The 72,089-nt window shown below is 41.8% G+C and overlaps 3 protein-coding genes across 5 annotated transcripts in view; 1 reads left to right on the top strand and 2 right to left on the bottom strand.

Moving 5' to 3' along the window:
• Nucleotides 1–5,626, bottom strand: part of WDR27 (WD repeat domain 27) — a 185,209-nt gene extending 179,583 nt beyond the window's left edge. The window contains exons 1-2 of the mRNA XM_018559968.1: nucleotides 5,447–5,626; nucleotides 520–661 (exon numbers count right to left, since the gene is read on the bottom strand). Coding sequence (XP_018415470.1) covers nucleotides 520–661; nucleotides 5,447–5,626 — 322 coding nt within the window. The remainder of the gene's footprint in view (nucleotides 1–519; nucleotides 662–5,446) is intronic.
• Nucleotides 5,627–11,890: 6,264 nt separating this feature from the next.
• On the top strand, nucleotides 11,891–13,861 carry CUNH6orf120 (chromosome unknown C6orf120 homolog). The gene is made up of 2 exons (XM_018559979.1): nucleotides 11,891–11,901; nucleotides 12,917–13,861. The coding sequence occupies exon 2, from the start codon at nucleotides 12,933–12,935 to the stop codon at nucleotides 13,491–13,493; it is 561 nt and encodes a 186-aa protein (XP_018415481.1). The 5' UTR covers nucleotides 11,891–11,901; nucleotides 12,917–12,932; the 3' UTR covers nucleotides 13,494–13,861.
• A 4,315-nt stretch (nucleotides 13,862–18,176) lies between these two features.
• On the bottom strand, nucleotides 18,177–63,649 carry PHF10 (PHD finger protein 10). Of its 3 annotated transcripts, XM_018559985.1 has the most exons (13): nucleotides 63,521–63,649; nucleotides 59,337–59,464; nucleotides 55,822–55,952; nucleotides 53,728–53,811; nucleotides 49,948–50,081; nucleotides 44,285–44,338; nucleotides 44,047–44,196; nucleotides 42,446–42,555; nucleotides 40,129–40,288; nucleotides 38,409–38,561; nucleotides 24,671–24,779; nucleotides 22,291–22,479; nucleotides 18,177–19,063 (listed from the first exon to the last, which is right to left on the bottom strand). In XM_018559985.1, the coding sequence occupies exons 1-13, from the start codon at nucleotides 63,593–63,595 to the stop codon at nucleotides 18,978–18,980; spliced, it is 1,563 nt and encodes a 520-aa protein (XP_018415487.1). In that variant the 5' UTR covers nucleotides 63,596–63,649; the 3' UTR covers nucleotides 18,177–18,977. The 3 variants fall into 3 exon arrangements, with proteins under 3 accessions (XP_018415487.1, XP_018415488.1, XP_018415490.1); XM_018559986.1 differs by lacking the exon at nucleotides 44,285–44,338 and having other exon boundaries at nucleotides 40,102–40,288; XM_018559988.1 differs by lacking the exon at nucleotides 44,285–44,338.
• Nucleotides 63,650–72,089: the final 8,440 nt, after the last annotated feature.

Genomic DNA, 72,089 nt, shown 5'->3' with positions numbered 1-72,089 from the left:
TTCACTCCCATGAAAACAGGAACTGAGGTGTTTAATGTACAACCACTGTAGTAGCACAGACAAGAAGTGATGTTGGAAATGCACACTTGGGGCACACCTTTTTGGAGAGGAGCCAATGTCTTCCAGCATGTCTTTGGAGTGTGGGAGGAAACCAGAGTACCCGGAGGAAACCCACACAAGCACAGGGAGAACATGCAAACTCCTTGAGATAGTGACCTGGCCGGGGTTTGAACCAAGTACCCTGAGTGCTGCAAAACAGAAGTGCTAACCACAATGCCACTGGGCTGTCCAGTTTCTTTGTTTTACTTTGTTGAAAAAAATGAATGTGCTAGACAAAGGATTTTACGTTCTAGACAATAACTAGTTCTTAAAAGTGAATGATCGGGCCCCAATTACCCATTATTTTGCTTAAACATTTTTTGACCAAGCTTTATGCTTTACCATGACGTTAAGATTTCTCTGAATATCATATCTGTGAAAACAGCTAGCAGTAAAATAAAATAAAAAAAAGTCCCTTACCTTGAAGCACATTTCGTGTGCAGTCATTCAGATTCCATGTAATGACATAATCTTGTGAAGCAGAGCAAGCAAGCCATTGATCCCCATTCTGTTTTATTGCCACTGCAGTTATGGGTTGGTGATGTCCTTTAAGAATCATAGGCTGCCAAAATGAAGCAATTACAAAATATGAAGTAAGAAAATATATCTTATCAAATTGTTTACCGCTCATTCAATGGATTGTTTTGTTTACTTTTAGAAAATAAGCAATGACCATTAAAGTGACACTAAACTCAGGAGTCTATCACAGGAGTGAGCTTGGAGTGGTGGCTACTTCACAACATACAGGGACCATGGGGAACAAAAGTAGCAACCTTCCAGAAGAAAGGACATCAGAGATGATTTGAGGACCTACAGCTGAGTGATACACAAATAACATATATTTTTATTTTAGTTAAGGTACTTGAATGCATTTTTAAGATTTAACTCCTGAGTTTATCATCACTTTAAAGCGGAAGTAAAGTGCCCTTCTAAAAAATTGTTGTCAAGCAGGTTTTATATAGCAAAAGAGACTGCGGAAGTCTCTTCTGCCAACATTCTGCTACCTGCCTGGTAGCAATTTGTATTCTTTCTGTGCACTGAGCCATGAATGTGCATCTCATTACACAGACCTGACATGCCGAGGTGAAATAACTCCTCTGCACATGCATGGGAGTTACATCATGTCGGCTGGCTGGCCGGCCATTCAAAAGACTGAAGATGCCAAACCCGGAATAAGGCTGGGAGAAAAATGTCAGCTTCAGCAACAGAGGGGAGAGGGGACAGAGCAGCACTAGAGGGGAAGTCATAATGTGCTTATATGCTGTGCATATTAACATATTATGCCCAACACCTCTGGGGGCACGTCACTTCCACTTTAAGGCCTACTTTACCCAAGATCAGAATTTCAGTATTTTGGCTACCAATGGCTACTTGCAAGTGGAATCATATGCTAGTTTTTTTATATCTCCCAATGATTCCAGCAGATAAATATTTCTACTCAGTGCTATAGCTGGCAATAAAGCTGCCTTTGGCACACTTTATCACACCTTTTGCATTGATCCTTCACCTTTTTCTTATAAACTATGTTATGTTGTCTATCACTATGAAAATGGAAACCAGAATGTGAAATGTGAAGCAGGATGTTCTACATACAGAGCTCCTACAATCTTTTGTGGTGATGCTGGCTGTGGAGGGGAGGAGACATCTAATTTCTAGCCTTGTAACTTCTAGTAACACACCCCTTCTCCTCAGTTCTGCTACAGGAACTAACTACCCAAAAAAGAAAACACTACGTTTGGAAATCCTGTATTGTTGTCATTCACTTTTACGCTGCCATACTATGCACAGGTTCAATAGTGCACATTGGTAATATAGCACTATCTGCCCTTCAGCACCATATTCAGGGTCATCCCTATAATGAGGCAGGCTGATCCCATCCTCGGAGCCGGTCGGCTGTCACATCGCTCCCTCCTGCCTGTCTCCTCCTCTGCTGTAGTGATGGTATGTTCATATGCGTCGACATGTCCTATACACAGTGTATAGAATGTGATGACTCACAGGACCATAGACCGCTGCAGCAGAGGGGGAGCAAGGCTGGAAGGACCGGTCTAAGAGCTAGCCGTCCCAAGGGATCGGGTGAGTATAATTTTTTTTTTTTACCTAGACAAAAAACAAGCAGTAAACTATTGCAGGTTGGGGGTAGCCCCACTGCAAATGGTTAATAAAAATGTTGCCTGGAGTTTTTCTTTAAAGAACACTTTAATCCTTGCATAAACTCCAGCTAGTGGCCACTCAGCATAATTTCACATAACTCCAAATGACTAGCAAAGCACTATGTCCACCCTCTGCCATCCCATCTAATACTTTCTTTGGGAGCAGGGACGCTCATCTGCATGATGGCAAAGAGCAGCCCTATTCTGTGGGCTATGCTGTGAAGGAGCAACCTCATCCACCATTTACTCCCTTGTGGCAGCATCGCTGGTAACCTCATAGACATCTACATTAACACCAAGGTACTGTTTTAAACCATTGATGCCTAAACTTTAGAGTAATACTTGAGGGATTATGGCTGTGCATAAATATTCAAGCTTTCCTGCTCCTCTCAGTTGGGAAGTGCTTGGGAAAGAGCAACCCCTGTAGCTTGTAGAACTTGATTCCTTCCTTAGGACAAGAACTACAAGGATCATTGAAGAAAGACAAAACATTTTTGTTGGCTATCATCGACCTATGACAACAGTTTAGATGACCAAAAGGATCCTTGCTCCTCACTCTCCTCATTAACAAAACTGCGACATTCTGTGTTCTTTCTATACAGTTTAGTACCAATGTAACTTGCACAAGGGTCAATGGAGAGAAGTACAAATCATTGTTAGAATATAGTGGATCTCATCGCACTCCTGACTGGAGAACCCCAAAGTGCAGGGGGGTGCTAGAGCGACCGCAGTTGCCTCTGCATGTCAGAAACTATAACTGGTAGAAAGTCACTTGCACTCCAGAAACTTTTCTTTATTGACCATCAAAGTGTCACATAACTTAGCGACGTTTCGAGACCGTCTGGTCTCTTCTTCAGGCAAAATAAAAGTGTGTTTTGCCTGAAGAAGAGACCAGATGGTCTCGAAACGTTGCTAAGTTATGTGACACTTTGATGGTCAATAAAGAACTTTGTACAAATCATTGCGACACAAAGCCTGCAGGTTACAAAGAAATTAAAGGTCCCTGGGTTTGTTACCAAGATATTAGGTGAGGATGGAAGCATCACCAAAGCATCACTCCAGGCTCAAAATCTGCTAAGACTATTGTTATATGTCTGAGACTTGACTTGAGGCCCCCTCTATTTTTTTCAAGCTGACAACCACTGCTGTAGGCATGTTGTATAAACTTGTGTGGATGAGTTTGTGTTCCATAGACAGCTGAATACCAGTTTTACTGCAGTGACTTAATTGGAATGTTCCAGCGCACTGTGCTACAGTCCAACTCAGAAGTGTGCAGCAAAGGGTTACAACCACACAGCTACAGCTGAATTGAGTAAGTCTTCACACTAGGGATGCACCGATATCAGTACTCGTGAAAATGCCCCGATAATTAAAGCCGATAACGCCCCTTTAAATTTTTTTAACTGATTTGGCTGCCGTAAGGTCCCGCGTTTGCTGGAGACCTCACGGCAGCCATGTGGGAACCTTGCGGTGGCTGTTTACAGCGCCGGTCCGACCGAACATCTCCTTCTCCTTCTTCCGGCTGCCCGCACAACCCTGGTAAGACCCATACAACCCTGGTGAGACGCGCCCACACAACCCTGGTGAGAACACAGAAATACAATTTCTTATGTGTGCATTTCATCTGTGTTTTAATCTGCTTGGCTGGAGTTCAGCTTTAAACGCTTTAACAATACAGGAACATGTGAAACAAAATATGTTGTTTTGAATCTAGAATTCGGAGTGAATAGGGATAACAGCCATTGACCAAGGCTTAGTAATACAGGTTGCCAACGTACACTCACTGGCCACTTTATTAGTTACACCTTGCTAGTACTGGTTTGGATCCCTTTTTGCCTTCAGAACTGCCTTAATTCTTTGTGGCATAGAATCAACAAGGTGTTGGAAACATTCCTCAGAGATTTTGGTCCATATTAACATGATAGCATCACGGGCCCAAAGTGTGCCAAGAAAATATCCCCTGCACCATTACACCACCAGCAGCAGCCTGAACCGTTGATACAAGGCAGGATGGATCCATGCTTTCATGTTGTTTACGCCAAATTCTGACCCGACCATCTAAATGTCGCAGCTGAAATCGAGACTCATCAGACAAGGTAATGTTTTTCCAATCTTCTATTGTACAATTTTGGGGAGCCTGTGCGAATTGTAGCCTCCGTCTCCTGTTCTTAGCTGACACCCAGTGTGGTCTTCTGCTGCTGTAGCCCATCTGATTCAAGGTTCAACGATTTGAGCGTTCAGAGATGGTATTCTGCATACCTTGGTTGTAAAGAGTGGTTATTGCAGTTACTGTTGCCTTTCTATTGTCTCGAACGAGTCTGCCCATTCTCCTCTGACCTCTGACATCAACAAGGCGTTTTCGTCCACACAACTGCCACTCACTTTATATTTTCTCTTTTTCTGACCATTCTCAGTAAACCCTTGAGATGGTTGTGCGTGAAAATCCCAGTAGATCAGCAGTTTTTGAAATACACAGACCAGCCCGTCTAGCACCAACAACCATGCCACTTTCCAAGCTATTTAAACCCCTTTCTTCCCCATTCTGATCCTCAGTTTGAACTTCAGCAAGTCGTCTTCACCACGTCTAGATGCCTAAATGCACTGAGTTGCTGCCATGTGATTGGCTGATTAGCAATTTGTGTTACCAAGCAATTGAACAGGTGTACCTAATAAAGTGGCCGGTGAGTATATATGTATTCTGATGCACTGCCATTGACTTCCATGGACCTCAGAACACACTAAAACGCAGAAAAAAATGGACTCTATGACTAAGCCCAGGAGTATGTGAAACATAACAAGACCTCGGGCAGGACTCAGTGTCACTGATGAACTTTCAATAAACTGATTCAGTGTTGGAATGGAGTGTGGCTGGATTCCTTTACTATATGCCTGTTTGGTTAGAGCGAGGACATACTCCTGCTGGCAAGCACCTGGCTGTGTTTCCCCTGCTAAAGCTGTGGAGGAGCGATGCTGTATTTCTATGTCTTGGTGTAGCAGAAAATAAATGGGTATGTCATATTTTTAAAAACATACTGCACTGGGGTGCTAAGATAGGAACAGACACTATGCTTTTTATGGGGAACCACGAGGTGTGCATTTCAGAACATTCCAACATGTGTGTTAAAACGCAACAGTGTAAATGGGCTCCTACTGTTTTGGCTTAGATACACTATAAGAACAGCGCTGACCATTACCTCTGCATGTTGGTTAGCTGTGTCCCAGATGCAGAGCTCATTTTTATTCCACGGGAAAGCACAATACTTGTGAGTACAAGCAAGCTGCACATGGGATAGAGGAGAGTTGGATACTGTAGATCGCGTCTCATAAACTGAAGGCCGAACACATATATCTTCCATGGAAGACGCTTCAGTCATCCTTTTCATTAAGAGAAACCTACAATAATATAAATTATTAGCAACCATGTTACTGAACACAAACTATAGCCCTGATTAATCTGTGATTGAGCATAAACAACAGTGTCTACATAAACCTATAGGGAACAGTGTATATTATGATTTAGCCACACATACAGATTATTGTTGAGGCTGCATCCAATATTTTTGATTTCCTCAATACCTTGTGTGTCAAGGTTCAGTGACAGAAGTTATCAGAGTCGTCACTGTGTCGCTTTGAGGAAGGGACTTTACGCGCCCCCAAGATGTTGGCTTATAGACCCCTGGGAAGTCATTTTGCAAAAAAATAACTTTGCTTGCACGTTGAGTTATTGAGTGCTGGTGACCTATATTTATATCACAGAGGGTTTTTTTCCTAAAATATGGCCAGTGTTAACATGAGTTTTTAAAAGTTTCCCTGCACAGCCTCCTGTGACAGCGTGTCAGAGAGGAGAGCGGAGTACAAACACTCAGTGATCGCTGAGTGTTTGTAGATAATTGGGGACAGGGTATGTTTACTATATCCTCAATTATGAATGAATGGGAAGTGATCTACATCACCTCCTGTTCATTCATGATTGTGGTTATAGTAAACACACTATGTTCTCATGTTATCAATGAACAGGAACACTCATAGAGGATTCCTGTTCATTGATAACAGGGGACACAGAAAAAAGATTAAGGACTTTGTGTTCTCAGTCTCCTTTTCTATTTTAAAAGGGAAATATCTAGTACAAAAAATTAACATTGATAAACATTACAATAATAAGAGAGCAAGAATTTCTGTCAGGTTTTTATCGTTTTTAATTACTCTGCATAGTTCATTGGTGCTTTCTATTTGTCTTAGTGACTACTGTCACTAGGAAAGAAAGTCGGGGAAAATCCAGCATTTTGAATTGTCACCAGAACAACAATAGAAGGGGATTGTTTCAGTAAGAAGACTTGTTCTGGTGACAACCGTCCAAGGGCTCATGCACCCAGGCATTCAATGTGCTGCATTCAGATCTATACTTTGGACGTATTTTACACCATGGACATATCAAGGTTTGTGCTAACGTTTACATGTGTACAACATAAAGGGTCCTGCTGCTGCTGCTGCTCTGGGCCGGCAATAACACTATTTCCATGTTGGCCCAAAATGCATCATTCATGTGGCAGCCAAAAGAAAGGATCCTTGCTGCACACCTTAACAGGATTGCCATGTGGATATACCAGTGGGCGCTTGGAAAGACTGCAGATGGCGCAGATTTAATCTCTGAGCCTGATGAAGGGGACCCTGTGTGGCCCCAAAAGCGATTGCATATGAGGGACAGCTTTCCTCAATAAACTTAAACTGCTGTAACTATCGCTTTGGTGTGCTGGTGACGTTCTTCAACTATTCATGTGGCAGAAGCACATGCATCCCGTATTAAAGCACCCCCACACTGCAAGGGTTAAGGGAGCCTAGGCAAAAATGAACACTTAACCATTGCAAGGCAGGGGTAGATCACTGCAAGGGTTAATACAATTTCTACATTTTAGAGTTGTTCTTTAAGTGAAAGCAGAGGTCATTCTGTGCGCGTGCAGCCACCGCATGAATAACTTATTCACGGCCAACATGTGAGCAGGGTATATTCAGTAATAATATGACTTATTTGAATCATTCATTAGGCAAGAAAGAAGTGTAAAGCTGGCCATACATGGATATATTGTATCGTTCAAACTGCGGACTAAACAAGAGCAAATAACAGATTCCTCCATTCATTCTTAGCAGCATGGATGGACGAATCTCCTGCTGGACTATAGTATTCTGACAGTGAGCCACTGGCACTGGCTGCTGTTACTGTTTGACTGAAGATCTTTCAGCCTGCTCCTTTGATTTTCTAATTGAAGGATGCTGGACAGAAGGCTGCCTATAGGGCCACACACTGAGCGAATTTTGGCCGGTTCACCACCAAAAATTCACACGGTGTATGGCCGGCTTAAAGTAGTATTAAACTCTCAAACGTTTTTCAGTAATGAATCCGGATTAAACAAATAAACATTGCCCAGCAAAGCATTCCTTTACTTTTTTGCCCAAGCACTTACAATCATCTCTTTCCAAACAGCTCCAACTCTCTCAGCTCAGCTTCCCTGAACTTCCTGTCTAGTACAAGATCACAAGGGACAGAGAAGTCTGCAGCAGCCATCTACAGTGAGGAAAATAATTATTTGATCCCCTGCAGATTTTGTAAGTTTGCCCACTTACAAAGAAATGAAAGGTCTATAATTTTATTATAGGTGTATTTTAAATGATAGAGACAGAATATCAACCAAAAATCCAGAAACAACACATGATACAAATGTTATGAATTGAGTTGCAGTTCAGTGAGTAGAATAAGTATTTGATCTCCTACCAACCAACAATAATTCTGGCTCCTCCCACAGACTGGCTATGTGGTACACAGATTAGTCCTGTCAATTTAAGAAGGTGCTCCTAACGACAACTCGTTTTGTTTTTTAAGCCCGTGAACGTGCATCAAAACAAACTTCCCCCTGTGAACAAAAAAAGTGAACCGTGAAATCACAGCACACAAAAACGTGCACAAGGGTGCAAGGTCCTTCAAAAGAAGGGACCTAATTTCCCGAACCCCCGGGACGCGAGGCTCCTGACAGGGGTTGAGACTGTTGGTCCACCAACACGAAGGCCGGTGGACCCCGATCCTTTGGGGACCTGCCGAAACAGGTCCCTCACAGTACTAGGCCGGGGGGCTCTCCCGAAGAGAGAGACCCCCCTCCTGGGTGGGAGGAGACAGAGAACCCTATATAAGGGCACAGAATCTCCTCCCAGCATCAGGAATAGGCCCCGAAGAAACCTGCACCTTCAGCATCTGTGGGTCAAAATTTGAAAATAAAAAAGTGCCAAACGTGCATGGAGTGCATAAATAAATCTAAAGTGCCAGTGCACCACGCTGACAGGCCTTAGGGGCCGGAGTGCAAAAATATTCCCCCGGACTAGCCATAAGGCCTGTCCAAGAGGCATTGTGCAGAAATAAGCAATATGGTGTGTGACCGAGTGCTACAGTGAGTCATGTGGTGTCCCATACCGAAGTGACTTTCTGAGCACCCCTGGGACGCCACCCCCAGGGGGCACAACACCACGGGCTTCTGCCGCCCCCAACCCTCCAGCCAGACCAAGCTTTGCATCTGTTCAGTCAGAAAGCCATATACTGAGCTGTTCCCCTCTCACAGGAAGCAGCCCTACACGCTCTTTCACTTCAGCGAGTACTAAGTAACCATTCCCCGCAAGGACGGTTCTTTTCCCCACAGAAAACTGATAAGAACAGATACTACACTTGATCTTAGCCAAAAGGCCGAGAAGCGACGTCCTGAGATCTGTGACAACCTGGTAACCAACTACAAGAAACATCTTACCTCTGTGCTTGCCAACAAGGGTTTCTTCACCAAGTACTAAGTCATGTTTTGCTTGGGGATCAAATGCTTATTTTACTCACAGAACTGCTACTCATTTAATAACATTTGTATCATGTGTTTATTCTGGATTTTTGGTTGATATTCTGTCTCTATCATTTAAAATACACCTATGATAAAAATTATAAACCTTTAATTTCTTTGTCAGTGGGCAAACTTCGTCCTGAGATCTGTGACAACCTGGTAACCAACTACAAGAAACATCTTACCTCTGTGCTTGCCAACAAGGGTTTCTTCACCAAGTACTAAGTCATGTTTTGCTTGGGGATCAAATGCTTATTTTACTCACAGAACTGCTACTCATTTAATAACATTTGTATCATGTGTTTATTCTGGATTTTTGGTTGATATTCTGTCTCTATCATTTAAAATACACCTATGATAAAAATTATAAACCTTTAATTTCTTTGTCAGTGGGCAAACTTACAAAATCTGCAGGGGATCAAATAGTTATTTTCCACACTGTATCTACTTCAGGGCTGTGCAACTCTGTCAGTCTTGCAATAACTCATGGGACTTGCAGTTCCATAACAGCTGGAAGATTGGAGTTGCCCACCCCTGACCTATTAGCTTGTAGAAAGGAGGAGGAAGGGGAGTGGTTAGCCTTGCTGTGGAGACACACATACACACAAGGATGGCTCAATAGGATCCTGCAAGGGAAAAGAGCCACGCTAAGGCCCCATTCACACCGAGCAGAAAATCCGGATTTCAGCCGCGATGTCGCACAATTTTTGCCGCGCAATATCGCGCGAAGTCCCCGGCCGATGATTTTCAATGGAGCTGTCTTAATGTACAGCTCCATGTTGCCCGTTGTGGTCGCAAGTTGCGCCTGCAGGACCCTTTTTCCCGCGGATGTCGCGCAAACTTCCTTTTTTGTTAATGCAGCCCGACGGTGAAGGTCGCTGGAACATCGCCCGAACCAGCGCGCTATCCCGCCGCTCGGAGATCCGCTCAGTGTAGCTTAGTGTGAATGGGGCCTTAAACAGGATATCAGGGCCAGTGCTCAGGGGAGCAGCTGATTCAGCTGGAAACCAGAACTTTTCAACATCTAAAAAGGTGCCCATACACTGTACGATTATCGTACCATAATCGCTGGAAATCCCGCGATCGTACGATAATCGCAAAGTGTATGGAAGGCGTGCAACCGTTTCTACTGTCGCACGTCTTCCGTTGAACAAGCAGGCTGGAAAACCCGCCGAGAAACGTAAGATTCTCAGCTGGTTAGTGGCGTTACTGCATTGCAGTCAGCATTGCAGCCCTCAGCGGAGCGAGCTTCGATGATCGCAAGTACAATCTGCCTGTCCAAGATGGGCAGATCGTACGTTTTTTAAATTACTTTACAACCATCGCAAGAAAAAAGTCTTGCAGGGGTTGTACTTGGCCACACACACCTTACAATCATTGTTGTAAGGTAATTAAAAAAACATACGACCTGCCCATCTTGGACAGGCAGATCGTACTTGTGATAATCGCAAGCCCGCCCCGCTGAGGGGCGGGCTTCCGATGAACGCAATGGTGAACGGGCAGTGTGGTGGGCACCTTAAGAGAAGCATCTGTTGTAAGTGATTTAATCAGCATCAGGTTAAAATCATTTTGACTTTAATATCACTTTAAGATTGTACAAGCTGCCTGTATGCATCTCAGCTCCTACAAAAAAAGTGGGTGTATGTCTGTAGGAGTTCAGATGCAGTACAGGCAACATTTTATGCAGGATATTGCAGCCAGTAAGTTACTGCGTTAAGGGTCCATTCACACCAAAATCGGACCTAAAAAGGAAATCAACTGAGGTCAGTATACTTGCAATTTAATGCTCTGTTGACATCCGTTGCATTGCTTTTTATTTTTTTGCCAATCTTTATTTTAAATAACATGTCCCGAGTGAAGCTTAAGGCTAGGTTCACACCTAAAAATAATAATTTTAATTATTTTATAATTAAAATATTAATAAAATTAATAAACACATGCTGCTTTGTGAATCGATTCTACTAAGCTGTTTTTATAATAGATCCATCCTCATCCAATCATAAATGTGCACCTATAGTCATACATCTTACCTCGTGGAGGACTGTTGTCCTCAACCAGCATGTAGTCTGTATCCTAGCAACAGCAGCCGTCTTTCCAGAAAAAAGGAAAGCCGAAAGGGTCATGACAACGTCTGACGTCATGTGTAGCTTACTAGGGCATGGTAGGAGGTATGCTTGTAAGAGAATATGGGACATTTATATCTGCGATACACGAACGGCACTAAAAAGTCTTCACAGATCTTGGAAAAACTGTTTATTTTACAAACATATTTATTTTCCAATCGTATTGTGTTTCGGGGGTTGGGGGATGACTGTCCGCTAGCGGTCGCTGAGTATCACCGCAGGGGGTCGCTCCCCATCCATTCTACCAATCCATGACTTTTCTATTAATGGCAGTGAGGCGCCACTAGGTGGCGCTGGCGGGCGCTGCTGCTTGTTAGGAATCGAGGAATGTAGGACTCGATAAAGAACGAACCGAAGATGCATGTTCATTTAACGTAATTTGTATTATAATTCAGTAGGTTCATATCTGCACTCCAGTATGCACTCAGTTAAGCATATGTTTATAATAAGAATCCTAATTTTAAATGAGAGACGTCAGTTCTGACGTATGCATTGTACGTGCTCGTAACACCGGAGAAGCTCAAACTTTATGACACTGCCTTGACTTCCTGCTTGGGGTCTCCTCCTCCTATGTGTGTGCGCCTTACTACTTCCGGTGCTGGGCTGTCCGGTGCCCGGAGCTGGCGGCGATCACCTGTGAGGGTGGCTGGCTCCTCTCTGGTGAGTGCTCGCCTTCTTGTTTGCATTGTGAGGTTTGTATCTCCCCCTCCCTACATGTGAGCTGATATCTCTCTCCCATACCGGCCAGGGGTCATATACTGCACTACGTACTACACTACAGCTGTGACAGGAGCCTAAAGAGACCCTGTCACCATGACAGCTACACGAGGGGGACAGTCTGTAATATCTTATATGTATAAAGAGACCCTGTCATCACATCTCACCCTGACATTTACACACAGGGGGGCATTCTGTAGCATGTAATATGTATAAAGAGACCCTGTCATCACATCTCACCCTGACATCTGCACACAGGGGGGCATTCTGTAACATGTTATATGTATAAAGAGACCCTGTCATCACATCCCACCCTGACATCTACACACAGGGGGACAGTCTGTAATATAAGTATAAAGAGACTCTGTCATCACATCTCACCCTGACATCTACACACAGGGGGGCATTCTGTAACATGTTATATGTATAAAGAGACCCTGTCATCACATCCCACCCTGACATCTACACACAGGGTGACAGTCTGTAACATGTTATAGGCCTAAGGTGTATTTCTTTTCATATTTGAGAATCCCCCCCACAATACATACGTTATGTGATCCTAGTCACCCAGCGTACCAAACCATAACTAAATACCAGCAATACAAAATATTTTTAAGAGTATTTGCTTCTTTTTTATTTTATTAAAACATTTTATCGAAAAAAATGTAATTGATCCTTAGCCTAGGTCTCTGTGTTCTAAAGCACTGGCATCCTGGAGCAGGGAGCCACGCTCACGGCGGGGGACACACTCATTTGTCTCTGCCGAGAATGTTAAATGCTTAAGAGCCTACAGTGCTGGAACAGAGGGAAGGTTGGCGACATCTGCAGGCATGTGCAAACACCTCATACCTGTCAGCAGCTTGTAGTATTCTTAAAGTACCAAAAGTCTCTTTAATTTTATCACAAATCATTATAATGCTGAATGTGAGGTATAATGTTTGTTTCTTTTCTCCCATAGGATATTGCTTAGAGAGATGGTCTCATACCAGGAAAAGAGTATTCTGACACTTTTCGCCTTGCTCTCTTTATTAATCATAGAGTGCTTCAGTAGTTATGACATTCCAGAGGAATGGATGCTCCTACATGTTGTTCAGGGACAAGTAGGAGCAGGAAACTACAGCTATCTCAGACTTAACCATGAAGGAAGAATTATACTTGAGATGCAGAGCTTGAGAGGTGATGCAGATATGTACGTCTCCGATGCAACCCTTAACCCCAGTTTTGACGAGTACGAGCTGCACTCCATGACCTGTGGCCAGGATGTTGTAGTTGTGCCAGACTACTTCAAGCGCCCTGTGGGGATTGGAATCTATGGCCATCCTTTTTATAAGGAGAGTGAATTTGAAATCAAAGTATACTATGACCCAACAATACACGATGACCCTTTTGCTGACGCATCCTACGACCCAGAAGAGATGGAGGCAAGCCATGAAAAGCAACGACAACCCCAACTTGATGCAACTCATGAAGAAGAATCTGTGCTACAGACTATTCTCATAGGGATTCTCAAGATCATCCTAGAGATTCTCTTTTAAGTGTGATTATATTTCTTTACAGTCCATCAAAACTGAGATTGTTTTGTAATTAAAACTGGAATTTTTCCATAAATAATAAAGGATAAGGTTCAGGATGTACCAATTACAGCAGTTGGCATGTTTTCCTATACTGGTACATTACCAGCTCTATACTTGGCAACCAGAAGCGATCAATAGCCTAGTTGTAGGTATGTTACCTATGACTCAAGAAATTCTCTAGGTATGAAAGGGCTTTACCAGAAAACAATGACTCCATGCTAGCATCTTCTAAAATATACAATATTGTATTAGTTGTCAGATTCTTTATGCGATTGCTGGTTTATTTGCTTACTCTGGCTAAAATGAATATGTAGTATTTGTTTTCTCAAGGGAAACAACATTTTTTTTTTAATGAGATCTGTCTATTTTTCGCATCGGTAAATACAATTTGGTAATTCAAAAATCAAACATTTATAGTTTACAGGCTGGTATCTGTAGACACCCAATGTTTTGTACTAGGAATAAAGTGTTATTAGAATTGCTCTATTTTTACACATTTAATTTGTGAGGGTTTTTTTTCTATTTTTTAAGAAAAGTAATAAAATTCAAACCTGTATCTATATCACAATTATTTTGGGAGCTTTGTTGAAAAGAATATGAAACCGTTTGCATGAAATATGATAATTGAATGGTGATAGGACAGGGATATGTTTTTGCTTCCCCAGGGAGCATGAGCATTGCTGATTGGAGAGCATTAGTTGTGATTTATGTAGGGGGCATCAGAGCACTGGAGATAGACTGCGGTTCTTGAAAGGTGGTCTTTATTTTCAGCCTGTGGTTATTCTGAATTTTGCACTGGAGCACAATTCCACAGAATAACAAAAGTAACTGTACAGTTTGTTTTCTGAGAAACAATTGCATTTAATATGAACAAGCCCTTGCTCACCTCTGCAGCTGTAGGCATTATGGATAAATTCATTTTCAAAGTTACAACACAGGCACTGAAATATCAGCTTTTATTCTAGGAGAGTCAATCTTGGCAGCCTGCTAGACTGTAAATAACCATCAGGTGTTTCTAAACTGAAACCTGACTTCTGAGATTTTGTGATCCTTGAGAATTAATTACTTCTTAGTACAAGCCGCTAGAGGCGAGGACTTGTTTTGAAGCTCTTTACTGCTTGTTAAGAAAATGTAAATACATTTTCCAAAGTCTGGGTACAGGTGCACTTTAAAACAAATGTTCTAACCGGCCTGGCCTCTGATTATTGTTTACATCCTGTAGTGCAGGGGTAGCCAAACTCTGGCCCTCAGCTGTGGTGAAACTACAAATCCCATGATGCATCTCTCTCCAGGTGTTGAGAATCTTGCAATGCCTCATGGGGTTTAGTTCCACCACAGCTGGAGGGCCGGAGTTTGGCTACCCATGCTGTAGCAGATGTCTCCTTCCCTTGGCTGCACTTGCGCAATTCATCCTCATTGACTAAGTCAATAGGGATGCACTGTACAGAGGCGGTTGGAGGAGATGCCTACTACAAGTTGCCAACAAACAAACTGAGGCCAGGCGTGTTGGGAATAGGTAAGTATTTACCTTTTGCATGTGGATGGCGAGAGCAGTGACATCAACTTAAAAGGGGCGTGAAGGATAAGTGCACTTTGTTTTAAAGCTAAACTTGGGGGTAGCCAAAAAATTTAATGTTACGGTCCCCCCCAACCACCACCATGTATATGCATGATATAATGTGTGTTTAGTCTAGGGGGTCCCACTAGAAAGAAATATTTACGGTAACGCAGGCTTCCCACCGGTTCTGGTAGTAATGACTGATTCTTGCACCAATATTATGTACAATGCAGGACCAGTGCACACTACTGGTCCTACATTGTTCATGATTAAATCAAAGACCTGATCCAATTTTGGCCTGGGAGAAAAGCAGCACCGGCTGCCGCATGATCATGAATAAGTGACACTAAACTCAGGAGTTAAATCTTAAAAATACATTCAAATACTAAAAATACATTCAAATACTTCAACTATTAACAGAAATGTATCTTATTTGTGCATCACTCAGCTGTAGATCCTCCAATCATCTCTGACTTGGTGCTGACACTGTCCTTCCTTCTTACGATTGTTCCTCGTGGTCCCTGTGTGTTGTAGTCACCGCTCCAAGCTCACTCCTGTGATAGACTGCAATCTCAGTACAAATTAGCTAACTGGACATAACATTGTAGGTCATCACGGGAGTGAGCTTGGAGCAGTGACTACTTTACAACAAACACAGGGACCATGGGGAACAAAAGTAGCCACCCTCCAGAAGGAAGGGCAGTGTCAACATGAATTCCTGACATGAACATGAACTCCTGAGTTTAATATCAGTTAAAAGGTATTATGCTCTATTAGATCCCCCTAAACAACCACTGTATCCTGCATATAAAGAAAGGGCACCCACAGTTAATATTTGTATGCAGACTGGAGTTTAAATATACATCTAAGGATTAATCCGAGGAAAAGGATTCCCTGTGCACCTCAAATATAGTATAAGTATATTGAAGGTTATTTTCACTTAGAACACAATTCACTCTATTAACTGAATATGCATTACATAATTTGGCAGCACCCTTCCTCTGGTGAGTAGTAGTGTCCCTCCTTGCTTTATCTGGTGATTAGCAGTGGTGCATCCTTCGTTACTGGAACTTTTGAAGCGGTGTATCTACAAATGGTTGGCATTAGCAATTAGGAGTTTCAGAATCTGGTGTAGAAGGTATTATTTGCTTATTAAAAAAAAAAACGTATACAAAATGTGTTCAACGAAAAAAGAGGACGGAACCCCAACTCAGTGTTTGTAGACTGATGATGTTCAGTTGATCTGCACCAAGCGTTTCTGTGTGCAACAGATTTTCCCACACAAGTCCAAAGAATCTAAAGACGGTACAGTACTTTTTATATAACTGCAAAATGAGCAGTAACGAGTAAACCCTTGAAAATAAGGTATTTTAAGACCTGAGACACATTCATCTCCAAACATTTGGATAGTGTTAACACAAATTTTATTTTCCAAATTAGTTGGTGTTACAACTGTTCTGTTGCGAGTGGACACTGGTGGGTTGCCCTAACCATTGCAGTCATCCTTTAGACTCAAAGCCAAGAAGAAAAAAAAGTCCATGGCACCTGAACAATTTTACTACTGTCTGGGAAGGAGAGCTGTAAAGCCACATACCTATTCCAGGATTATATTTTCACTGTCAGTGGAGCCGACAGTCTACTCAACTGCCCCAGAGCCAGGGTGCAGCCTTTGTCTTACAACCATGAATTTACGTGCGTGTGTGTAGTAGGGGGTAGTTTAAAGCAATATTAATATGCACTTAGTCCCATATAATCCAAAGCTAAGCTTTGTAGTCCCATATAATCCAAAGCTAAGCTTTAGAGAGCAAGCACATATTCAGGAAAATCAAATGGCTAGAAATGATAGGATGTGTTCCTTTCTGGTTTGCCATGTCAATATCAGATTCCTGAGAGGGCTCATTTACATTTTTTTCAACGTGTGAAAGAGGAACTTTACCCTTATGTTTACAATGACAACTTTAGAAATGTTTAGTAAATCGCAATCTACAAATGGATACCTATAGATAATTGCCGGCTTTTTATTCTTTGAATATCTTTGTATTCTTTCCCTCCACATTCTTCTCACGGTGGCCATTTATTTTTTTACTAAGGGCAGATTACTATATCTCCCTTTACTTCCTGGAACTCTGGCACGTGACCATGCACATCTTCTCGGGAAAAATGTCTTTCCCTGAGATCTTGTGAAATTCTGCAGTTTACAGATGAGATTTCCCATCAATGCACTGCTGATAACCTTCCGAGGATGGATCTCTTGAGCTGGGCATGGGCTACATCATTATGCCTAAGAGGACGAAGAAGTGGAAAAACTGTAATTGTAAATAAAAGCAACATATGTTTGTTTAACTAATGAATGTAAGATAATTTCATATCAGCATGCAGACCTGCATGTTGATGTGATTTTTAGTGCAAGGGGGTAAAGGTCCACTTTATGGCAGCCAATTGCAAACAATGGGCTCCAAACACATGTGCATTGCCATAGTGTGTTGAGGTGCCATTCAAAATCAATGGCAATGCCATGCATGTATGTATTCCCGCAACACAATAGTGTTAATGGGCCCTTAATGTTTCTTAAACTAATTTATGCTTACAATGCACATAGTGCAGTAAACACATACAAACCTGTAAATAATAATAAAAAAAAAAGAACTCTGTCATCTTTGGCTGTTCTGTTCAACAGAATGAAAGGTGAAATCTTACTGGCTTCCACAGGTTCATGGACTTTGCACCTTACTGTTCCTTATGCAGCCAGGAAACATTTGTCATAACCGGCCTTTAGTACTCATGAATACACTTACAAAGATAAAGACCTGAATGAAGCTACCAGCCTAGTATATCTAGCCAACTACTCAATATAGCTGCTTGTTAAGCTCCAACTAGTTTTTCCTTTCCAATCAGAGGACTGCCTTGACAGTGACGAGATATAGTTATGCTCGTATGTTACAAATCTGCTTGTGTGCCTCATTATCAAGTGTCCACAATATGTTAGCATTCAAGATACCATTATCTTGCCATATGTCAAATTAGTTCTGTAGATCTGTAGAAATTGAAAATCAAATTAAAAAAGAAAAAAAAAGACTCAAGACAGATGAGAAGTTAAAATGCGTCACTTTAGTTAAGGTTTGAAAAGTTATCTTCGACTTTCAAGCAGCAGAAATTGATATCATCATAAAAATGGTCCCATTGAATCTGATCCCATAGAAAAGCCCTTGATTCCACAACAGTTCACGCGCCTCTTAAAACTTACATGCTGAGATTTTGTCACAGTGTGATGTTTCTGGGCTTTAAGCAGCTTTGAGGTTTTGCAATATCTACAACAACAGCTCACACAAATGTAAAGTAAGCACAGCACAGTACTTGCAGTTGACAACACCTTATCTGAAGTCATACATACAATAATAAAATATTCAATGATACATGGAATGACATACAACAAACATGATCCACCAATAGAACAGATGTAGATTTGTCTGTGCGATTATTACCACCCAAAACTAGGAAAGAAAGTTAAACACTTGTGACTAGTAATTTCCAATGATAAAAGGCCAACATTTAAAAAGGAATAATATTTAAAATTTGCAGCACATGGGAAATATTCAGTGCATGTGTAGAGTTCTTTTCTTTCTAAACCCATTGGTATGAGGTATATATATGTATTTTTGTTAAAACGTTGAATAAAAAAAAAAAAATCTACAAAAATTATATATTCATCAAGTCCCAGGATGTTAAGAAAGATCGAGTAAAATTCCAACCTTGTGTTTTTCATTTGGTTTAAAAATGTGAAAAAGTGGCATGTAACTGAAATATGTTTGTAGATCACGTAAGAGTATTTAGTTGTGTAGCACCATTTTAAAAGGCTTGTACAATCAGCATCTATAAATACATTTAGTTTATCCTTCTTTACTGTTTTTGCCTCTTTTAACTCCCTTTTTTGGTGTGGCTGAAACATTCTGACAGCAGTCACATATCCAGGGACCTTTAAAATAAAATAAAAATAAAAATATATTCTTGTTTTTAAACAGCCATAAGCAGTGTTCTCATATAAACATAAAACCATATGCACATGGATATTTGTAATTTATACTCTTACGGCAATTACTATAAAAAGTGTATGTAAAAGGCACTAATACTTTAGATCCCCTAACTTCTTAAAAGATAATACTTTCATAAAATATGAATCTCATTGCCCTCCCCATCTGCCTACACCATGCCACTTACAGTTCCTAATGATGTTCCTAACTAATTATCTCTAAACAGTGGACTACCCCAGGCCAAGGCCAAGGCCTGCAGTCTATACAGTTGGACAGCTCTTCCACACGCACCACTAAGCATGGTGTTCTGCACATGTGCGGGCACTTCTCTACAGACCTACCAACAGGGGGGCATTAGGGCTTATACAGGGAAAAAAAACAAACAGAAATGGGCAGTGACCCATTGGGTCACTGGAGAAGATGATCTGATCCCCATGTAGGCTGAGGCCTTTGGGGTCCCCCACTGCCATGAGCTCTGTAGTGGAACTATAGATGGCATGGAAGGGGAAGGTGTGAGACTCATGTTTTATAAACATAAGTGATCTCTTTTTGAGAAGGTGTGTGGTAGCTGGATCAGCTGCCACAGATAAAAAATAAAAAGCTCCAAAAAAGTCAAAATGTAGACAAACAGATCTATATAAAATAGACCCCCCCCCCCACACACACACCCTATTAATTAATGGGAAAAGAGACTACTATTGCTAGCCTCTTGAAATCTTCCATGACTGCCCCTTATTCATCAGTACTTTGAGTCACTGACCTATAAATAGTACGCTGATCAGCATGAACATCAGGCAACTAGCATTTTCAAGAGATGTCAGCAAAAGCAGCCTCTGCGCTTCTCCTTTCAGAGATTTAGAGGCTGCCTATGCCCCAGTGCACCTTCAAAATCAAGCCTGCAATGGAAACTCCAATGTTTCTACTCTTCTACTTATCCCCTTCGGTATTGAGGCATCCATTAATGAAAGTGTTACGCTTTTTCAGACACCCAATTTTCAGGGATCGGGTGTCTGGCAGTGATAGAGCGATATTTACCGCACTTGCTGTCACTGACAGCTGGTACAGATCGATTTTTCAGAATTGAAAGCTAAGTTTCTGTTCCGAAAAAATGTTGCAGGCTTCTGATCATATTTGGGAACGATCAGAAGCCTTTACTGACAGTGATCCTGACATGCTGTCACTAAGGTTATTGTTTGCTGTTCCTAAGTTTGGAGCAGCCTAATAATTACCAAAAACTAATCTATCAAATTATCAAGCAGTCATAGGGAGATCAATTGACAATAACTGCTTGATATCATTAAAAACAAATAGAATTGTATCCCCCCATATGACAGCAATGTTCAAAGTGTGTCACTGTCACCTAGCACACTTACATTGTATGCCAGGTGACCACTGTTAGGTTTTGGTTTTAAAGTACAGAAATTTTTTGGGAATCCTAGGGGTGTGAGGTGTTTCCAAATAAAAGGACAAATACAGGAATTTATTTTAATGCCTTTTAGCTGTGCTATTTTTCTAAAAGGAAATAATAATCAAAACTGGGGAAAAGTGTTTTCTGTATGTTTTTTCCTTTTTTTAAAATATTTTATTTATCCTAAGTGAGGCAATAGGCACACATATGTGATATAAATATATAGCCCCATCTGTCCTCTAAAAACAATATATAATATGTGTGGGTGCACTATGTAAGAAAGTATATTACTGCCGTGGAAGAATTACACAGCAAAAATGTAAAATGTGCGTCAGTCATTAACGAACAGAAACTAAAAACAAGCTCAGTCATAAAGGGGTTATATATGCAGTAGCTTCTGCAAATATGTTCTTTTACAAATACCTCTCATTCTCTAAAAGATGAACAGAACTCTATGCGGCATAGAAGTGCTTATGTATGTTTGTGCATTATACACCATCAGGGCTGTAAGAAATTAGCCAGTAATCCCTGTAATTGTCACATTTAAAAACAAACGACTATATACAGTAGTAAATCAAACCTACGACTATCATCTTGATAAAGAAGAAGTATATATTAAACTGAAAAACATTTTCTAGTTGTGAGAAATGTGACATTGCTGTATTCGACTGTCTGCAATATGCATTGTGCTATGTTTTGGAGGAAACCACTCTGCAAAGATACATTCTCTCTTAGCATTTCTCAAGCTATTTTTAGTCATGGCAACTTTTAAAACTATGTATAATCTAGAGGCACCTCAGTCTAAAATGTGAAAATCAATCTTAAAAAGGATTTGTGGTACTCCCCCCCTTATCCTAGACAGGGGGTTTGGATGGCTTTTTAGGGGGGCCCCATCACATAAGGACCCCCCCTTTACATTAGAAGCCCCCCTCCTCCACAGCAGGACCCCCCTTTCATATCAGAGTCTACCCTTAAGCAAAATATTTGAGGCACCCCTTACAAAAGCCAGAAGGTACCCCGGGGACCCTGGTTGAGAAAAGCAGCTCTATCTATATGTATAAAACAATCTCTTCCGTCAAATAAAGCCTGCCTGTTATTTTGTATCCCCTATTTATTACAGGTATTTATATAGCGCTGACATTTTACGCAGCGCTTTACATAGTTGCACATTCACATCTGTCCCTGTCCTCAAGGAGCTCACAACCTAAGGTCCCTATCTCACATACATACAGGGCCAGTTTAGACAGAAGCCAATTAACCTACCAGCATGTATTGGAGTGTGGGAGGAAACCAGAGTACCCGGAGGAAACCCAGGCAAGCACAGGGACAAAATGCAGCTAGTGACCTGGCCAGGATTCAAACCAGGGATCCCCAGTGCTGCAAGGCAGAAGTGCTAACCACTACGCCACTGTGCTGCCCTTATTTCAACTCTAAGTGTTTACCAAGAAAAATGAAAACATTAAATCGGGGAAATTTGTGAAAACTGCAGCAGACAGAATCTGGAACACTTGCCCATCAGCTTATCTCTTCAGTTAAGCTTTGAAAATGAAAGAGAGAAGCTGACTGGTTGCTATGGACAACTGTTCCAGATTCCACCTGCTCCAGTTTTCATAAAATCCCCTCAGGATCTTTAGTAAATAAGGTCCATGACATCCAAAAAAGGGAACCAATATTTCCATGTAGCCTACTGAATACTACAAAGTTTATTCATAGAATTGCCATGTAATGCACTTTGTAGGATTTAGCACTGATCAGCAAACATACCTGATGGAAGAGCACCAAGCCCGACACAGAAAGTATGATAGCCACGGTCACAGTGGTCACAAAACATCATCTCCTCTTCATGGTGAGGCTGGCTACATATGATACATGTTTTGCACTCCATACATTGCCAAGGGTATTTTTTTATTATTGCAACTAATTCTGGTGCCATATCCAAGCATGAAGGGTGACCTGGAGAGATAAAATAAACAGAAAAATATCAACTATTATCATTGCTGTCAGAGAAATATGTAGCCATATTACATGACAAAGGAAGTTTTATCCTTGTTTAGAAATGATTTCTAAATAGAGATCACAGTGGAAGCTGCTTGCTTTCAGACTCACTCTCTCTCCAATTGAAACTACCTGAGCCCCCCTCAGTACAGAGAAGGATGAGCCACTACTGTGACTCATTAAGCTGTGTGTATAAATTTGAGCTACTGAGATTTGTAAGCAACCATTATTTTTAACAAAACTTGCAAGACTTGTTTTGCAAACATGTGGAATTGACTAGTGCCTGCAGCTCCACATGATGGATGGATATTGAAAAACAAAATATTCATGCTTCCCTGACTGATCAGAATCCAGAATAACACAAAACATTTCCTTTAAAGTGTATTAGTTCCCCAGAAATACATTTTCTCTAGGAGTAGGCATTGTACAAAAGCAAAGCAAGGGCATGCCACTGGGTGATAAGCCAAAAAGTAAAACTAAGCAAGAGCAGTGTTCACATGAGAACCACATAAAGCACTACTCTTCAAAAAATGCTGATGATCAGAAGTTTGCTAAAGATCACCTTGACACTTTACAGCACTACTGAAAAAAACTGCCGTGGTAAAGATGGTACTGAAAAAAAACCTCTTTGGTAAAGTAGCACAGCGTTATGCTGGATAGGATAAAACAGTGGGACTTCAGACTTTCTTTGGCTCAGGACTTGGATGGGTTTAAAGCAGATTGATCAATTAATTTAAATGTTCACAGCACACTGTCAGATCATTTGTCTGTTATGTTAAATCTAAAAGAGGTTTCAAGTCCTTAAACATACCAGAAAGCCTAAAAACACAAGGGGGTCAGTATGGGAAAAACAATGCAAATTCTATCCTATCAAAATGCAGTGATCTAAACCAGGTTATTCAAGCAATGTATCCAAAAATATACATCAGGTGAAATAGCACTTTATATAGGGATAGACCAAAATAATACCTACCTTGGGCTATTCTCAGCTAAATAATAAAAACATTAGGTTAAGGTAACCACCAATAAAAAGGAGGTTCCACAAGTTAATAAAAATAAGCATCATCATAGTGGAAGTCCCCCCCACCAAGTGAAAATCCTATATGTGACCATTGCCATTAAAATAGGAGTCCCCATTGAATGAGATACCCACTACCCTTCTTCCAGGAACAACCATAACATTTTAGATCTACCCTCACTCTTTGTCCATGTGGCAATAGATAGCACAGCATACTAAGAGGCGATCTCTAAATTGGAGAGAGGCACACGCACACCCCAATGAAAAAAACCTGAGAGGTTCTAACTTTCCCGTTCTTTTGAACATGACAAAAAAACAACAAGTACTATAAAGTTTAGATCTTAAATTTAAAAACCATTCATGCAAAAATGTAGACAAAATTATGGATCAAAAAGCAGGCATTAACAATACAAAATTAAAAGGTGAAAGCTGGATAATCCTGGTCACACCAAAAGGTTGAAAGAAGTTCTGGGTCAAAATAAAACACTAACATTTTTGTTTGATTTTCAAGGAAGCCCCAAAACCCAAATTTCTGCTTTTGCATCAGGATTCTACATTTTCGAATTCTAAGTGAGCTCAGCAATTGTTCACAACACAATAACCGAATCAACACAGCTGACAATCAAAGGATTTTCCACAAAATATTAAAGTCTATGTAAACCCAAAAATGTATTATATTGCAGCTTACTAGTCGTTAGATGATGTGGCTGCATTTGTTTTCTATTTTTAGGTTTTTTCTCCCCTTTATTTTCACATGGCGACCCTGCCAGGAACACACTTTCTGTCCTAGTGGGCACTGCTCACTCACCATGCTTGAAAGAACAAGAAGGGCATCTTAGGGGAGAAAGTGTCTGAGGACTCCCCATTTCCATAACATGGAGGGCGTTTCGTAGTCCAGAGAGAGAACTAGAAAAATGCTAACTGATAACAGTCTGCAGATGCAGAACACAAAAAGGAAGTTATAAGCTCACTAGGATTTCTAGCAGCATCAACGGGTATTTATCTTTATATATTTTTTTAATTTCATTTATTTATTTGATATTTAAAAACCCTTTCAATAGTATATTTAACAGACAAAAAGATTGAAAAAAAGACACATCCATAGTTAGGATTTACACTTTAATGACTTACCACTATTCTCACACTGGGAGCAGTGTATAAGCTTCTCGGCTCTTCCCTTCTTTTTGTCATCCTTACCCTTCAGACAAATTCCACAAATAGCATTGGAGTTGGCCTTTGGCTAGAAGGGTAGAAAAGGGCAGTAATGTCATGTCATAAGAACCCAGTTTGTGGGCTCATCAGAATTCTTTCCAATATGCAGCTTCAACATCTAAAAAGGCAGTCAAGAACATAAAATACTGATACCTAAATACGTTCTACCGTAACCTAAAACAAGACCTCTAATAAAAAAACATAAGAAATCAAAACCAACATTAGCTTCCATGTTTGCTGTACCATTATAAATACGGATATTGACAACTGCATTGACCATTCGCTGTGGGAAACAAGTTACTAGTTATAGATATTAAAACACAACACAAAAAACCTCATAAGCTTTTCAAAGCCCAGAGTTACCATCATAGCCAAGACAAAAATTAGCTTTTCCTGCGAGAACATTTATTAACAAACTCTTATCAAATCATTGAAAATGTATTAATGGAGTAAATCAAAAAATGACCGACATTAATTATTGTTTAAAATTTCATGATGCAAAGTCTTAACAAAACGCCATGATGGCAAATATTGCACTGACTTACAGTAGAAAAACATAGAATGCAATACAAAATGTGAGATATGAAATCCACTCTTCGTTCTATCCTGCGGCATGCCTTATAGGAGAGGTGATATATTTACTGTAGTCTTGCAAATCATGTATGCATGGACTCTCCTTCCAATTTAGTTGATCTACATCCAAATAGGTTACACAGGGGTCTATACATTTTTTTCACGCAAGATTCACACACTGTTCTAACTGAATCTTAGGTGAAAAATGTGTTACTCTTAGATGAAAACATTAATAAATAGACCCCAGAACTAAAGAATCTTATGGAATTTTTTTCAATTACTTTATTACATAGCATTGGTAGCACCTGTAGTATTAAAATTCAACACACCTTTATAATTTGATCATTTTTTTATTGTGTCAAAAACTGTAGAAAGTTGACAAAAAGAGACAGGGGCTTTTTCGTGTTATAACTGGACACAGCATACAGTGGATATAGAAAATTTACACACCCCTGTAAAGATGCCAGCTGAAAAAAAAACACAAAAAAACACATGGCCCGCAAAGAGCTTACAGTGAAATTACCAAGAACTGGTAATTGATGAAAAAGAAGCGAGCAGAAAACTGGTACGGGAGGCTGCCAAGAGGCCTACAGCAACATTAGAGGAGTTGAAGGAATTTCTGGCTAGTACTGGTTATATACTACATATGACAACAATCTCCCATATTCTTAAGATGTCTGGGCTGTGGGGTAGGGTAGCAAGATGAAAGCCTGTTCAAGAAAAACATCTATGCCCGACTGCATTTTGCAAAAACCTACACAAAAAGTCTTTATGGTCGGACGAGACCAACATTGAACTTTTAGGCCATAGTTCTAAAAATTATGTTTGGTGCAAAAGCAACACTGCGCATCACCAAACCCACAGTGATGCATGGTGATCAGTGACGCCCGTCTCACCGATGGTGAAAGCTTAGACTGGCTTCTGAAAGCCTTGTCCTCTGCTTGTTGGTGTCCACATCCACATGGAGCTACTGGTGACTTAGACAGGCGCTTAGGAGATCCTCCCATGCTGGGGTCCACCCCAGTGGTTGCCAGAGGAGAGTAGAGTAATGAGAAGTCGTTTTAACTACCACATAGTTATTGGATTCACAGGCAGTTAGTTATCTTTTGAAAGCAAATTCCTCCTAAGCAACCTCCCCAATTAAATAAGAAACGGGTATATAGAACGAACCACCTGTCACTACCCTTTCCTGGCCATTATTAACAGCTTCTAATGAGTCGGTGACCTCCTTATTAGTGCACAAGCACTCGAACCAAGCCACAGAGAAAGATAGGCAAGTCCATTTCCTGCTCAACAGACCACATGATGAGTGTTCTTTACAGAAATTTTAGAGTTGTATTTTTAATGTCTTCATAAAAAGATACTATAAGCTCCAGAATCTTCATTCTGATCATGGCTTTACAACCTAGGGAGTCACTAACCTGGAATTTGCATGCAGTCAGTGAGGTCTGAAGAGTCTCACATCCTGTCTTGCTTGCTTTTTGTAAGGTTAGAGAATCATTAGGAAGTGAAACCAGGATAAGGATAACCGGCCTAGATCCCATATCTTTAAAAACCAAGTCATTAATGGCAGCTTCCATATTTCAGTCCATATAAGATCCCTTTAAAGGAAAAGCATCATGGTAAAAATAGGAGGCCACCATTGCAGAAATGCTAGTCGTTAGGTAGACTGACTAATAGACATGTGCACTGCCAAAAAATTCGTTTAGTTTAGTTTTACATTCGGATTTGTGTTATTTCGTTTTTCGGGATTCGGGTGTGAAAGTCAATTCGGATTCGGAATTCGGATTCGGACGAAATTCGGTAGCGTTCGTTCGAACGTTCGTTTCGTATTCTGTTCTTATTCGTTTCGTTCGTTCGTTTGCAGCAAAGTGACATTTGAAGGGGGAAAAATATTTTTCTCCTTCTCTAATGTCACTTTGCTCCAACGAACGAAACGAATAAGAACAGAATACGAAACGAACGTTCGTACTAACGCTACCGAATTTCGGAAATGGAAATTCGGATTCGTTTGCATTCAGAATTTCCGAAAATTCGTCCGAATTTCGATTCGGAACGAAACGAATCGCACATGTCTACTGACTAATACTTTTGAAATCACTGACATGGAAGAAGCATGCAGTCATTTTAGTCATAATAGCCAATATGCATAGCTTGTACCAGAAAGGCAATGTAGTGTGTATTGAAAAAAGGAGTCAGCATGTAGTAACGCAGTTCAAAAAATTATTGATAGAGCATGCTAGCCTTATTGTAGCAGCTTTTAACCATTTAATATTAATTAGCTGTTTCCATTAGCGCAAATTATCTATTACTATACAGTTCAAAAAATGCTACACTCCACGAGTCATCATCGAAGATAAAATCTTTAGTAAACCCAGGAGTTAAATATTAAAAATGCATTCAATACCCTATTAACAAAAATATAGCTTTATTTGTGTATCACTTGGTTGTAGATCCTCAAATCATCTCCAAATCCGTGCTGTCCTTCCTTCTGGAGGTTGCCTACCGTTGTTCTCCATGGTCCCTGTCTGTGATGCAAAGTGTTCACCGCTTCAAAATGGCTCGTCACAGACTACAATCTCATGTTTAGTTTACTAATTGGTATTGAGATTATAGTCTATCACAGGAGTGAGCGTGGAGTGGGTCTATTTTACAAAAACACACAGGGACCATGGGGAACAAAAGTAGCCAGCCCCCAAAAGGAAGGACAGTGTCAACATGAATTCAGAGATGATTTGAGGATCTACAGCCAAGTGACACCCAAACAAGATACATTTTTGTTAATAGTTAAAAGGTACTTAAATGCATTTTTAAGGTTTACCATCTGAGTTTAGGGTCACTTTAAAAAGGAGCAAAAATACACTGTCCATTCTTCTTCATGTATCCTCAATTTCTAACACGTTTCACCATTTCAGCTTACTCGGAGACAAGCCGTCACATTTATTTTAACTGTGTATTTAGCAGTTGCCTGGAGATCTACTTTAAGTGTTTTTTTTTGTCATGGGTTTGATTGAAAAGGACTATGTGTTAGGCTTTCTAGGGCCTGCCCTACTGCTGCACCCATTATGCAGTACAGGAATCTCAAGCCTGCAAAATGTTCATAATGTAAAATAAACAGAGAATTCAGCAGTGAGAACCCCTTTCACATTCGGCATTAAAAGGTGAGCAAAGCTTAGAACACTAATGCAAAGATCTGGCCACTCGAGTGCTTGAAAAAGAAAAGCTGTTTTGCCTCTCGCATCAACCTCCCAAACAATATTCGCTTGATGTACTTACCCCTTAAGGTATGTAGAGACATTTCACAGTAGCTAGTGAATAGCACATGCACTTTGTCTGTAATTCTTTAAAAGATGACAGAAGCTTTTATGACATTGTTGCCATTTATTTAAAAATAAAGCATGGTAAACCTCTTATATACAATAAAACAGACATAAATGTGAAATATTCACGTCTACATCTACAAAATAAATATAGCTATATTAAATGCCACAAAACATTTCACAGGACAAACTTGCCTATAACACGCTGTATTTACACATCTAAAAATCTATCATCTCTGTAGAATATAATTATCTGAAGAAGGAACCTTTGGCTTACTCTGCTAACTAATAGGTGGTGTGCACAATACTGATCCCTGGTTCAAATGAAAAATGTAAGATGGAAAAAAAAATCAAACCATACAAAAGTTGTATATCATGTGTAATATCTTGTGAAACATATTCCAATAAGTTTCAGTTGCAGATATTAGTGTGCCAACAAACGTAACTGTTGTACAGTAATTATCATACACAAAATGACAAACCTAAACTACTTAAAGTAGACCTGTCGAGAGAAGTACGGTGGCTGCCACTGATGACCTCCTTCTAAAAGTGTCTCTGTAAGCTAGTTAGGTCAACATAATGGCCAAGCCCCTAACCTTGTCACCTTGCCGATTCAGGGCAAATTAAGTGTCTATGCAAAGCCCCCCTTCCCCAGGACCCACTTATACTCGCTTTCCAGCTACTTCTCCATCGGAAGTCCCCAGCGATGGGCGCTAGCTATAGGAAACTGCCACATTACACCCTCTGGGACGTGAAAGTGCTTGGGCTTAGTGGTTGGCTGCTAGACCCAAGCACTGTCATTTACAGCCCGATACCCGGAAGCATCAGGTATTGTAGCCAGCTGTGACAAAAAAGGAGCTGTGGGAAAGGGATAGAAAGGTGGGCATCAGTGGGTCAGGGAAGCCCCTTTGCAAAGACACTGTCACATTGCCATGATTGGGGCGAGGCAACAGTGTACCTTACTTTCTAAATAACTGACCTGGAACAAGTATGCAGATCAGGAAATTCAGAGAAAAGTCAGGAGTCCTTTTCTGCATACTGGTTCCAGATTAATAAAGCAATGTAACAGGGTCAGGATGATACCAGGCAACCAGCACTTTCAGAATGAAAGAAGTAATGGCGGCCTACATGTTTCCCTCGTGAAAGTCTTCCTTTAAAGTGGAGATACAGTCAAAATGTTTTAGTATAGGATAGTTCCTATCCTTAGTTCCTAAGGAAAGGTTAACATTTCTGTCTTGTTTTAATGCCATTTGTAAATAGAATGACAATAGTTCTAAGCCTCCCTCACAAGACTGAAACGTAATCAGTTGTTATTGTTGTCTGTATCCCAGTTGGACACATTTCCCTTCACTGTATCATCAGGACAGGAAGCAAGAGGAAACTTAACCAACTAGAACACATAGTAGTAAAAACCAGGGGTTCCAACATTTACCACCTTAAAATCATAAACAAAATATAATGTAGTAAATATGTAATGAATATGGGAAACAGGCTAGCCACAATTAGCAATGCTTTTGGAAGACTCTCTTTAAGGGATTCTTGAATATATTTGGGTGCTTCTTGCACATTAGTAAAACTGATGTGCATCTATTTTGCAAAATTGGGATCCTTGTCTCACAGTCATCTAGGCTGGATGAATACTGGCTAAACCCAAGGCAATTTTCTAGCAATTCCAATCACTTAACTAGCCTTTGAATGCAAAAATATTTGAATGGATAAATGATCTACCACCAACAGGGTAAAACATCACATGACTGTAATGTTGTTAGGCTGCCTTGATGCATTTTAATAAAAAGCTAGATGAAAACTCTAAAGATTTATGCACATGTGTGGCCAGTCATGCTATCATTTTTGAACAGACTAAATGCATTACATATTGGCCCTGTGCAAGGGGTCAGATGTACATTTGAAAATGGGAGCTAGGAAAACCCTTGAACCAAAATACTTTTAAACATCAAGTAATTACATTTTATACCTGAATGTAAAGATTTTTAACAGTTATATGGAGCATGCCATATGCAGTAAGATGCGGTACAAGACACATTATCAGGAATGTTCTGCAATTAAAGCTTTTATAAATGTAAAAAAAGAAACAAAAAAAGGCCTGTTAGTTTAGAGCATAGAAGTGGATGATTGTACTGTGAAAGCATGCATGACTATGCACGTTGCAGACTCCACTGGCGCTGCCACTATGTTAGCAATTGCCTAATAAAAGGTCAATTTTTAACCTTGTAAAAAAAAAAAAAAAAAAAAATAGCTCAGTGGGTCACGATGACCTGCAGATAGCATTAGACATCATAACCGTTTTGGGAAATGTCTTGTAGCTCTTAGCTAAGCATGGATTTGCACTTATCAGGGAGGGTGTGGACTAGCCAGAGTAATGTTATATTGCCCCAAATCTCATGCAATCTACTATGTTACCAAGTCAGCACACACTGAAGAGAGCAATACAATTTCAGATAAACCAATTATCTGACATTTCAGAAGTTATATTCACACGATTAGTGGTGTCTTATGTTTGGAGTTCCACTTTCTCTTAAGTACACTTACATTTTTTCACTCAAAGTTTTAAACCTAAAGCTAATCTAAACCTAAAAACAAAAATACTAACTTGCAGCTTACCTACCAGGCCTTAGTTGTGGTGGCTGCAATATTTTTGTTGCCATTTACCTTTACATGGTAATCTTGCGCATAACACACTTCCTGTGCCTTTATGTCCCCATATACATTTTGTTTCTACACTGTATCTATGAGGGCAGCCATGGTTGTCACACAGCCTGGACATATCTACTTTTGTTCATCTCCATTACATGGTGGATTAAGACAAGTTGTTTACACAAGAAAAGAAAAATCTTGTTGTGCTTTCCAATTGTAGTGACAATAAAAAAAACCTGCATTTCTACCAAGGTCCACATTATCTGTACTTGTTGGAAATCGTCTCAATAAAGTGAAAACTAATGCAGTCACCACATCTTAGGACCGGGCAAGCTGCAATATATTAAATTTTTGTTTTTTTTTGGTTGGATACACTTTAACTCAATATCATACAGTATTTAAAGCTTGGGATTATTAGTATTCAGCACTGAGATCAGGTGCAGGGCACATTAAGTTAACGGAAATTTCTGGGAGTGAATGAAGTGCATGTTTACCACAGAGGGAAAAAAAAATGTTAATTGAGGGTCACAGGATGTCTTTTACCTTAAGGTTGCCCAAAAGCAGTCCAACTAAAGGGTAAACAACACAGCAGAAAATTATAAACAGGCCCAATAAAAACAACAAAGATCTGGGGATTGTCTACAGCTAAAGAGACGCCTGAAGCAGACATCAGATGAGGTTGTAAAATCCACCTGGTAGAACTTAGAGAACCGAAGACCAGGTGGCAGCTATGCAAATCAAAGAAACATTTGCTTAATGCCAAAAAGCCCAAGAACCATTCACAGATCTAGTAGAGTCTGCCTTGATAAGAAAGGATGGAACGTAATCCTTGAGACCACAAGCTTAAGCTATGGTCTCTCTGAGCAACTAGAGATGATGGTATGAGAAGCCAGTGTACCCTTACTGGAACCATCTGGGATGACAAATTTCTGTCCAGAACATCTGGTTCCTCCCTGATGTCTGATATATGCCCCAACCATGGCGTTGTGCGACTGCCTCCAGATCAGTCCAATGCTGCAGAGACAGGCAAATAGCCTAAAGCGTCACAATGTTGATCAGGGGGAAAAGTCCCCTGCCCAGGATTCCTCCCCAGCCTGTCAGGCTGGCATCCATCATAAGGATCTTCTTGAAGAAGCGAAGGACAAATGTCATAGATTCCAGAGCTGTATTTCTAAGCCACCAGGCCAGGCACAATATGGTCCTCAGTGGCCAAAAAAAAAATCAGTCTCTACAGGGACTTTACCCATGATGGCAGAATATTGCGTTGTAGAGGTTTGTGGCATTGGGCTAATGGAACCACCCAGAAGAAGGCTACCATCAGGCTCAAAACTCTCATGCAAAAGCCAAGAGTGAACCAACACCTGGACTGGAGAGCTCACATCTGAGATCAGAGAGTTAGTAGTTGCTACTGTGGAAGAATTTGTCTTGTCTGAGCAATGTTCTCAAATAGACCTAAATGACCTAAGACTGGAAACCACACTAGCAGAAGCAACAGGCTAATCCTCTAGTTTCCAAGTGGTGTGCCATCCATCAATTGTTGAAACAATCTCTTAACTAGGGAGTAATAGCAGTGCACTGAGATTCCACAGGGGCAAGCTGGTCATACAAAGAATGGAGCAACTCAGAATCATACAGAGTCTCAGTGGGTAAGCACTCAAAAGCAATGGGTAGATCAGATAAGCGCCTGCTCAAGCAAATCGGGTATGGCCTGTGTGGTCAGAGTGACCAAAGTCACTGTAGACGGGCAGCAGGAATGGATTCATGGTTGAAATTTCATGTTGCTCTTTGCAAGCAGGAGCAGCAGGGGGAAGATGCTACGTCTAGGCTATATAGTGCGAAAGAGCACAGAGCATGACATTGCACCCTGCAGAAAAAGTCAGTGCTTAGTCACACAGCATTAACTGACTGCAGTGGAAAACAATGGGAAATGGGAAATTTTAAAAGTACCCAGTGATCAATGTACTTAAGTTAACTCCCAGTGCCTGGCCCCGACTGGCTTACTTACAAAGTCTTTAGAAACAGGACAAGCACTGAGGCAATGCCAGTGGCACTGGATGTGGAAAAAAACTTTGCACATAACTTCTTACTAGAACAGATTCTGCAAAGTTCTCTACTCTGAATCCAGTGCCTGGAGGTCGCTTCCAGGCTATCCCTGCAGCATCCATAGCAGCGGGGTCTGGATGTGGCATTCCAAAAGTCAGGCTGAGAATGATTGTGCCAGGTAGCCACAATGAAAGACCAGCTCTAGAAGCCATATAGAAAAGAGTTGTGACTAAAGAAAATTATTGATGAGTAAGGGGGGGGAAAAAAAGGAAAAAAAAAAAAGGAGAAGGTTAGAAGTAGAAGTCCATCCTCTTCAGACACTACCAAAAAATGAGGCACGCTGGTAGTAGAAGGTGTTATCCTGTTCTGGCATACAGGTCTTTTGTTTGCAAGAAGTATAACCCGACTGCCTAGTGTTTTGTAGGCAGAAGTATAACCTGAAAGTGAAAGACTTACTGTGTCCCTCAATGGACAAAAAAGGAAAGAAGATTTGGAAACCCAACTAAAAACAAAACAATCTAAACCTCTACCATTAAAAGTTAAAAATATGTCAGGGCCAGGCTGCATAAGAAGGTGCAAAAAAGGTTATACAACTTGTAAAACCTGGACCTCAAAATACTTTCTGTCCATCATGAAACCTTTCCATGTCAGACTAGAAAACAAATTGAAAATAAGCTGCCTGAATGAAAAGCTGAACTCCAGGAAAGAAGCTAAAAAAGGAGAACTATGGGGAGAGTGAAATAAACTTATCCCCATAGTTAGAGCCAACGTGTGACACTGAGGTGGTCACGCGTCAGTTCTATAGATCAAGAACAGAGCAATCACATACCGCTAAATGCAGAGCTCCCGATCTTCTACCTGCAGAGAACAGTAATTGGCAGTCACCGCTCTCCACAGGAATTCCCCCTTCCCCTCTCCGTTCCTCCAGTACCGACTGGAGGAATGGACGGGGGGATAGGGCACGCACTGCTGGCTCTGCCTCTAGAGAGGCAGCTGTCAAATCAGGTGGCGGCTCACAGAAGGACATAGTACATGCCCTCCTGTTACCCTCATAGAACTTTGGCCAAAAAAAAGGTTGAGCCATAGTTCACTTTAAATAAACATTTAAACATTTAGAACAGTTTTACCTGCATTTCTGTTCAGCCACTCTTGTGATCCAGATACCTGCCAGAGAGGCTAGGCAGATCTTCAACTAGCACTGCAGCAGTAGTTCAGCTTGGTTAAGAATACAGGGCCAAAATACACTTACTGCCCGTTGGCTAGACAATGAATCATCAGAACATGAATGAGGCAATCAACCTGCCCTCTCCTGTCAGCAAGTTCACTGTCAGTATACAGGTGAAACTCGAATAATTAGAATATCGTGCAAAAGTAATTGCAGTAAGTGCTGCAAAAGGGGCCCAAACCAAGTACTGAGTACATATGCATGCTTGTACTTTTCAGAGGTCCGATATTGTTCTATGTACAATCCTTGTTTTATTGATTGCATGTAATAATCTACTTTTTTGAGGTTGTGGATTTGGGGTTTTCATGAGCTGTAAGCCATAATCATCACAATTATGACAAATCACAGCTTGAACTATCTTGCTTTGCATGTAATGAGTCTATCTCATATATTAGTTTCACCTTTTAAGTTGCATTAGTGAAATAAATGAACTTTGCACGATATTCTAATTATTCGAGTTTCACCTGTATGTGCATGCAGCAAAGCCTCATTGCTTCAAAGTGCTTGCCCTCCCTTTACTAATCCGAGTGCTGCTGTACAGGGTTATTACTGCTGTGCAAGGGAAAAAATTTAATAAAGCACATTTTATGTTTTTTTTAATGGACTTTACAACTGCATTATTTGCTGCATTTTATATCTGCCCGGAGTTTAGCTTTAAATATTTTTCCTCCGACCTAAAAAGCTGTCACAGTCATACAATTTGGACAACAATCGTTCTTCAATAGAAATACTTCATCTCCATTTTGCTAACAGTGAATCTGACAGGCTGATTAACAATTGCTACCTTAAGCTGCGTTTGCAGACACAAGTGGCTGAGAATTCTCAGGAGAAACAATGATCAGACCAGATAGAAAAAAAGACAGGCAGAGCAGGGAGCTGCATATGCGCCTCCTTTATACCTCGTCAAAAGTATAAACATGGATGTTCAGTCAAGCATTCATGTTTATGTTTAAAGCTGGCCATGTAGACATCTAAACATGGTAGAACAATGCCTGCATGTTCAACCGTCCTCTGATGTCTATGGCCAGCTTAAAGTGACACTAAACTCAGGAGTTTAATCTTAAAAATGCATTCAAGTACCTTAACTATTAACAAAAATGTATCTTATTTGTGTATCACTCGGCTGTAGAGCCTCAAATCATCCCTGAATTTGTGCGGACACTGTCCTCCCTTCTGGAGGGTGGATACCATTCTTCTCCTACTTTACAATACGCACAGGGACAATGGGGAACAAAAGTAGCCACCCTCCAGAAGGAAGGACAGTGTCGGCACAAATTCAGAGATGAGTTGAGGCTCTACAGCTGAATGATACACAACTAAGATACATTTTTGTTAATACTTAATGTACGTGAATGTATTTTTAAGATTTAACTTCGTGTCACTTTAAAACTTGGGAATAAAAAAAAAAAGCCTCAACACCCTAACAATACAGTCTCTCTGTTTTTATTGCCACAAAAAAAAAACTAAAATAAACAGCTATGATAAATTAAACAATGCAAATCAAAGTTTAAATGATGTAGTTAACTAATAAAAGTGAGTATTTTGCACAATAAATAAAACAAAAATGTGAGACAATCTGTAAATAATATAAACTGTCTCCTAACAATAGTACAACTGACAAAAGGTTTTCCAGTACATTTTGAAAGTTTGTATTTGTCAGCTACCTTGGACCTCTAAGGTTTGCAACAAGCAGACATCACAGCCTTGGGTTACTTGGAAATGGAGCTAAATGCTAGAGGAATATAGGATTACTGCTCCTAAAGCCAGATGGAATTAATTTCTAAACATAAATGCCTCATACACACAAGTGTCTGAAGAGAACACTAGGCATACTAGTAACTAATGCAATGAGGACCAATATTAGCACATGCAGGAGGACCAAAGCAGCCGAGAACTTTTGGAAAATCTTGGAAACTCTCAAAATGTAACAGACTACTGCAGGCTCTGAATAAAGTGGCCCATGGTTAGGAAAACAAGTTTCTGTTCTAACAGAAATAACTAGAAAACAACAACATATGTTAAGAACAAGAACTTCGACAATACAAAACAAAAAAAATGTACAAAATTAGTTTTCCTGCCCTTGTACTGCAGCTCTTAAGGTTTCACACTATGGTAGTGCGTTATCGAACGCGCAGTAATGTGTGTTAGGCTAAGGCAGCCTATTCATTTTGAATGGGTGGGCAACGCACCACAATAGGCATTTTAAAGGACGTGCACTTTCCTTTTTATTAAAAGGTAAAGTCCACTTTTTTGAAAATAATAATAATAAATGCAGACTTCTTCATAAAATAAAACAATTAGCATTTTTGTGCAATGGAGCCAGTAAAGCATTGCAACCTCAATTAGTGGATCGCGGGTGCAATGCTCTGTCTCCTGTAGACTCGCCCTGCTGTCCCAAGGTATGGACATTCAGTAACATGGATGGGAGAAAGAATGAATGGACTACAAGTGTAGTGATGTCGCTGCACTTGTATTTCATTGAGACATACAAGTCCCTCTACCCCAATGGTTGATGGGACTTGTAGCGTTTCCTTTCACAGATCTTGTCAAAGGATCTGTGAATGGATCATTCAGCTGTGTGAACGCAGCTATGCTAAATTCAAAAAAGAGCAGCGGACTGCGGGGAGAAGAGCCCACAATTGCAGAAATGTCATCATGCCATTGTAAAGAGCTTACGTATCATTGGATGCAAGTTATTTTGCTTTTCAAAAGGTGCATTTGTGCTAAATGTGAGTTCCATGAAACATTTATAATAATGATCTCACAAAAGAGGATTGTCTGCCCAAAACACATACAGATGCCTTCCCTTAACAAATAGAATATCAACTATACCACAGCTGATTGACTGCAACCACTGTTCAGCCGAGAATTTTCAGACTGGCTTCTTAGGGAGAAAAAAAGTCAACTGAGATACTAACAGGGCCATTATTTCCTTGCTGTGTAGCAAAGTGTTTTGAGGAACATACACACATACATACATACATACATACATAGGGAAAAGACATCAAGTTGTATAAAATTGCCTCTGGATCCCGTTTCTTAATGCATGTATAAGAGTAAAACACCTGTATAACATGGACGGGCCATCTAAAGTAAGATTTAGTGGCCGGTCGTTGACATGCATTTATATCAACAAGATGCCAGCTATAAATTGTTAGGTCCTTTGGCACCCTGGATCCTTTATGTTTTCCAGCTGCACAATAAAGAACTATTTGTTGAGCACACGACAATGCAGTAGAACGTCTTCCTATGACTGCAGAGTAGTTCTAAATTCTGCATGGCTTAGCAGAACACCGAATACCATGGTGAAGAAAATGTTCTGCTTTATGGTGACCTACAGTATTTATACCAGTATATTTCCACCAACAATTGTTACTAGAGCATCTTATCGCTGGCAATTTAGTGTTGCTGTGCTTCTGGGAGAAAATCAGAGCAGACATTAGTACCACAAGGTTTTGCAGCAAAACATTAAGTCTGGAATAATAACAAGAGACATTCACACCTGGGCTGGACTCTGTACTGAAAAAGTCCAGCAAGAATGAGTTCAGTAGCTACTCCAAAGAAAGGATTATTGAAAGGCCCCAAGTGAAGTAAAAGCACAGAGGGAAAAAATAAGCAAAACAGATGACAAGCGGGCAAGTATGTTTTGGAGCAAAGACAAAAAAAAAAAAAAGAAATCAATTATACAAGACAAGGGGGAAAAGTCAATTCAAATTGGGAAAAAGAAGATCAAAAAATTTAAGAAATGTAAAAGAAAAATTGAAATGTGAAAAGGCAAGAGCATTTGAAGGGAAAAAGGCTGGTCATTAAAGAAGCCGACTCATGGGCTTTTGTCTTCTACCTTGTACCCAGAGCTGGATTTGGACCCTACAGAACGTTTGGTGCTCTCCTTTTTGGGGGTTGATTTTTCTTTCGCTTTTGGCTTTGTCGGAAGAGTGTCCTCCTGAGCATTATGTGCATGTTCTCCATCAGACACGTTCCCAGATGAACTATCCTTAAAACACAAAAGAGCATATGAAAACAGTTAGCTAATCTGTATGCTGTTCAAACCAATTAGAGAACTATGAGGTGAGTGAAAATCACTCATCCTCATAGTTCGAGCCGAAGTGTGACAATGAAACTGTCACACGCCGGCTCAATAGATCGGCAAGTGAGCGAACGCATACCGTCGCTCGGTCACTTTGATTATCTCCCTGCAGAGAGCAGTTACCGTCAGTCACCGCTCCCTGCAGGGATTCCCCCCTCACCGCTCCGATCCTCCAGCGCTGACTGGAGGAATGGACGGGGAGGGGGCGGGTACAGCTGGCTCTGGCTCTAGATAGGCAGAGCCCGCTGTCACTCACACAGCTGGGTGGATCTCAACAGTAACGTTGGGATCCGTCCCGGCTGTGGCGGTCTCAGTATACCACGAGCGTTCGCTAGCGATATTCTGAGCTTTGGGTCACGGGAGGAGGTTACAATATGTCCTCCCGTGACCCTTAAGAGAACTATGGGGGAAACACTTACCCCCTAGTTCTCTTTTAAACCGATTCAATGTTTTTGAATTTGAGAAAACAGTGGTGCCATTTTCAGAAACCCTTGACAGAGTTCACCTCTGAAAGAATCATCAGGGTACAGATTGGTGCAAACACAAACAGAAGAACCCCCCTGCAGTCAGAAATGTAAACAAAATGAAAGCGTTCTCCACCACTTAGAAGGAATTTTCCTCACTGCCTGCATGTACTTCTTCACTTGAGAGGCGCCATCCCAGGATACACATGAAACAAAATTGTGTTTTTAGTAGGGATGCGCACCCATACCAGTTTTTCACTTCCCTTGCGACACTGCGAGGCAGCCTGGCGTCCTGAACAGTCAGTGCGCCGGGAGGTGAGTAATGACGTGCTGCCCAGATTCCCGATTGTCTAGGAAGCCGGCTTCACCTATTCTTAGGCAGCCTGGCTTCCTGACCAATCAGGAAGCCCGGAGGCGGGTCATGACGTGCCACCTGGCTTCCTGGTTGTCTAGGAAGCCGGTATCAATTATTGCTAGACAACCTGGCTTCCTGATCAATCAGGAAGCCGGGAAGCACGTCATGACCCTCCCGCCCGCCTTCCAGATTGATCAGGAAGCCAAGATGCCTAGCAATAAGTGAAGCCGGCTTCCTAAATAAATTATCATGACCTGCCTCACGGCTTCCTGATTGGCTAGGAAGCTAGCTTCACTTGTTGCTAGGCAGCCTGGCTTCCTGACCAATCAGGAAGCCGGAAGGCGGGTAATGACGTGCCGCCCAGGTTGCTGATGGTCTAGGAAGCAGACTCCATGCTCCCTCGTGCACTGTGTTCCGGTATCAGGGGTAAGTATCTGAGCATTTGGGCGAGTACGAGTACTCACCCAAATACTCAGTATCGGCACCGATACTAGTATCAGTATAGCCCTAGTTTTTAAGCCTGCTTTATTGAGGACAGTGCCCTCTATCATCTTCTGTACAATGTGTTGAGACCTTAGAATGTACACACTATAAAACTATTCTAATCATTAAATCTGCATTCTTGCACTTGGATACGGAGGGAGGACGGACTTACCGAGGAACCTTTGACTTTTTTCTTCTCAGTGCGTCCTTCATCAACCTCATCAGAATCACCATCACTGTCAAGCGCCAACACTTCAGGATCAAGAGGGTCTAGTGGAGGCTCATACAAAGCTGTGTTTAATGGCAAGTACCGAAGTTCATTGGGGGAATACCTGCAAAATAATAGAATTTGTGCATATAGTGTTTCACACAAGTTATTTGATAAGTTATAATGGAAAATACTTTCGGAATTTGCTCTACTCCTCACAGCAACCTTAGGTGCGCCAGTACCGTACGAACAGCATTAGCTCAGTTATAGACTGGACGGAAGTTTTAAAAATAAATCTGTTAATGTCTTCTAAAAAAACACTGAGGCTCCAACCTATAAAAATCCCCAAAGTGTGAATTACTACCTCTGACAGTTGTCCCTATTGAAAGCTTTTGCCCCTACTCTTGTTTAGGTGGCAATTTAAATTTTTTAAGATGCTGCTTAATTTCTGTTTTAAAGACAATGGTCACTAAGCATTAATTGATGCCGGCATCCTAGACAATCAGGAATAAATCGAAATACCCAATGGGTCCACACACAGCAATAATAATAACCCTTCCCACTGTATCCAAATCTAGAAAATAAAATTGAGCTGGAGTTCTACTTACTTTATGTAAAAGTAAACCTTAAAATGCAGCTTAAATCATGTGGAGAGTAGATAGGTGGTAGGAACTGGAGAGGGCTTTATTTCCTAAACCCATCAGAATGTTATTTGACTGCTCAAAACAGAGAGGAGCATGGTACGTAGGAGCAGGAGAAGGTGGACAGTCTCCCACCCCTTTCAGTACTACAGGTTACTTTACAGTATAGCCCTTCCTGCACTTTATCCTATTTTCACTACGCATGACTATTGAGAGGACTCATTGCTCACTGGGGTCAAGTCCCCTCCATGGTTGTCTACGTTTAGCTAGTTGGTTCACAATACAAGTTTTTTTTAGAAAAGCCAAACTCACAGTGGTGGCGTGTGTAGGAAATAACTGAATACGCTACAAACTGTTAGTCTTTATTATATATTATATTATTATTATTGTTAATATACATTATATTATTGTTCTGTAATGCGCAATGACGCCCACAGATTAGACTCAGCCGGCAAAAGGGAATATATATTCCTGCAGGTCTGGTTGTTTTTCCAACCAATTTCAGATATACTGTGATCGGTAAGGATATTTCAAATGGTATGTAAATGCATGGGGGATATGTGCACTGCTATTTTACTGGTTACCCTATATTGTCTTTAGAGTCCTTCTCTTATGCTGCCTCTGTATCTGTTATGTCTCTGCTATAATGCACTTGCGGTATACACGGTATACTGAGATGCCGCAGCTGAAACGGATCCCGACAAATTATGTCTGGATCCACCCAGCTGCATGAGTGACAGCTGGCTCTGCCTATCTAGAGGCAGAGCCAGCTGTACCCGCCCCCTCCCCCGTCCGCTCCGCCAGTCAGCGCTGGAGGATCGGACAGGGGAGGGGGGAATCCAGTTACTCCCCTGTCACGGATATCTGGCGCAGGTATGTGTTCGCTCACTTCCCGATCTACTGAGCCGACCTGTGACAGTTTCATTGTCACAGGTCGGCTAGAACTATGAGGATGAGTGAAAATCACTCACCTCATAGTTCTCCTTTAACGTAAATATGAGAAATGGACGAGCTGCTACTGCGGACCTATTAAAAGTATTTCAGCCACGCAGCTAGCATCTCTAAATCAACACCTTGCAGCAAACATGAAGATTAGAAAGTCAAAGTAAATGGAAACTGCATATTTCTTGTTCCAGGTCAGTGAGCCTGAATGCATTAAAGGGTACTAAATCAGCCTGACAGTCGGCAACAAGTATTTTCAGTAAAGGTCAAGAATGGCAGTCTCCATATTCCCTCAATAACGGTTTACTTTAATAGGGTTATTCACAAAAGGGTGAAGAGTTTGGAGAAGGCAGGAGAAGTGAACAATCTAGGCCTAAATACTGATTTGGAAGAATTCTCCAATTCAGCTCACTTTCCAGTTCAGCTATGTTGTCCTAGATTGTTCACTTCTCCTGCCTTCTCCAAACTCTTCACCCTTTAGTGAATAGCACTGTAAGTGTGGGCTAGAGCTGAATGGCCTTAGAATGGCCAAATAATAAAGTGTTGGAAAAAAGCAGGGGCAGGAACCTCAAAACTATTACAGTGTTTCGATTTTACTGCACCTTTCTCATATGTTAGTACCGTGTTTAGCAATTTGGTAGTGTTAATACAAATGCAATTATACTAAACATGGCATCTATAAAACAGGAAATACAGACCTTTTGTAATATTCTTGGAACTGTCCAGGTATGAGGGAAACCGGATAAGGACTGACTTTCGTGATTTCAGTAGGAAGGATTTTGTACTTTCCCTGAGGTACCTGTATGACCTATGAATTGGTTAACCACAAAAAAAAAAACACAACAACATTAAAATAGGTTGCCAGTGCCTTCAAAATAAACAATCAAAACATTACAAATAGCCAAGAATCCTCAGTACATATACATAAAATATTCAGCAAACTGTCATTTTGAAAAGTAATTGGATAAGGTAGTAGGCTGCCTTTTAGCTCTGGTTGATGGTATCTTTTGCAAATATTTGTGGCAATAGAATGAAAAAGTAGTCAGGCAACTAGCATTTTCCAGAGCTTAGCAACAGCCAGTGGCGAAGCTAGACATTCCGTCACCCGGGGCAAAGACTCAGTGTTTCCAATTAAGCAAAATCTCCAATTCCTCTTAGTGTGCATGCCCGACAGCATACCACTAAACCAGGAGGATTACTATACCATAGCATTACTATACCATATACTCCTGCTGGCAAATTCCCTTAAGTGGCGTAATTTGAGATTTCGATGAATTGCATGTGTACACGTGAAAAACCGCACTGAATTACGAACGCGCAGGTATGAAATGGAGCCTTATGTGTTCCTAAGTGCTCCTGCTGACCTCCATTTCAATACTTTTCCCTGTTGTGATGTAGGGTTGAAGGAATGTACCAGTGACCACGCAGAGGCGCGGGGGAACAACAGCCTCAGAAATGTCTGTTCCTGCAGAAGAGTTCAGAGTTGGATGCGTAAGCAGTGGGTGGGCATCTGTCAGAGTGCATGCGAGCTCTGTCAATATTACCTGCTGACAGCTCACCCTCAGGCCATGCCCGCTCCAGCTGCTCTCTGTCCAACACCGCTCCTGGACACCTCTTCCCCAGCGCCCTCAGGTGCAGAGCTGGCCTTGGCAGTGCCTGCAGAGCGGCGGAGGGAGCAGTGCCGCTTATAACATTAATAGTTTTCTCCCCTGGTTCCGCCACTTACCCTGCCAGGAGCGCCCCTCCTGGTGCGGCATCCGGGCACCCCCTAGTTTCGGCACTGGCAACAGCAGTCCCATATTTCTCTTAAGAAATGTTTCCTTTAATACCGAGAGATGCCAGAAAAAGGGGAGCAGCATTTAGAACGGATGATCTCTATACAAGTGTATATTTCCTGTACACCTGGAAACTAAACTAAAGCAGTGAGGAATCATAGAAAAAACAAAACAGTATGCTGTGTTTTATAGAGCGATAGAGTGGGTTTGTTAGCCAATGTTTTACATAAATGCAAAAGAGAGCAAACCTGGAAAACAATTGTTAAAGAAAATAAGGGGCTGCCATTGCAGATACCAGTTTGAAAATGATAGCTGCCCGGTTACTATGCATCAATACTTCCTGTAATGGACTGGAACCATTAAGCAGCAACTGAAAACAGAACTCCTGATCTGCATGCTTATTCCAGAACAGCATTATAAAAACAGCCATACATCTAGCATTTTTATAGGTAAGAAATGGTCATCTACATGTTCCTCCAAGTACAGGTTAATTTTAATGTGGTCGATCAAATGCTCTGTCTTACGTGAGTCTGCAAGTCAAAATACGCTCTTCTCTCTTCCATCCTTTCACGGTTTAAATTGCTGTTGAATTCAGCCGCTTTTTTGGCAGCTTTCTTGATGTACTCTGGAACTTTGCTTGCTTCCACTTTCTGTGTGTTTTGTTGCTGCTGTTGCTGTAAAAACAGAATATTCTAGTTAGAGATTACAGGCAAGTCATGTAGTCTAATATTAAAGAATATTTGACATTAAAACTGCGTTTACTTTCCCTGTTTGCTCCTGATCACATACGTCATTCTGATTATCTTCAGTAGTCATCTGTTGCAGAAAAATATTGGTATAAAAGCAGTTTGTGCTGTGGTTCTTAAAAAGCTACTTTATGTATTCTTCAAACCCAACACCACTATATTGAGCAACCGGAATAAAAAAATTAAAAAAAAATTTGTAAAATTGAATACAGCCGAACAGCATTTCTTGTACTGTAACATGTTTTACAGTAGAGGTCTGTAACCATATGACTATGGCAGACTGACTTAAAAGCTGCCTCAAGGAACTTTGTAATAGTTTGTAAAAGCAAAGTTATTTAGTTTTTTAACTAAAACCTATTAATGCTGTCTCAATTTCTGTAGTTTCAAGGGTTGCTGAATTTATATACATTGATGTCCTAAAGTAGACATCTGTTTAAAGGGTCACAGAACCAATAGTAGCCATGTTTTGTGTGTGCCTGCCCACCGATTGAACTATTATGACTGACACAGAAGCCAAGGTTCACGATATCTCTCTCTCTCTCTTTTTATGGGACTTTGAAGGTGTTGCAACCACATTCTGATTCTTTACCTGTAAAGATGTCACAACCACATTCTTTAAAGTCCCATAGAAAAAGTTTTTGGTTTTGGAAACTTGAATCTGATAGTTCTGCCACTGACTCCAATCTGTAGAGGGACTCTCAGCAATACACTCTATAGCAATGCAGAACAGCACCAGCTATAGAGGACTACAAATCCCAGCAATACAGAATAATGTCATCAGCTACAGACGACTACAAATCCCAGCAATACATTATACAGCAATGCAGAATAATAGTATTTTTTTTGCATTGCTGTATAATGTACTGCTGGGATTTTTATGCATAATATATTTATTACACACATAGATATGAAGAGTTTAATAGTTACCAAGACAAGATGCTGCTATATACAGGTATGTATGTATAGAAAATGTTCACAGAAAGGAGTGTTAGAGCTCTCTTTTTCTGACTTTCCTGGTTACAACAGCTTAGACAACTCCTGTATCAGGGCACAGGTAGAAGAATAGCATAAACACCAAACTTTTCGGTCTGTGCCAGTGGACAATGAGAGTCCTGAGGGCGGTTCAATCATGCGCGCACATCCAGCTTTTTCAGAAGTCTATGGCCAGTCTAACTACTAATGTGATGCTGCAGGCTAAGCAATTTGAGTGTCGTAGGTGCCAAGCGATAGCAGTATAGGCCAATATAACTACCCTTCTTGTGACAACCTGTGGGTTGAGTTTCATTGGGTCAGAACTTATCCCAAAAGGACTTGTACATATGTAGCAGAAGAGGTTTGTCAACAAGGCACCACTTAGTTTCTACAGCTATCACAGTAAGGAATTGACTCACAATTGGCACAGAAAGAAAACAAAAAAGAAACAAAACACGGACAAAAACCAAACACAGGATTCAGGGAATTTGGCTATGTGCTGTATATTTAACAAGAAGTATACAGTAGTTAAAAAGGACAACTATTCTTTTAACATAATATCACTCCTAACGCTGTCTTTTCATGCATTCTTTTTTTTTTTCCTTGTACCTGTTAAATATGCTAAAGAAACTGTATATAGACAGTTGCAAATTATGTCTCCCACAGGAAAGTGCATTAGCATTTTTAATATAAGCAGGGACAACAGCAGAACATTTTTAGAACAGCCCCAGGATTACCCCTCCTCTACCTATCCCCCTTCTTATAGCAAGTGGTACCAAGAGTATAAACAAACAGAGTGGTGGGATCTATGTCCCTCAATGGACTCCAAGAAAAGGATTTTGCAGCAAGTACTGAGGGCCACAGGAATTAAGATACTGTCAGGACATCTAAAACAAAGCGACAACTACTTACAGGCCAGAAGAAGGGAACTAGGGATTGCCTGCGGCCCAGGAGCCACCTAAAGGACCAACACCCGAATCTGAACCAACAAGCTTACCAGATAGGAGAAGCTACCAACACGAACAGGGGGAGGGCACATAGAATAAACATGATGGTAAGTAGAAAGGTCACCCACCATGAAGAGACCACTCCATTAAAAAAATTCCATAAAAGGAAAAAAAGACCCACAACCTGATGTGGTCTACAAAGAATGGAAAGAACCCCTAGAAGGAACCGGTCCCAAGATAGAACCTAGGAGAAAACAGGTCCAGGTGAGAAAGAATAGCCAATCTACATGGAGAGAGAGAGAGATACAGAGCTTTTACACCACTGACACTCTAGGATCACAGAGAAGAAACTCCATAGCTAAAGAGGTTGTACGGCCAGAAGACCAATCTCGCTAGGTGAGACTTAACAGGAAAAACCTTGTATCAGCAAACAGACGATAGCTTAGAAGGTGTATGAAGTTACTCATGAGTTTGCCAGAGAACTCAGAGATTTCATCCCACAAAGTAACTGCAACTGAAGGGGTAAGGTGTAAGAGAGGCACCCTCACAAGGGCAGACAGGAAAAAGGAAGCAAGACCTTAGCTCCAGAATGGTGAGATCAGATCAGGAAGAACTGAAGATGAAACCAATAACATCCTCCCTGGCAAACATGAGGTGCCACTGGCACACCAGAAGCATCCTGCAGAAGAACTGCTCTGCCTATCCCTGACCTCAAGCTATTGATCTAAGAAACCTCCTAATCCCCCAGGTCCATCGAAGCACCAAATGCCGTGAAGCAAAGGACGGGAATCTTAGCATTACCACTAAACGGGTGTGGCTGACTAAGGGCAGAACAGGGAAATGCATCCAAAGAACTTTTTTTTTTTAAGGGCTGCAGATCAACCAAAGAAGGATTATAGGTGGACAGGCCCTACAAAGTCATTAAGACAAGCTTCTATCAGAGAAAACAAATGTGTTTCATCAGCTGACCATCCAGGGAGGAAAAGAGCCCTCCAACGCCGATCTCTACCTGCCATGCAGGATCTGAGGCAAATCAAGGTATGCGAACTTCTCCATGTCCATAGACTACCAAATGATAGGGACGAGTTCCCAAGGGACTGTCCACAAGGGAATCAGTATCAGCAAGGCTAAGACTTGTGACATTAACCAGCACAGAAAACAAAAAACCCCAAAAACAACTAACTACTGTCGAAGGAAGGATTCCGACTCGTTCTCAGTTGTGAAGGCATAACAGCAACTAGATGGTGTCCAACAGAGTCAAAACCAGGAGAACTGCACAAGGCAGGATCCCCCACTGTAGAAGGAACCTGTTCTGAAAGGCCAAACAATAGCCCTGGGGATAATGGTTCTCTAATGAGCAAAGCCATTCAAATATAGGGAGAAGAATCCAAATCAGATGCCTGGAGAAGCTGACGGATTACACCATAACTACCAGGCGCATAGAGACAGATATGTTAAACTTCCCAGAAACTAGACCCTTACCTATAGGGAGGGGCGCTGAAATATAATCGAGAAAAAAAAAAAAAGAGGGAGAAGACTCCGAGAGGAGGTTCCCCAAATTATCCTGAAAGGGAAGGAAAGAGTTTAACTCCCTGTCTGATGAAGAAGAGTCTAACAGTACATAGGCTGTGGACCTTAGCAGCCAGGAGCTAAGTTGGTTGACCTCGCCAACAGGTGACAGACCATTTCCAGCACTGAAACCTAATTAATTCAGATTCAGGCAGATCTTGCATGTGTTATGCCCTTTAAGATACTGACTGCCAGAATACACAAAGCTCTCTTCACATGAGGTCATGGAGCATCCCACAATGGAGATTCCAGGAAAATGCACTAGTCTCAACACACGAGTCAAGGCAATGAGAAGTACCAGGTGTGTATGGGCAACACTGGGGATCAAAGCCCTTATCTAGTTAGAAAACAGTAAAAGCTGACCCTGGTTGACCTAGTAGGTCAATGAGTCCCTTTAGAAAGGAGGGATGCTGAGGCTTACCATTTTCCATTAAGGGCCTTTCATGTCCTGAGAACAGGGGGTCTCGTTGAGGGATAGAATGGTGGCCCAGATACTGTAGGCGGCAGTATAACTCAACTGTATTTGAGTCCTGACCACCAAAAGTTCCCTTCATTTTGCCAGTTCAAATTTAGCATTCATCACTACTCTATTACGTCCCATATATCACCGGAATACCAAGTGGTGGCAAAAGGGAAAGCTTTCCGTTCAGGTAGCACTGGTGCAATAATTACAACTTTACTTAATTGCCACCCATCAAGAATGCCTCACTGAATCCAGTTAATGCCTGGCCAATGTCTATGGACCACACCTTAATGAATGAGTATCCTAAAGGTGCCCATACACTGCACGATTATCGTACGATAATCGTATGCGATCGGTTTTTCGTACGATAATCGAGCAGTGTGAACGGAGACGTGCGACCCTTTCTACTGTACGGTCGCACGTCTTCTGTCGAACCAGCATGTTCGAAAACCAGCCGGGAATCGTACGATTCTCGGCTGGTTAGAACGGTGCTCGGAAGATAAATGCTGAACGGGCCGGTGTGCGCACGGGCACACTGCCCGTTCAGCATTGCGGTCATCGGAAGCCCGCCCCTCAGGGGGGTGGGCTTGCGATGATCGAGAGTGCGATCTGCCTGTCCAAGATAGGCAGAGCGTACGTTTTTTTAATCCCTTTACAACCATCGCAAGACTAAAGTCTTACGATGGTTGTAGAGTGTATGGCCACCTTTAAGCAGGGCTCAAAATTTCCACTCGCCCCCTCGCAATTGGCGAGTGAAAATTGCCGGCAGGGCGAGGGGGGAAACTGCCGCCGCTTCAGCAGCGGCGATCACCTCTTCGGTTCTCCCCATTTCTCTTCTCATCTTCGTGCACTCTATAGCTGCAGCGGCCGAAGAGGAGAAGAGAAGGGAGAATCAGTTCAGCTGGCTGTCCGTCACCTGCAGTCTTCCTCCACAGGCAGGGAGGAAGACTGCAGAGCTCCAATTGGCTGGCCGGCAGGACAGCGCGGGACCTGAAGGGAGGCTTCAAGTGGGACATGGAGGACACATCGCTGTACCCCTTCCACCCCCCCCCCGCCCCCCACCCCAACCAGGAAAAAAAGAGGGCACCTGAATCAGGTCAGCCATGTGCACTGTAAGTCCCTGTTATTTCTGCCTTTTTTTCCTGCACTATGCGTTATTTCTGCCTTAAAGCGCTGACCTCTGCACTGTGCGTTATTTCTTCCTTAAAGCGCTGACCTCTGCACTGTGCCTTATTGCTGACCTCTGTACTGTGCGTTATTTCTGCCTTACACCACACATGACAAAACAGGATGAAACCTGTTAAAGTAGATACTAAGTGGCATTCAAACAGGAGGACAGCCAAAAGAAAACCAAAACCTTTAAATGTTTAATTGGAAGTGAAAAATATAGTATCCAAAGCTAGAATCTCTTACCCAACTGTATTAACAGATCTGTGTTTTGCTATACTGGTTTGAGCTCAGTCAATTCTTAAAGCCCGACTCCAGTCAAAAAGCATTTTTTTGGTGTTTATTGCATCTCTTTTATTGAGAAGCTTTCACCTCACGTCCTGTCCTGGTGACCACAAGGGAAGATCTTCCCACTGGGGACAGATATCAATACAAGCATGATGGAACTTCTCACTTTTCCCTACTCTACTCTAACATCCATCATGCAATCATTTGTAAATATTGTTTTGTAAGAACCACATGCACCGAGTATTGTTTTAACTGCACAAACATATTACTTACCGAGTACTCTTTGTAATGGTCTGTAATCCGCTGGCGTTCCTTTTCTTGAAGAATGACCGAGTACTCTGCATGCTTGGCTGGGTATTCCTTCATCATAAGGTCAATTACTTCATCACTTCGTAAAGCTGTCAGACCTTTAAAGGGCAAGGGGAGAGGAGTCTAATGTTCTAATAGTCTAGCCAGCAAGAACACAATACCAGACTTTAGTATTTTAAGAGTGGGAGGCAGGATCTATCGAATTTGTCTAAGGTCCTTTAAAGTAAACTGTACTTTACCCAAGCACAGCAAATAACAGGTTCACTTTAAAGCCAGCCCCTGCAGCATATTATACACGACTCCCCTTTGCTCCCCTGCTGCTCCATTTGTCACTAGCAGGAAGGAGAAAAAGCCCTCTGTAAAATAATCTCAATTCGAGCTTACAAAAAGCTAGGGAGTATCTCCTTTTCCTCATGTGACAGCACGGATGCTTGAGTAGCCAATTGACAAGCAGTGCCGTCATATGGAAGAAAGGGCAGCGAGTCACATATTCCACTAAACCTGGTATTTCTATTCACTACCAGCATTGAGCAGATCAGTGAGGTAGGAAATGGAAGGTATGTACAAAAATAGAAAAAAAGAGCTTCTAAGGCACCAAATCACAAATTTGATAGGTTTAAATAATTTTATTGCAAAGTTAAAAAAATTAAGATTTGCCCACTGCTGCTCTGGCACGGTGGGCAGTTGTGGATGAACGAAAATGTAATGTAAAAGATTGGAGGAAAGCAAGAGCAGATTTAGTATTTCTTTTTTTCCCCATCTCATTTACACAAATAAGGAGTTTGGTCTCCCTATTACGATATCCTCTCTGCCCTTTTCGGGTAATAACATTGGAGATTAGGTCTGGATAGACTTTTTTGATCTATAGGGCACTTTCCGTTCACTCACATAACCCCTTATGGGCTACGGATGTGATGCTGGTCTGGAGTTGCTTGGAGGCTTGGCTCATCTATTCGTTGTGTCTTGAGAAAGATCGTGTCGAAGATCTGGGTGACCCCCAATTGGAGGAATCACTATCTTTGAGGGTGTAGACTGCATGACAATTTAGGATGGTGATATATGACTTTTTCCTCTCTTTTGGGGGACCTGGTAGCTGATCTACAGCATGTTAGAGGTTAATTCTTATGGATCACAAGCAATTGAAACAGACATTTTTGTAAAAGCTTTCAATGTTTTTTAACTTGGAATAGAATTATTTAAACCTATCAAATGTGTGATTTGGTGCTCTAAAAACCCTTTTTTCGATTTTTGTACATGCTTACGATTTTGGGGTGTGGCACCATTGGACAGAGGTATCACCAATGCACTGTAATAAAGGAAATGAAAGGTGAGGAAAAGGGGAATGGGGCGGGGGAGGCATTAAAGTAAACCTGTTGCTTTGTGCTGAACAAGCATAGAAAAAAAAGGTACAATCTTTAAACAACCCAACTTGTTACAGTAACTTGGTAAAGAAGAACAACAGTCTAAACATTCGACTTTAAGCCTGTATTGGCAGAGCTGTTTAGTTTTAAAATATAACCCATTATTAATTTTACCTTTCTTAAGTTGGGAAGCGAATTTCTTAATTTTCCCACGTATCAAATAATAACAACAACTAGAGGTGCACCTATATTTCCCTTTTAAAATAGAAAAAGAGATTGAGGACACAGAGTCCTCAATCTCTTTTGCTGTGTCCTCTGTTATCAGAGAGCAGGAATCCTCTATGAGGACATGGTATGTTTACTATAACCACAATCATGAATGAACAGGAGGTGATGTAGATCACTCCCATTCATTTATAATTGAGGCTATAGTACACATACCATATCCTCAATTATGTACAAACACTCAGCGATCACTGATCGCTGAGTGTTTGTACCTTGCTCTCCTCTCTGACACGCTGTCACAGGAGGCTGAACGAGTGGTGCAGGGAGGAGAGCTCAGCCTCCTGTGACAGTGCTGTGGGAGAAAACAAAAAAGAGAAGGGCGCCCACCCTAGTGTAGATTCTTGATTCACAAAAGTGAATCAAGACAGAAGTGTATAAGGTAAGCCAGAATGACATCTGCAACAAGCTGCACAGAAGATTGTGTGACAGCACAGGACTCCTTACGATGACGCGTTTCCGTGGCCACGCCCCCTTCGTCAGATCTGTCACACAATCTTCTGTGCAGCTTGTTGCAGATGTCATTCTGGCTTACCTTATACATTTCTGTCTTGATTCACTTTTGTGAGTATGTTTTTATTGTTACCTCAATATACATTAAAAAGAATCTACACTAGGATGGGCGCCCTTCTCTCTGTTTTCTCCCACAGTATTGCAGCTTCCAAGGCTGAAGTGGGGCAGCACCCCTAGTAATCCTCACCCGCAACTATCCTTCATTTGTTGGTCAACGTTTGGCGCTTCTGATTCATTTTTTATTGGTTCCTGTGACAGTGTGGCCTGTCTCCGCCCACACACCGCTCTGTCGGACTGTGATAGGAGGCTGAGCAGTGTGGGAGGAGACGCCGGCAGCTCACATCGCTCTCCTCCCGCAACGCTCGGCTGGCTATCACAGTTTCTCTCCTCCCCGCTGGGACACAGAGCAGCGCACAGCGAGGAGGAAAGAAAAAACGGATGCGCCGCTGTATCGGCAGGAAATGGCACTTTCGGCATTATGCCAAAAGTGCAATTTTTGCCCGATATGTTTCAGCAGCCGATATATATCAGTGCATCCCTAATAACCATAATAATGATTTAGTGATAGGCATGCTATTGTCTGTGCCCAGCCTACCACTGACAGCCATGTCAAACTCAAAAGGAAAATTGGCTGCACACAGCTCTCAATTTTTCTTGCATTAGTCCACATGTCTTCATACCAGTATTTTGTAAAAATAAATGTTTTTGGTGGAAATGAGTGCATAGCTGTGTTCTTCTTTAACCCCTTCATGACTGAGCTAGTTTTCAGTGCATTCGAATAAATGCACAGCATAAGACAGCTCAGGTAGGATTTAGAAGTAAGCTTTAAAGTGTATGTTTCAGACAAAGTACACTTACCCAAACTGTTTAGTCCTCCTGGTATGAACTCCCCAATAACCCCACCCCAAGGAAAACCGTGGCCTGTTTGGATGTTTAGATCCTATGGATCTAATCTTCCACATGGCTAGCTCAACCTATGCAGTAAGTCTCCACCTGGAATTATATAGGGTCATCCCGATACTGGAGATGCTCAGTAGATGACCCTATAGAAATCTGCAAGGGCTCACTATCAAGTAGGGCTAGTCGTAAAGAGCTTTTCCTTGGAGAAAATAAACAATGGCACAGGCAATACCTGTCCTATGTAGGTAAGGGGGGTGTCGGGTAGTTTAGGTCGGAAGGGCTGTGAAGCATGGGCAGTGTACATGGTCAGAAACTACACTTACCTTTTAAAAAAGCCACATAAAAGCTGTTTATTAAGTGGCAACTAAAGCTATTGCCGACAGTCAACACAAAGTCACTTTTTATAAATGCTGGCCTTTTCATTTTTCAGATTCTTTCTATAGTGAACAAAGATGGCCTTTGGCCATCCTGTATGTTGGTGTATTTCCAGTTGTGTTCTATAAAGGCAATCTCAAATAAACCAACATGCAGGAGAAGTAATGGTCATCTTCAAACAATTACATTTCAGAGAAAATGTCATTAAAAAACAAAACAAAACACTAATTTTTATGGCTTAACTAACCTCTATTCTTTACTCACAACTAACTATTCACAGTTGAGCTTAGGACTATTGTATCTATATAGTTACCTAAAGTACACTGAGTTTCCGTAATGACATTTAGCTCTCGCAGATACAACTTCTCCTTGTGCGTCAGATCTCTTCGTTCTAAATCTGTCAAGAGAAGGAAGTGTTCTTGTAAAAAAAAAAAAAGCAGTTCCAGGCAACAAATACAAGGATACGAATGACATCCAACAAACACAGCAACTGTGCTACAGTCAGTGTTCACTCTACTTACCTTTTGGCCTCATTTACACTATTCATTGCATTAACGTACGTGTGTTTTTACAACATGTTACCACACATTGAGGCTTGCTATGTGAAGTTTAGCGACTCACCTTATCGCATGGGAAATTGGACATGCACTTTTTTTTTTTTTTTTTTAAACGCGCAGCATTCTGCCTCCCCATCTGAGTGCTGGGAGGAGAAATACTAGAGGGCAAAATCAAGACGGAATGTCCAAGTAAATGTGGTGTAAATAAGGTAATTTTACAACTGTGTGGGTAGAAGCAACACATGACCTCCAACCAAAACTGAAAGAGGTTACCTCACAAAAACTTTGGTTCAGAATAGGTCAATATACGCTTTGCTGCCCTGGTTTCCATATCTGCATTACACAGAGTTTGTAAAGACAACCTCAACCATGCAATAGGTTTTGCCAAACTTCCATGAGTTTCTCATGCAAGGAGGAAAAGGAACTTGAATAGTGCAAATAATATCCAAAAATGTATTAAAAACCATAGAGTCACTTGCCCTATTCCAGGTCCAGCGTTCTGAGGAGTCACCACCTTCAGTATTGGGTGAAGATTAGTTGTTACTTCTACCTACACGGTGGTGAAATGCTCTCTACTGAATTGCAGTATCTTCTTGGAATTTCTGTTATATGGACTACACGAGGTCTCTTGGTGCACTGCAATTTATCTCTTTGGATTTATATTAGCCCAGACTTTTTACATATCATTTATTTTGAACTTGATATCAAGACAGATTTTGGTATCTATACTAGTTAAGTTTAAAGATAAAGCAGAACTCCAACAGATATCAAAGTTAAGGCAACACTAAACTTAAGACGTTAAATCTTAAAAATGCATTAAAGTACCTTAACTATTAACAATAGTGGACCCTCTTTGTGTATCACTCAGCTGTAGATCTCAAGTCATCTCTGAATTGGTGCTGACACTGTCCTTCCTTCTGGAGGGTGTCTACTTTTGTTCCCCATGGTCCCTGTGTGTGTTGTAGTCACCGCTCCAAGCTCGCTCTTTGATGGACTACAATCTCACGTATAGTTTACTAATTTGTATTGAGATTGTAGTCCATTACGAGAGCGAGCATGGAGCGGTGACTACAACACACACAGGGACCATGGGGAACAAAAGTGGCCACCCTCCAGAAGGAAGGACAGTGTCAGCAGCAATTCAGAGATGATTGAGGATCTACAGCTGAGTGATGAACAAGTAAGATACCATTTTGTAAATACTTTAAAAAAGGTACTTGAATGTATTTTTAAGATTCAACTCCTGAGTGTCACTTTAAAGGAGAACTATGAGGTGAGTGAAAACCACTCAGCAACATAATTCTAGCCGACCTGTGACAATGAAAGTGTCACAGGTCGGCTCAGTAGATCGGGAAGTGAGCGAACACATAGCGTCGCTCGCTCACTTCTCGATCTATCCCTGCAGAGAGAAGTGACTGTCATTCACGGCTCCCTGCAGGGATTTCCCCCCTCCCCTGTCCGATCCTCCAGCACCGAATTGGCGGAACAGATGAGGGAGGGGGCGGGAACAGCTGGCTCTGCCTCTACATGGCAGAGCCAGCTGTCAATCCCGCAGCTGGGTGGCCGTCCCGGCTGTGGCGTCTCGTTATTACGCGAGCTATAGCTCGCGGCATACTGAGCTTTGGGTGACGGGAGGACGCTAGTTTGTGTCCTCCCGTGACCCTTAGGAGAACTATGGGGAAAAGCCTTAACCCCATAGTTCTCCTTTAACACACATTGATAATATTTACATCAAGCTTTTCTACATGTACCTATTTGAAAACATTGAAATTATTAATTTAAAACACTGAAAACCTATACCTCCTCATGAAACAATACTTTCTTTACACGGAATCACATTTCATTATTACCTGGGTATTTGCGTTTAAAGGAAGTGATACCCAGATATTCACTGACTTGCTCTTGTAACATATAGTACTCCCCTGTTTCATCTGATGGCCATTTGTATTCAACTAGATTTTCGGCTGGAAAATAGCTGGAGCTGGTGGGAAAAAAAACAAAACAAAAACATTTATATGCACAATATTTTAAGTAAAATATTCAACCAATGAACGTATTCACAAACCGATATTAAAAGAACTCTGGGCAAAACTTTTACTAACTCTTGAAGTGGGGCTAATCCTCTACTGCAAGCGTTAACTGCTTGTTTTGTCTAGGTGCTTAAAAAAAAAAAAAAAGATATACTTGCCCGAACAGGCTTCCTGCATCTCCAGTCTCTAAAGCCCGTCTCCTCCTCTGCTGCAGTACTGGAATGTTCCTCAGCGTATTCACGGATATAGTGTACATAATGTAATTCATGGGACACTAGACTGCTGCAGAGGAAGGGAGGACTGGTCTAAGAGCAAGTCGGCTCCACAGTTCACGGAAGTATAACTTTTTTTTTTCCCCTAGACAAAAATAAGCAGTTAACCCTTGCAGTGCAGGGGTAGCTTAGATTATCCAACGATCAGCCATAACATTATGACCACCGAGAGGTAGGCAAGCCGGCGGAGGCAGTGTGATACTTGGGGCAATACTCTGCTGGGAAACCTTGGGTCCTGCCATTTATATGGATGTTAGTTTGACAAGTACCAAAACATTGTGGCTGACCAAGTACACCCCTTCATGGAAACATTATTCCTAATTGGCAGTGACCTCTCTCAGCAGCAAAAATGGTTCAAGAATGGTTTGAGGAACACGAGTTTGAGTTGGTTGACTTGGCCTGCAAATTCTCCAGATCTCAATCCAATTGAGCATCTGTACGATGTGCTGGAAAAAAGTCCAATCCACGGAAGCCCCACCTCACAACTTACAGGATCTGCAACTGATGGCTTGGTGCCAGGCACCACAGCATAGCTTCAGAGGTCCAGTGGAGTCCATGCCTCAATGGGTTAGGGCTGTTTGGCAGCAAAAGTAGGACCTACTCAATGTTAGGCAGGTGGCCATAATGTTATGGCTGATTGTGTATATCCCTAAAGGTGGCCATACACTCTACAACCATCGCAAGACTTTAGTCTTGCGATGGTTGTAAAGGGATTAAAAAAACGTACGATCTGCCTATCTTGGACAGGCAGATCGCACTCTCGATCATCGCAAGCCCGCCCTCCTGAGGGGCGGGCTTCCGATGACCGCAATGCTGAACGGGCAGTGTGCGCGTGCGCACACCGGCCCGTTCAGCATTTATCTTCCGAGCACCGTTCTAACCAGCCGAAAATCGTACGATTCCCGGCTGGTTTTCGAACATGCTGGTTCGACAGAAGACGTGCGACCGTACAGTAGAAACGGTCGCACGTCTCGATTATCGTACGAAAACCCGATCGCATACGATTATCGTACGATAATCGTGCAGTGTATGGGCACCTTAACTCCCAGCTTCAGGCAGCGTTCTGTGAATGACAATATGTAGAGGGGGCGAGGACATGATACCAGTGGCAGTGATGTCAGCAGCGAGCAGGCCTACCCAAGAGAACCAAGATATCATTTTCAAAAAAGAAGCTGAGGTAAAGATCTCCTATCAAGCCGGGAGTTGGGCTTTAGGCATAAGCCAACCAATTTTGTCGGATCTAAAACATTACATTTTTTTTTTTTTGAAGGGTGAATTTTGCTGCTTAAAGGAGAACTATGACATGAGTGCTTTTCACTCACCTCATAGTTCTAGCCGACCTGTGACAATGAGACTGTCACAGGTCGGCTCAGTAGATCGGGAGGTGAGCGTACACATACCGGCGTTCGCTCACCTCTCGATACTGTCACGGCTCTCTGCCGTGACAGGGGAGGGCGGGTACATCTTTAGATAGGCAGAGCCAGCTGTCAGTCACGCAGCTGGGCGGATCCCGGCACAATTGTCGGGATCCGCTTCAGCTGCGGCGTCTCAGTATACCGCGAGCTACAGCTCGTGGTATACTGAGCCTAGGGTGACGGGAGGACGCTAGTTTGTGTCCTCCCATTACCCTAAGGAGAACTATGGGGAAAAGCCCTAACCCCATAGTTCTCCTTTAACTGAATATTTGAATTTCTTCCCAGCAAACTAAAAAAAAAAAACGGCATCTGTGTGCTTACAAATTTAAGGAATGTTTCTCCATTGAAGGTTGTGTGCTTTCATTCTAAAAGAATAGAGACAACATAGTGGGAACTTTAATATGATATAATCTTGAGTGCGAATGTATTTAGGGCTCACGAACAGTATCAGGACTCTCCCCCCGGTTATGCCCCTCTCTGTCTCACTCCTTCTGGTGTGTTTTCCATTATGAAAAATAAAGTGGGAAAAAAAAAAATGGTGAAGCCCTCGAGGAATGGTAGCACCCTTCACCAGTGCCAGGGGACAGACTAGGCAAGATGGGATATGGACAATGCAAAAGGTAACAGATTTGTAAGCATGCATTCACAATGTTTTAACTTGCAATTCAAGAGTGTTTGAATAAAAAAGCAGGTGTAGAAATGGAAGAGAGCCCTCCGCACACCTTACAGCAGTCCCGGCCAATTTAGGATGATGGTGCTCGAAGTGACCAAATCACGGATGGCACAGTGCAAACACAAAGCAAAAAGGTAAAAAGTCACCAGCACTCGATTTTTTGAAACTAAATATGTCCCTTTATTGGACAAAAGACGTCATAGGGGAGCCTTATGACGTCTTTTGTCCAATAAAGGGATAAAAAAAAAAAAATCAAATAGATTGTGTATGCATTTCTGCCGGGAAAAAAACTTCCTACCCTTTTATCTAGCAAATGTTTTGCTTACACTGCCTGCGTTGCATGTACAATGCTGCTAACACTCAATGTAGCAAGCAGTCTACTGTGCTCCAGCAAGTATAAGCAGGAGAGACATCATCACTGGGTGTTAAAAAATAAAAAAAAGATGAAGTCCAGGACATGATGGCAGCTGTGGTATAAAGAATGCAGACCTGTCAGCACTCAAAGATGGTGAACTAAAATTGGTGAAAAGCTGCTTGAATTGGACAAATACCACCAAAGGAAAGTTCTATCTATCTCAAATATAAAACTCATTTGGGTACAGTGTTGCATGGCCGAGTAATTGTCAGTCAAACAATCACAGCACTGAAACCTGGCTTGAAAAAACTTTTTTTCAACTTTGTCAAAAAAGCCGGGTGGTAAAATGTCAGTTGAACAGTGATTATAGCCAATCAAATGAACTCACGGTTTGGGTATTCCGAGGTGCCGCCAGCTGCTGAATACAATAGCCAGCAGGGCAGATTCCTACATCCACCCTGTTTGATGTGGAGTGGGGCATCGACTGATCTCTGAAATCTACAGGTGTAAGGCTAGCTTAAGAAGTACACTGTGTAGAAGATGCAAGTATGCATATTATGGCTTGTCCTGTCCTGTTCAATGTTATTAGATGCATTAGGTGATATGGACAATTAACTTACCCAAAATCTTGATTTGAATTTTCACAACTTGGGGAAAATTCGCCAGATGCTGCCCTCCTCCTTTTTATTGGCTGACTCCCATCATTAGACGTTTCCTCTGCATCTCTGGCATCGTTTGAATTCTCTTCCTTAAGTACGAAACAACAAAAATGATAGGATCAAATATTACCACATAAAATAAACTGTATGCATTGCAGGAACACTGCTGATCACAGACAGTAACTCTGTCTTTTAAACGCATTACAAATACAGTAAGGGCCTATATAGATCTGTGAGTGGCCTTCAAAATACATTGCGTTGTTTATTTGGGCTGCATAATGCAACAAAACACACACACACACACACACAAAAAGGATACATGCATTCATTTTAATGCAGTGCAACACAACACAGTAATGCAGCAGAATGAATGGCTCCGCACCAACGTGCATAATGTGCATTGCTGCAACCCAATAGTGTGTATCCAGCCTAAGAAACTGCATTCTCTGTATAGAGCTAAAGACCCCGATGGTGATATAGAATAATCATCCCAATAATGTATGCTGGATACTCTGCAGAGGGAAAGAACTGTCTTCTGTTTAATACCTAAGAATAAAGATGAAGTAGAGGAGAAAATCACCAGCACTCAGCGATATAATTCAATGTGTCCATTTATTGGACAAAGACGTCACAATAACAAGAGCCAACGTTTCGAGACCGCACAGGGTCCCTTCCTCAGGGCAGAAAGACGTGAGACGTTATTGTGACGTCTTTGTCCAATAAATGAACATATTGAATGATATCGCTGAGTGCTGGTGATTTTCTCCTCTACTTTGTGTCTGCACGGCGCCATCCGTGGTTATCACTGCGAGCACCATCTTCTATAAAGGCCTGGAGTGCTGTAAGCTGTGCAGAGGGCTCCCCTATCTATCCACTTGAATAAAGATGAAGCACGCAGGAATTGTGTCATATTAACTGTTCTTCTACCTGCGGACATCTTGGAACGGCAGACTGTTATTTCCCCACCATGGATTAAAAAAGGTCAATGGTAAAAAGGTCTGTCGGCGGCCGCTCACGCTGCCCACTGTGTACTGATATATGATTAGATCAGTTCAGTACCTTGTGATCGATGTGACGACCAATCACATGGTAGCGTTTACATCCCGCTCCCCTTCCTCTTACAACAGAGGAAGGATAGTCATTTATGAATTAGTAATCAATGCGTGGGGCAGCAGCAGAATCTGGTCCATTTGTTCATTTCCACTGACTGGGCTCTTTTTCATCCCCCCCTTACATATCAGATCTCCAGACTGTCTGTATGTGACCTGTATATTAACCCTTCACCTCCACATACTGTATGTACATTGACCCCTTCATCTCCCTATATGTGACCTGTTCGTTATTCCCTTAACCTCCTTCTCCCTCTGTGTATGACCTATACATCTAACGTATCTAGTTCACCAGTAGCCAACCTGCATCTTTTAACCTCCTCAATACCGCAATGTTTCTTAAAGAACTCCGGGCAACATTTTTCTTAACCCTTGCAGTGGGGCTACTCCTGCACTGCAAGGGTTAAGTGCTCATTTTGGTCTAGGGAGTAAATAACAATGTTATACTCACCCAAACCGCGGAGCTGGCCGGCTTGTCACCTCCTCTGATGCAGTGACGGTATGTCCTCGACTTCCTCATCTCCTACACACTGTGTATTAGACGTGATGACTCGAGGATCCTTAGATCACTGCAGTGGAGGGGGAAGAGAGGCTGGAAAGACTGCTTGCATTGCAAATTGACTCAGAGGAACAGGTATGTATAACTTTGTTAATTTTACACCAAGATGAATACGAACACTTAAAGAACTATGAGGTGAGTGATTTCCACTCATCCTCATAGTTAGAGCCGACCTGTGACAAACAAGCTGTCACAGGTCGGCTCTATCGATTGGGAAGTGAGCAGACACATGCCGCTGATCCGCTCACTTCCTGATTGGCTCCCTGCAGTGATCCCCCTGTCCCCTCTCCGAGAGAGCCGTGACAGGATCGAGAGGCGAGCGAACCCGGTATGTGTTCGCTCACCTCCCGATCTACTGAGCCGACCTGTGACAGTCTCATTGTCACAGGTCGGCTAGAACTATGAGGTGAGGGAAAAGCACTCACCTCATAGTTCTCCTTTAAAGGCTCAGTAGATCGGGAGGTGAGCAAACACATACAGGGTTCGCTCGCCTCTCGATCCTGTCACGGCTCTCTGCAGAGCCAGCTGTCACTCACGCAGCTGGGCGGATCCCGTCAACTAAGTCGGGATCTGCTCCGGCGCCGGTGTCTCAGTATACCGCGAGCTGTAGCTCGCGGTATACTGAGCTTAGGGTAACGGGAGGACGCTAGTTTGTGTCCTCCCGTTACCCTAAGGAGAACTATGGGGAAAAACACTGACCCCATAGTTCTCCTTTAATTTCCAAAGAATTGTGGGGGAAAAAAACGAGATCACCTTGGGGTATCTTCTTGGTCATATTGAGGGTGTTCATACTGTCCTGGCATTTTTATTTGACATGTTTTGTAATAGAAAATAAGGTAAACTTTTTTTCCCCCCCCTAAATGTGTGGTCTTTTTTTATTGCATAGTAAAAAATAAAAAATAACCCAGTGGTTATTAAAAGGAGAACTACGGGGTCAGTGCTTTTCCCCATAGCTCTCCTAAGGGTCACGGAAGAACACAAACTGGTGTCCTCCCGTGACCCAAAGCTCAGTATACCGCGAGCTACCGTAATACTGAGACGCCGCAGCCGGGACAGATCCCGACAATGCTGTCTGGATCCACCCAGCTGCGTGAGTGACAGCTGGCTCTGCCTATCCAGAGACATAGCCAGCTGTGCCCGCCCCCTCCCCCATCCATTTCACCAGTCAGTGCTGGAGGATCGGACAGGGGAGGGGGGGGGAATCCCTGCAGGGAGCCGCGACAGTCACGGCTCTCTGCAGGGATAGATCGAGAAGTGAGCGAGCGACGGTATGTGTTCGCTCACTTCCCGATCTAATGAGCCGACCTGTGACAGTTTCATTGTCATAGGTCGGCTCAGATTATGAGGCCGAGTGAAAATCACTCGCCTCATAAATTCTCCTTCAAATACCACCAAAGGAAAGCTCCGTCTGTCTGAAATCTAAAACTCATTTGGGTACAGTGCTGCATGACCGAGTAAAGTAATTGTCAGTCAGACTAACACAGGACTGAAAGCTGAAAAAATGGCCTGGTAATGAAGGGGTCATTACAGGATGGTAGTCAAGTAATCAGCATACACCACAGGAATGTTAAAGAAAAATCTCTGGGCAAACCAAAAAACTACCCGTACAGTGGGGCTACCTGTGCAGTGCAAGGGTTATTTACACCTTGATGCCTAGGGGACAGGAAAAATCTATTTTACTAACTCGATCCCCCTCTCCCACTGCTGCCTCTTCTCTCCGGAGGTCTGAGGACCACTAACCTCATCACATCTAATGCAGTTTGCATAGATGCGAGGACGCCACGGGTCATTCCACCAACCAGAGCGGAGGCAGAATAAAGGAGAGCGCTGACCGCCGGGGATCAGGTAAGTAAAAGTGCTTTACTTCGGTCCCCTAGGCATAAATGAGCAGTTAACCCATGCAGCACAGGGGAAGCCCCACTACAAGGGTATTTATATTTGGTTTGTCCAGTGATGGCCTTTAGCACATACATTGGTCTCTTTTTAGTTAATAAAACATAGAGCAGGAGTGGGCAGCCCCCCACCTGTTGTGGAACTACAAATCCCATGAGGCAGTGCAAGATCTCACAGCCACAGGCATGACTCCCTGTGACAGATGCATGATGGAATTTGTAGTTTCACAACAGCTGAAGGGCTGGAGTTTTTCCATCCCTGACATAGAGTTTCAGAATCAGAAGTCCTGCATCATCTCACCCAATGTAATAAAAACATGAGAACACAAATGATGGAAAGGACATAGAGAAGGATGGAAATGTCCGAGCAGGCAGACATTTCCACATGTATGTGGGTAATGCATTAGAAGACACAAGTCACTGACGTGTAAACGACAACAAACACAAGCAGCTGTGAATGAGATACAGACAGAGCACAGGGAGAAGGGTTCTTCCCCTGACAGCACACGCTGCTTCAAGGACCGCACACACCCACACACACACACACACACACACACAAGTCACATGGACAGGCGGCGACCTCACCTTTAAGGAGGGGGGGGCAGGGGTGGACGAATCACTATCGCATTGAGGCCTAATCGGCGACAACACGGCAGCCATATTCAAGCTAGCACATGAAATCACAACAACGGGAACACAGCACGAAGCAAGCCACGCCCCTAGCGCGCACTCCCACCTATCTGTAACAGAAGCACCGCCCTCTACACCTTAGTCCGCACAGCAAGAGGATCCGCCCTAAGCACGCGAGCTTTGTAAAAACACGCCTTATTAGCCTAAGCTCCGCCCAGAGCCTGGCGCACTGTGTACGGGATGGGGATGTAGCGCCCGCCATTTTACATGGATGTCTGTGAGGGGGACGAGGAGGAAACACTGAGGAAGTTTATAATACGTGTGTGGCATATTCAGTGAGAACTAGCAATGGTTCTCTCACACGTCTGCAGTGAATTACAATGTGTAACTGCAGAAAGAGTCCAGCTCGGTTACAGTAGCCCTGTACCTAGCAGATGTGTGCTTGATAAAGTGATCTTGTTAATTGAAATAAAGGGTTACCATGTAAAATAAGTACTTACATTTATTCTGTGGCTATAATTACAAGGAGCATGTCTGCGCTCTTCCTTGCTATCTAGGGTTGCCACCTTTTCTTCAAGCGAAACTCGAACAAACTAGTGAAATTTTTTGGGGAAAACGAGTCGTTGCTTATGCATATGTAAATAGAGCCACCCATTCATATGTAAATATCACAGTTGAGACTATAGATAACAAACATGTCAAGCGTTTAAAATTGGGTGAGTCTGTGCAACGGCAAAATATTATGATACTCATGGAACTGCAAGTGACATTGTGCAATGTCAATTATGCAACATAACAAACCCAACTTTAAATATAAAATAAAACACTAACACTTTTATTTGGCAATAAATGGTTGCAGCATTTTTTATTGGTTAACTGAATACATTTCAATAAATATCATAACTTTATTAAAGATCACTCAACCAAATAAATATTTATTGCTTGGATAGAAAAGCCCAAGCACACCAATCATAATAAAGTAATTAAATTTCAAAATGTCCCCCTCAATGAGGTGACAAACCATATAAATAAATGTCGCGACAAGCGAAGCAAGGATGGGATGGAGGGGTAAGCTCATCTGGAAGACAGCTGACAAAGGTGAGGGGGGTCACAACGTCTCCTGTCTCAGATATAGAGAGCTCCTGGCCGGCCGTTTTTTTACTACGGCCGGCCCGGAGGCAGTTAACGGGCATCGCTGCCTGTTTTAAAATGTCGGCATTTCCCACTCTGCGCGAGGGGGCGTGGCTGAGCGGACGTCTAAAGACGCTCGCTCATATCTAGAGAGTTCCTGGCCAGCCGTTTTTTTACAACGGCCGGCCGGGAAGTGGTTAAAAAGGGGGCTTCAGCCAATCTGAGGCCATCAAAGAAAAAGAGTTTTCCTGCCTAAAACGTTTGCCTGGATAAAGTCTTCATCCAATCGAATTCAAGTTAGTTTTCCTGTCTAAGACGGTAAGTCTGCCTGGATACTGTGTTAACCAATCACCTGTCAGGAAGAAAGCAGAAAAGAGCGGGAAAACCAAACAAGATGGGGGAAAAAGAACTACAAGTCACTGCAGATCCATGGGGGGGGGGGGGGCTCACCTAGGGTTCGTTCATCCCCCCTTTTCAATATTGTCCATAGACAGCGCTTTAAAAACCTTTTCCGCTGTTACAGTTAACAATGAAGTTTGGCCCCAGAATTATTGTATCTTGTCACCAGCCCACTGACACCAACGTACTTTAAATCCCTCCCACTGTTAGCACAGTTCGGGTACACCCACTCTTCGGCATAAAGCATTTTACACTATATTAAAGGAATCCACAGTGAGCAATGGTACCCTCCAATGGTATTTACACTTACCAAATTACCAGGGGCCCCTTATGAAAAGGAAGGTCTGAATGCCTAGAGTGGTATATCACCACATTCAGAAAAACATAAATTCTACTATATTTTTATGGCTCCAAATCAACCCCATGATAACAAATATAGAAAGGAGAGACACATAGCATACAAATGCACTGTTTATTAAAAATAAATTCCAATTACTCACAGGTGTACTATTGAATAGAGTGCTGTGCCTTTGCACTTTCTCTTCCCCTGCGTACGGACGCTCATATGTTCACTGGGACATCACAGTGCTTTGCTGACGCAGCCCAACAGTGTGAACCCAGCCTCCCTTCCTGAAAACGTTCCTAGCGCTGCTGCTATCTTACAATTTCCAGGTATGTCAGATACTGGGGGTGCAAGCTGGTCCATGCTCAAAGACGCGCAGGCACATGTGCACGCAACCCTGCAAACGCACTTTGGTACATAGACACGAGCACAGGGGAATGTTTACAGTCAATAGCGCATGCATGTTAGCAGGCACAATTTGTCTATTTAAACGGACATCATCAAGTTGCTGAGTGGTCGTCAGCTTGTCCCTGTGTGCCCTGCATTCTGTTTCTGTGTTCCTGATATTCTGTGTGTGAACCCAACTTGTGACCATTGACTCTGCCTCCTCCTTCTGACTTGGTACCCTGTCTCTCTGCTCTCCCATGTATGATTCTGGCTTACGATTCCTGACCTTGCTCCTGATCTGGGATTTGGCAATTCAAGATTCTGCTTCCCGTGTATGATCCCGGCTTCGAACCTGACTTCGCTACTGGCTTTCCACTTAGTGCCTTGTCCCACTGGTAGTCTGAGCCACCCCATCTAGCCAGGGCTTCTCTGGCTCCATGCCTGTTACCTGATCCAGTTCTGAAAGATCCCGGTGTCATCCTGGTTTTGTAGACTCACCAGCTGGTCAAACGCACTAAAGAGCCTCTACAAAACCCGGACAGCCACCAATACCAGTGCCTGTGCCTCTCACGTCCTTACATCCTCTATCACCATCTCCAGAGTTGTGGGACAAGAGGTGCACGAGTAGCCCCCTTGGGTCTCCATTCAGGTACGTGATAGGGGGCGTTTTAGTAAAGCATTTGCGACACTTTGTGTTATGGCCATATTAGAAAGTCCAGTGCCAAATTCATGAAAGCAGTGTGACAGTTCTCTCGCTATTTCCGATGTGTGCAACTAATTCAGGTAGATTTTACGTGTGACACTTTTACATTCTTGCCCAGACCTGGTTACAATCACAGAAGGTTACAGGATGGATTTCATCGTTCAAATACCTTTAAGGTTTATATTATCAAGCTACCAGGGGACACTGTCAGGGACCAAACCCTTTTGCCTTCTCCTAGTGGAACTATTGAACCACAGTGTACTGGTTCTCCTGCTTCAGAAATAGAAGTGTCATGGGTTTCACTCTACTTTTAAGGCAATTTTGTTTCATTCTGAACTTTAAACCTTTAAACGAACAAAACTAAATATGTTGGAAAGCACTCAGTACAATTTCGTCAGTACAATCCTTTCTCCCCCTCAGGATGTTTCTTGCCATCCCTAGATCTGAAGGATTGGTAACTTCATGTTCTCTTCAGGAAGAGCTCTCAACACTTCTTGAGAAGGTAATTCCATACCTAATCATTTTCTCCTTGCAGAATCTCTTTAATAGTTGCTAAAAACATATAACTGACACAGGATTGGATGAGGATACTTGGTGGGTCATAAATCTGGAGAAATCAAGTCTAACTTTTTCACATGTGGTTTGTTTCCTGGAACACACTATACATTCTAGAGTCCAACAGATCTTTCTGCCAAATTAAGCAGTGTCATTCAAGATGATTATACAAGTGTTGGCTCTGTTTTCACTTTCTATCCTAGCAGTGCAATTGGCTTGATTTGATCTAAGACCCTTTTGGTCTTTTCCACTAGGGGTTTAGCACTGTTGCCCGGGGGCTCTGGACTCCCAGGTAAGGTTTCCAGGCCAAGTCAAAATATACCTTTGATGGAGAGGTATGTTAACCTGTTAGAAGATGTGGTCCTTTCCAAATTTCTAGAGGATAACCACAAAGGCAAGCTCATGTGACTGGGATGCCCACCTGGAGTAACCTGTGACTCTGGCTCAATGGACCCAATAAGAGACCATATAATCCCCAAATGTCCCCAGTGCCATAAGTGTGGCTAATAGGGCCACGCCAAGAGATATTCTTTGCAGTTGCTTTAATGGGATATTTTTTGTAAGCAAAAAAAAAACTTAGTTTGGTATTAGATAGTGTGATTAATCTTAATAGTTTGTACAAATTGTAAACAGAGGTATAGGATTCAGAGAGTTGCATAGGTGGTAACTTTGAATTGGTGTTCATTTAGTCAACTAAAAGTTTTCCTCATAGTTTTCGTCAGCTGCATGTTTTCAGTGACAAAAATTAAATGAAAACCCAATAAAAACGAACAGGGTTCTTCACAAAAGGGTGAAGAGTTTGGAGAAGGCAGGAGAAGGGAACAATCTAGGACAGCATAGCTGAACTGGAAAGTGACCTTGGAGAATTTTTCCAAATCAGCTATTTTGGCCTAGATTGTTCACTTCTCCTGCCTTCTCCAAACTCTTCACCCTTTTGTGAATAACCCTGTCAGTTAATAGGACTAAAACTGTGACGAAAATACATTGCAATTTTCTCTACTGGAGATTTAGTCAACTAAACTAAAACAATTTAGATGACTAAAATACGACAAAAACGAAATGCAATTTTATTATAACAAATTAGACCGCGCTCGGATATGTGACATCAAGCTGCAATACTATCAAAGTGTGTGTTCACTTTCCCATAAATACTAGTACCTCCTGTACTGCGCTTTGCCCATATTTTAAAACATGTATAAAAACTTTTATAAAGCAATTTGTGCAAAAACAAAAAAACAGGGAATTATAAATAGAAACTATTTGGGGGGAATTTATCAAAACTGGAGCAGGCAAGAACTGGAGCAGCTGTGCATGGCAACCAATCAGCTTCTCTTTTCAGTTTGTTCAATTAAGATTTAAAAATGGAAAAGAGAAGCTGATTGGTTGCCATGCACAGCTGCTCCAGATTTTGTCTGCTCCAGTTTTGATAAATCCCCCTCCCTGTGTATTCACAAACTTTTATGTGTAATCACATACAATAAAATATTCAAAATGTGCCAAGTCCCATGTGTCAAAGGGACTGCGTCCCAAACTGCCCCCAACTTCTTTGAGGAAGTCGAATGACAAAATGCGTCAGGGTGGCGATAGATGAGCTGTTTTTACTGCGTTGTTTGTGAGTGTATTTTAATCTTTTTTGATAAAAAGCTTTGTTAAGATACTGCACAATGAGAGATAACAATCCTTTTGTTTGAGCTATATACTGGGAGTATCCCTAAGTTAAGTAGGAGAAGGAGACCACTGGTGGATTGGAATGCATGTATTCTGTCATTTGGAACAGAGTGGATATATAAAGGAAGGAGATCAGATTGGAGTTATCCTAAGCATTCTATGATATTTGAAAAACGAATGAGGAAAAAAATTGATGGTTTCATATTATTATTATCATACAGGATTTTTATAGCGCCAACAGTTTGCACAACACTTTACAATGTAAGTAAGACATTACAATTACAATACAATTCAAGACAAGATGGTAATGAGGGCCCTGCCCGTGAGGGCTTACAATCTAAAGGGAGGGATGACATAAATACTTTCTTAATATATATCTGGTGAGTGCATTTGAAAGCATTAAGGAGCCCGATGACACCTGGGATTGAGGATTCATCACACAATTCATTTAAAGTCATTGGACTATTAACAATGTGGGGTGTTGTAATAATGACACATGGAACATGTGATTACACAGAAAAGTTTGTGAATACACAGAATTGTTTATATTTATTTTGTTTTTGCACAGATCGTTTGATAAAAGTTTTTATACATGTTTTAAAATAGCAGTAGAGGAGGTATTAGCATAAATGCCATTTTAGTTTTACTCGTATTTTAGTTTTAGGAATCGTTTGAAGAAATGTCACCAGCACACCAAAAATCCTTACAGGATCACCATGTGTTAATTTAATAAGAAGCATGTCAAAGACTGGCAAGCGCTTTCGGGGCCGCGCAGATTCCCTTCATCAGGCTTAACATTGACCGTGAATTTTAAGCCTGATGAAGGGACCCTACGTGGCCCCGAAAGCACTTATCTGTGTTTGACATTTCTTATTAAATGAACACATGGTGATCCTGTAAGGATTTTTGGTGTGCTGGTGACATTTCTTCAAACGATTCCTGTAGTAAGCAATGCCATCCGCAGTCACTATGAGCACCCTCCCCTGCCATTGGGATTTTCGATAAGGAGTGCAGCAAATATTTTTCTATTCTGCTCGGTACCACAGAGGTACCGAGCAGAATAGCCGAGCCGAAACGTTTTAGTCGACTAAATTAACACTGGGTTGAATAAAGACTCAGTTCAACCTATACTGCATGCGTGTGTATATACATGTCCCTAACAACTCCCATAACCCTGTATATTCTATAAACTGGGGAAACTTATCTAAGTGTTTTTGAAGTTATCAGTGCTTTCAGCTGATACAACTAATTGTGAAAGGGAAATCTACATTTTCACTTCCCTGGCAGGAAAAAAACCCTTACGCTGTCTGCAATTAAAATGCATCTTGCCCTACTTCTTGTTGTGTCCACATGTCATCTTTATAATTCTTAGTTTAAACAATTAAATTCCTTACACTGTAGTCCCTGTAGCCCCCATTGATGAATTTGTATATTGTAATCATATCCCCTCTTAGGCACCTCTTCTCTAATGAGATCAAGTTTATTGCTGTAGTCACTCTTCATAACTCAGGCCCTCCATCCCCTTTATTAATTTTGTTGCCCTTCTCTGAACTTTATTTGGTTCAAGGACATCCTTCCTGAGGAATAGTGATCAAAACTGAACCACATACTCAAGATGAGGCCAAACCAGTGATTTATAAAGTGGTCAAATCGTGTTTTTATCTCTTGCAAATGTCCCTCTTATAATGCAGGATAGTATCCTCCTTGCTTTGCTAGCTGCATCTTGGCATTGCAGGCTATCGCTGAGTATGTGGTCTATAAGGACACCCAGATACTTCTCCATCCCTGACTTCCCCTGCAGAGCACATTCTAAAGAATATTTTGCTTGCACGTTCTTAGCTCCCAAGCGTATAACTTAATATTTTTCAGCATTGAATTACACCTGCATGCTGCAGCCCACTTCTCAATTTAATTTAGGTCTTGCTGCAGTAAAACTATGGCTTGTTGAGAAGTTATTGGCCTACATTGCTTGGTATCACCAGCAAACAGTGATATTGAGCTATTTATTCCAACCTTTAAAAATGTATGAATAAGATAAACAGAACTAGTCCCAGGACCAACTTTGGACCATTTAGACAGTAAGCTGTTATTACTTCTCAGTTCCTGTAACCAGCTTTTCCCCAATGTACATATACGTTTTTCAATGCCAATAGGGCTTAATTTGTAAATTAAGGTACACTGGTACTTTTGTGATTTTTAGCAACTAGCCTGTTAAAGCGAACAATGCTGTAGCACACCTGCCATAAGACAAATATAAAGCCATTATTACAGCTATTCCTCACTTAACAACCGAGTTCCGTTCCTACGCCTAGGTCGTTAAACTAATTGGTCATTAAGCGAGGAACTGTACTGTATGTACATTACAATATTCTGAATAAAAAAAAGGTTAAAAAGCAACTCCAACTTGATGACTTTGTTTTTATTTGCCTAACTCTTATATATATAGTACTGCAATGTATTACAAAACATAGAGCTACAGTACTGTACAGTACACTCAGCAAAAATTACTGTACTGTACAGTATAAACATACAAAAAAAGATATTCTGGCTAACATTTTAGTCATCGAATCCTTCAAAGTCATTGCCAGTGTCATCATCAAAAGTTATTATCAGGAGCTGTAGAAAGACCAGGTAAAGGAAGATGACAGAGTAGAAATGGAAGTACTAGTAGGGGTAGGGGTCCTGGGTGTAACTGTCGAGAAGAATCCCATTAATGTGGTCTGCTTTGTAATTATCTTTTTTTCTTCATAAATTTCACAATAGCATCGTGAATGTTCACTCATTTGCCGCTCCACTTTCGCGAACCGCTCAACATACGGATCCATACCCTCTAGTGCTTACATAGCCACATTCACTTTCGAGAACACACCAGCTAATCCCTTTACAGTGAACTTATTTGGTACTTCTTCTATTATTTCCTTTTCTTCTTCCTCCTCCAAGTGTTGCTGTGCTTCCAACTATTAAATCTTCAGTAGTTAGCTCTCCCTTTACATATTCCACTGATTCTCCAATATCTTCCGCTTCAACGCCTAAATTAAGCATTAAGCAAGTTCCACAGTTGTTTTATTTATAACATCAACATATTCATCTGTGTCAAAATCTTGAAAATTATTCACACAATGTTTTAGGCGTTTTTTCCATATGCCTTGCATACACTTTTCTGTCACTCCCTTCCAAGGTGATTCATTGTTGTTTATGCAATCTAAAATGTTGTATGATTTCCAAAAATCACAAAGAGTTACTTCATCATTTTCTGTTGTTGCTACAGTTTTGGAAAAAGTTGTGCGCAAATAGTATGCTTTGAATGTAGCTAAAGCCCCCTGGTCCATTGGCTGAAG

This window comes from Nanorana parkeri, unplaced genomic scaffold (assembly GCF_000935625.1).
Source record: "Nanorana parkeri isolate BGI_ZX_2015 unplaced genomic scaffold, ASM93562v1 scaffold424, whole genome shotgun sequence".
NCBI classification, from domain to species: domain Eukaryota; kingdom Metazoa; phylum Chordata; class Amphibia; order Anura; family Dicroglossidae; genus Nanorana; species Nanorana parkeri.
This window is presented reverse-complemented; position numbering and strand designations above follow the sequence as displayed.

Bases quoted from the DNA above. Each gene is read 5' to 3' on its own strand.
- CUNH6orf120 (XM_018559979.1), top strand. From the start codon at position 12,933: ATGGTCTCATACCAGGAAAAGAGTATTCTGACACTTTTCGCCTTGCTC.
- PHF10 (XM_018559985.1), bottom strand. From the start codon at position 63,595: ATGGCTGCCGTGTTGTCGCCGATTAGGCCTCAATGCGATAGTGATTCG. The intron at 44,339-49,947 runs GTAAGTAATATG...TTTCTGCAACAG, and splicing joins ACCATTACAAAGAGTACTCG to ATGACTACTGAAGATAATCA. The intron at 22,480-24,670 runs GTAAGTCATTAA...TTATCTCTCCAG, and splicing joins CTCCCAGTGTGAGAATAGTG to GTCACCCTTCATGCTTGGAT.